This window comes from Schistocerca cancellata, chromosome 8 (assembly GCF_023864275.1).
Source record: "Schistocerca cancellata isolate TAMUIC-IGC-003103 chromosome 8, iqSchCanc2.1, whole genome shotgun sequence".
NCBI lineage: Eukaryota > Metazoa > Arthropoda > Insecta > Orthoptera > Acrididae > Schistocerca > Schistocerca cancellata.
In genome coordinates this window covers 336,725,698-336,797,786 of record NC_064633.1, presented here as the reverse complement: position 1 = coordinate 336,797,786, position 72,089 = coordinate 336,725,698, and positions in this window count along the sequence as shown.

The following is a 72,089-nucleotide window of genomic DNA, read 5'->3' as shown; positions in this document are numbered from 1 at the left end:
TTGGCGACGGAGCTGTTAGAGCGGGCGCCGATATTGCATTTACATATAAACTGATTACGCGACAAGAGAGAGAGAGATAGCGCGCCGGTAACTATGATAACAAGGTTTTGCCGCGGACACGCAGCTGCGTCGACGACCTGACGGCACAGTGCCACGCACAAATTGGTTGCCGGTCGGCCTCTCACGCCTGGAGACTGCTCGAGATACTCCGTTGGGACGCCAGCTAGAGCATACATAGGTAGAAGTCAGACATTAAAATCCCGGGAGAAAACATTACCTAGCCCTTAAAAAGCACACTGGTCGCTTCCCAGCGCTGTAGATAACGTAGAACTGGTAGGCCTAAAAGACTCACGTGAACTGCACGGTTAACATATGTGATGGTAGTGGAGTAGCGTGTACGATGTGTCAACCGTTTGTATGGAATCAGTGCTGTAAGGATCAAAGTGTAGAAGTTACAGGCTGTACATGCTCATGACCACACCGTGAATTAAGTTGCCAGATGTGTTGTAACTACGCAGAGTGTCCAACATGTCAAAAAATGAAACTTCCTGGCAGATTAAAACTGTGCGCAGGATCGAGACTAGAATTCGGGACCTTTGCCTTTCGCGGGCAAATGCTCTACCATATGAGCTACCCAAGCACGACTCACGCCCCGTCCTCACAGTTTTACTTCTGTCAGTACCTCGTCTCCTACCTTCCAAACTTTACAGAAGCTCTGCTGCGAACCTTGCAGAACTAGCACTCCTGAAAGAAAGGATACCGCGGAGACATGGCTTAGCCACAGCCTAGGGGATGTTTCCAGAATGAGATTTTCACTCTGCAGCGGAGTGTGTCTGCCAGGGAGTTTCATATCAGCGCACACTCCGCTGCAGAGTGAAAATCTCATTACGTCAAGAAATGGTGCACCACTCGGAGTTATGTTGTATACTCTATGACAAAAAAAAAAAAAAATTGAGACACTACGAAGGAATTACCCGCATGGGACAGAAATCAATAGATGTTATGTACAGACAAGTAAATTATTACAATTTCACAAAAATTGGACGATTTATTCATGAGAACTGAGACAGTCAGTAACGCGTTGGTCCACCTTTGACCCTTATGCAAGCAATTTTTTTGGCTAGGTATTGATTGATAGAGTTGTCCTCAGGAATATCGGGTCAAATTCTATCCAATTGCCGCGTTAATTCGTGAAAATCCCAAGCTGGTTGGAGGGCCCTACCCATAAAGCTTCAAACGTTCTCAGCTGGGGAGAGATTCGGCGACCTCGCTGAGCAAGGTAGGGTTTGGCAAGCACGAACATAAGCAATGGGAACTCTTCACTGTGTAAAGGCGGTCATTACCTTGCTCATGTGTAGGCCCAGGTTGGCATGCCATGAAGGGTAATAAAACAGGGCGTAGAGTATCGTCGACGTACCGCTGTGCTGTGAGGGAGCTGCAGATGTCAACCAAAGGAGTCCTGCTATGAAATGAAATGACACCGCAAATTATCATCCCCGGTTGTCGGCCCATATTGTGGGTGCCTGGCAGGTTGGTATGTCATTGTTGTTTGCGGTGCCTCCAGAAACGTGTTTGACCTGGAATCTCACTGACTTGGATAGAATTGTCAAATCAAAAAATGTGTGTGAAATCTTATGGGTCTTAACTGCTAAGGTCATCAGTCCCTAAGCTTATACACTATTTAATCTAAATTATCCTAAGGACAAACACACACACCCATGCCCGAGGAAAACTCGAACCTCCGCCGGGACCAGCCGCACAGTCCATGACTGCAGCGTCTAAGACCGCTCGGCTAATCCCGCGCGGCATAGAATTGTCTTCAGTGATGAGTCCCAATTCGAACTGTGCCCCGATGACCAGCAAAGACATGTCTGGAGACGCCCCAAACAGTGGTGGGATACCAACCTACCTGTCACCGGCCATATGGCCTGTCAATCAGAGGTGATGGTCTAGGGTGCCATTTGGCTTGGTTCAAATGGCTCTGAGCACTATGGGACTTAACATCTGAGGTCATCAGTCCCCTAGAACTTAAAACTACTTAAACCTAACTAACCTAAGTACATCACACACATCCATGCCCGAGGCAGGATTCGAACCTGCGACCGTAGCGGTTGCGCGGTTCCAGATTGAAGCGCCTAGAACCGCTCGGCCACTCCGGCCGGCTAGGATGCCATTTCTTCTCATAGCAGCAGCCCTTTGGTTGTTGGCCTCTGCACCCTGACAACGTGCGGAGCGGCGGGTAAAATTTAGTGGTTCGACGTCTTTTTACACGAGCCGGGCAACTATTTTTGTGGTCAGCCAGAAAGTGATGGAGAACTTACTGACCATAGTTTGCAGTCTGCACGTCCACATTCTTGTCCAGCCCATTGAAAGAAATGTTTCTATTCTCTTTTAGCTTAGCGGGATCAGGACTAAGATTATAAATGAAGATTTAGAGTTCTAATTCATACAGTTTCACACGCACAACATTGTGAAAGTTATTATGTTCATATTGACAGTAAATCTTTCTATCCTAAACAGCACTATTAGCAGTTCAGAGATCCTACCAAATTGTAACTCGCTCTGACTAATGATACTCAAATTAAATTAAATGCTCGTCTCAAAATTTAAAAATAATTGTCGTCCCTTGCCACGCGGATTTGTAAATATCATGGAAGGCACACTAACAGTTACTTTAGCGAAAATCTAAGCGATCCAGGACGGTGTACAGTCCTCGCATGTTTATTACAGAAAATCGGCGTTTTGCAACATTCCGTCTCTGACGTCATCCGAGGCAGGTCGAAATCCTGCGTTTGACTGACGCGGATCTTCCAATGGCTGCGAGCGAAATGAAGCCTTGTCTTGCCTCTCGGGCTGTATCTATATATGTGGCGCAGCGGACGGCCAAGGGAACACCTGCTGTCCTTATGCACACAGCAGCAGTCTCTAAACGGCCGCTTTCTCGTACACACAATATTTAATAACCAAGTTTTGAGTTACTTTAGAATCTTCTTAATTTTTACATGCATGTAGATAAGTTGGTTCAAATTATAGAAAAAGTTTCAGCTCGCCTGCGTAAAAACTTTGCTATCTAGAATTTTTAGAGTGGAACTGACAGTAGATTGTTACCTCTGAACTATGACTTTAGGAGACCTTGTATTGGTTGTTATTAAAAGTACGGTCCTGTAAACTTCCATTAATTAATAGGTTTTATCATTTGCTGTAACCAAAATTTTCTAGCATTAAAATTAGAGATACTTAATCTACTCCAAATGGGAATGTTTTAGTTACAAATTTAGTTTTCATAAATTACTGGAAAACTATTAGACGTAGCTTAATGTGGTCACATAGTTATTATTTTAGGTTGAACTGAATCATCATACAAATTTTTACGTTTGTAAATCTAATATTTAGTGCCTTCAATTTTTGTTAAAAACATGGATTCTTACCACAATTTTTACTTTATCATGTTGGAACTTGCACCAGTTAATTTTGACATAAATTGCACATTAGGACCAATTTCTGGTTTTCTAGCTTTATCATTTAGGCCACTTATTTTTTTCTTAAAACGGTGTATTTATGATCACTATTGATCTAATCACTCAAAGACTTGTTCAAAAATGTTCAAATGTGTGTGAATTCCTAAGGGACCAAACTGCTGAGGTCATCGGTCCCTAGACTTACACAATACTTAAACTAACTTATGCTAAGGACAACACACACACCCATGCCTGAGCGAGGACTCGAACCTCCAACAAGAGGGGCCGCGCATTCCGTGACATGACGCCTCAAACCGCGCGGCCACTCCGAGAGGCCAAAAACTTGTCATTTAAAACATTATTATATATGAAGGTAGTATCTGTTCATACTATTGATGAACGTGCAGCTTCTCTACAATGAAATGATAATTAAATCGACACCCTAGCTGCAAACAGGCGTTGATGTACATCATTGGGGACATGTTGAAAATGTGTGCCACGACCAGGACTCGAACCCAGGATCTCCTGCTTACATGGCATACATATTCAGCATGTCCCCAATGATGTATATCAACGCCTGTTTGCAGCTAGGTTGTCGATTTAATTATCATTTCAAAACATTATTACATTAAAGCATATGTTGAGAAAGTTTGAAAAATCAATTTTAACTTTTAATTTTATTCTTAATTGTGGTGCAATACTTGGTGAGCTACGCGCCGACGTGTAACGATGAAGTGGCGCTACTAGCAGTGAACTGGTGCTAGTCCCGGCACACTCGCTCACCTCTGTATCTCGCAAACATACAGCACTTGTTTCGCTATAGACACAGTGGTATGTCAGCGATATTCTACGTCACATTGTGCTTCCCTTTTTGACAAGCCATCATGGGCCTACATTTCAGCAAGATCATGCTCTCCTCCAGGGAGTGATAGTTTGTAATGCTTGTCTCCGTGTTTCACAAATCGTACCTTGGTCAGCATGGTAGGCGGATCTCTCTCCAACTGAGAACGACTGGAGCATTATGGGCAGGGTCCTCCAACAATCTCGGGATTTTGACGATCTAACGCACCAGTTGGACAGAATTTGTCACCATATCCCTGAGTAGGACATCCAACAACTCTGTGAATCACTGACAAGCCGAATAACCCCTTGCATAAGGGCAGAAGTGGATCAACGCATTATTGACTTGCTCAGTTTATGAAGCTTCTCCTTTGAATAGATCATATTATCTGTCTGAAACTGTGATCATTTGTTTGTTTGTACCTGAACATCCCATCTACTGATTTTCATCCGATTTGGATAATCCTTTCGTGGTGCGTCGTTTTCTTCCTTACTTTGTAACAACCTGTAAAACCAGTGGCCTTAAAATGATCTTAACTGACAGGGATCGGAGTCGAAGGTCACACCTTCCAACCCAAAGAGAACTGCAGCTTCAGTGAACATTGCGAAGGAGACTGCACGCATTGGGAATCTGAAGTCAGGGACCTCACAAAAGTCCATCGCTCACAGTGGCACATAAGGCTGCACGTCTTCAATGCCCAAGCAGAAATTGGTCAGAAACTGGACGAGTCGTGAGTTTACTTCTTTTCAAATGATGCAACGTGCCGAACTAACCACTGGCCCAATGACGAGACTAAAACTTCGAAAATAACCAAATTAGTCCTGCTGTTATATCCAATACCTCCACACACCACGACATCTGGAGAAGTACATGTCGCGAGAATCGCTTTATGCCTTCAACTTTCACAAGCTCGTCTGTGGACGGTTTATTGGGAGACGTTTGGCAAAGTGTAGCTTTTCTACAAAAAAGACCGCGTACAGAACACTAGTGCGGTGTATTCTTGAGCACTGCTCTAGTTTTGGGATCCCCACTAGATCGGATTAAAGAAAGGCATCGAAGCAGTTCAGATACGAGCTGCCAGTTACCCGTAGCTTCGATCAACACGCGAGCATTACAGAGGTACTTCGCTCACTCTGAAAAAAATTTAGAGAACCTGCATTTGAAGCTGACTGAAGGACCACGAAGGTGTTGTTGTTGTTGTTGTGGTCTTCAGTCTTTAGACTGGTTTGATGCAGCTCCCCATGCTACTCTATCCTGTGGAAGCTGCTTCATCTCCCAGCACTGACTGCATCTTACATCATGCTGAATCTGCTTAGTGTATTAATCTCTTGGTCTCCCTCTACGATTTTTACCCTCCACGCTGCCCTCCTATACTAAATTGGTGATCCCTTGATGCCTCAGAACATGTCCTACCAACCGATCCCTTCTTCTAGTCAAGTTGTGCCACAAACTCCTCTTCTCCCCAGTTCTGCTCAGTACCTCCTCGTTAGTTACGTGATCTACCCACCTAATCTTCAGCATTCTTCTGTATGACCACATTTCGAAAGCTTCTATTCTCTTCTCTAAACTATTAATCGTCCGTATTTCACTTCCATACATGGCTACACTCCATACAAATACTTTCAGAAACGTCTTCCTAACACTTAAATCTATACTCGATGTCAACAAATTTCTCTTCTTCAGAAACGCTTTCTCTGCCATGGCCAGTCTACATTTTATATCCTCTCTACTTCAACCATCATCACTTATTTCGCTCACGAAATGGCGAAACTCCTTTACTACTTTAAGTGTCTCATTTCCTAATCTGATTCCCTCAGCATCACCCGACTTCATTCGACTACATTTCATTATCCTCGTTTTGCTTTTGTTGATGTTCATCTTTTATCCTCCTTTCAAGACACTGTTCATTCCGTTCAACAGCTCTTCCAAGTCCTTTGCTGTCTCTGACAGAATAACAATCTCATTGGCGAATCTCAAAGTTTTTATTTCTTCTCCATGGATTTTAATATCTACTCTGATTTTTTCTTTTGTTTCCTTTACTGCTCGCTCAATATACAGATTGAATAACATCGGGGATAGGCTGCAACCCTGTCTCACTCCCTTCCCAACCACTGGTTCCCTTTCATGTACCTCGACTCTTATAATTGCCATCTGGTTTCTGTACAAATTGTAAATGGCCTTTCGCTCCCTGTATTTTGCCCCTGCCACCTTCAGAATTTGAAAGACACTATTCCAGTCAACATTGTCAAAAGCTTTTTCTAAGTCTACAAATGCTAGAGATGTAGGTTTGCCTTTCCTTAATCTATCTTCTAAGATAAGTCGTAGGATCAGTATTGCCTCACGTGTTCCAATATTTCTACGGAATCCAAACTGATCTTCCCCGAGGTCGGCTTCTACCAGTTTCTCCATTCGTCTGTAATGAATTTCGCGTTAGTATTTTGCAGCCATGACTTATTAAACTGATAGTTCGGTAATTTTCACATCTATCAACACCTGCTTTCTTTGGGATTGGAATTATTATATTCTTCTTGAAGTCTGAGGGTATTACGCCTGTCTCATACATCTTGCTCACCAGATTGTAGAGTTTTATCAGGACTGGCTCTTCCAAGACCGTCAGTAGTTCTCACTGCACCCCACAGGACACCACTCAATGTCCCAGTTGGCTCTGGCTGCACCATGCAAGGTCCTGTGTGTGGTATGGCGTCAGTGGTGCTGGATGCACTGGAACTCGAGATCTCAACACGGCTTTCACTAGTCTGTTCCCAACAATCCATGGTGACACTCTGCCTGTAATCTCTGCATCGTAGCATATCGGACTCGCATTCGAGAGGACGACGGTTAAATCTCGCATCCGGCCATCCAGATTTAGGTTTCCCGTGATTTCCCTAAATCGCTCCAGGCAAATGCCGGGATGATTCCTTTGAAAGGGCACGGCTGATTTCCTTCTCCGTCCTTGTCGCAATCCCGATGTCGATGGGACGTTAAACCTAATCTTTCTTCCTTTCTAATTTTATCCGTATTTCGCAGCTCCAAACGTGACTGTATTCAGTACACCGGGGGTATGAATTAAAAAACGCCTTCAGTCATAAATGTTCGTGTTTTATTAAGTACACGATGCATTTCGGACATTGTGGGTCCATCATCAGGTGTAATTTGTCTTAATACATGCTTTATTTTTTTCTCTTGAATGAGATGAAATGCATATTCCTGTCACAAAATGGTTTGGTGTTAGGTTATGAATTTCGTTAAGTCAAACGCGGAAAATATGTGCGAAGTAGTGGAAAAGATGAACAGTGTAAACTTACCACAAAATCCAAGAAAAGCGTTTTTGACGTACTTCATTTCTTTTACCTCTTCCTGGATTGCAACCAGGTCTGTTTTTTAGAGATAAGATTTTTTTCGTGGTATAATCCTTTTCGAGAGATTGGTGTCTATTCTTCTTCCGACGCCTTTGTCATGAGTCATCTGGTTGTGCAGCCATTGCTCTACAGCCAATTACCTGTGTGATATATCGGTCTGATGCTCTGATGTCCCTCAAGCCAATGATTCGACCTTCATCATTGTCCGAAAGAAATGCGATTCGCTGACCTTGCATGCCCTCAGTACATGTTGTGTTCGATAACCACCTCGGGCATGGATGTGTGTGTATGATGTCCTTAAGTTAGTTAGGTTTAAGTAGTTCTAAGTTCTAGGGGACTGATGACCTCAGCAGTTAAGTCCCATAGTGCTCAGAGCCATTTGAACCCTTTTTGGATTTTACAGTTTTGATGTATCTGGAATAATGGCTCATGACACAGTGACACACATAATTACACAGTTTCATTTTTTATCCCTAACTTAGGCGAGATTTGGAAATTTTATTACAGAAACAAATGTTTGCACACATATGATGACCAAACATTAAAACAAATTATTTTATCAGCGTAGTTGAGAATATTGTTTTTGAGTTTGCGCTATAATTTCATAATCGATTATCGAAGCAAAGTCGTTCGCGAGATCTAACAACAAAACTCTTTGAAATTAACCAATGTTATATAAAATATATTCCATTTTTTATGTGTAAGATACATTTATGACAATAGCACAATATTACTAATGCTTGCTGACAGCGATGATAGAAAAAGGATTTCGAATGTTGAAACTACTTTAATGCTACTTTATACTACTACTATGTTAATATTGGTCCGGTGAGTCGGCCAGTCTGTGGATGGTTTTCAGGCGGTTTTCCATCTGCCTCGGCGAATGCGGGATGATTCCCCTTATTCCGCCTCAGCTACACTATGTCGGCGATTGCTGCGCAAACAAGTTCTCCACGTACGCGTACACCACCATTACTCTACCACGCAAACATAGGGGTTACACTCGTCTGGTGTGAGACGTTCCCTGGGGGGGGGGAATGGAAAGACAAGTAACTGAATCATATCGTCTTTGTAACTGGTGATGACATTCCAGTGAGGGTTGTTTCCAGAAAATATTAATATGGCCACATACTATGTGCTTTGCATGGCTTTCAGACAACATACAAAAGTAGGAACCCTTCATTCAGCATTCAACTATGTGACTTTTCCAATTCTAAGCTTTGTCAATAAGGGCCCAGATCCCATATTATACGTAACATAGAACGTAAGTCTTTACGCGAATATCTTGTATTGCGAGTAAAATGATGGGCAAATGGTAAAGTCAGGAAACCTATTTTGAACCAGCATCATAATGAAGAGCAGCTAGTTATTTGAATTCAAAATTTTATTGCACGCATAGCTCGGTATTAACTTTAATTGAAATTATGGTGGAAAACTGAGCAAACAGCGAGAAGGAAGCGGCGCCGTGGCTTAGACGCTGGGCTCGTATACGGTAGGGTCACCATTGAAATCCTGCTCCAGCCATTCACATCTAGTTTTCCCACAGTTTTCTAACCTTTGACTGGCTCCGACTGATTTTTTTCACCATCTTTGTGGGTCGTATTGTATCTCCACACAGCTGCAGCTTAAATTGTACCGGTTAGGTTATTGATTTATTGTATCTTTTATATTTTTCCTGTTGATAGTTTTTGCTATCAGCTAGGAGCTCACTTGAGCACTTATGTCTCCTCTGTCGCCTAATTTGTCATCAAACGAGGAAGAAAAGATATATGAAAGTGATGTAGAAAATTGTATAACTCCCTCGGTGGCTAAAGGCCAGACAGGGGAGAATTCTGACGCTTTTGTAAGAATCTGTACAACATTTAAATGAATAACTGAGAAGAAGCAAACAGAAAGGCGAGTTTAACAAATCCTTACAACTCGCCTATATTATAACTATACTTAATACTTGACTCCAGTTTTACTAAACCCAAATTCACAATAAAGCAAGACAAGGTTAGATTCACTCTGTCTGCTTTACGAAACTACGGAATAAGTAATCAAAATACGATCTTAAACAACATGCCCACTGAAAGGAAACCACAAATGTTAGAAAGGTAGAAGTAAGCTTCCTCTTTTAGAAGTTCTTGGCATTTAGTTTTCATGGCTTCTTTGTAGCTACATTAACAAAACATACAAAGCTATATGCTCAATTTTCTTCGGATTTAAAAGACCGCTAAAGAGAGCATAAGAATCACATGACATTGCTGGGTGAAAACCCGGTGTGGGGCCGGGGGGGGGGGGGGGGGCGAGGGAGGCTGGACAGAGTATAACTGAAATATTTCCTTTCTTCGCTCTTGCGAGAAAGGAGCCTGATATGGTACGACTACATATGTTGAGTGTGATGTATGCTTGTGCAGTTTCAGTGTCGGATTTCGTGTTTCTTAATGACGATGACACGGAAGGATGACACTGAAATCTGGAACCGGCACATATTCCTCTCGAGTAAGACCAAGGAGGAAGTCGAGTTTAACGTCCCACCCATCGAATGGACACCTTCTGCAGTGTCATACACCTTCACTCCATGAGGCACTGCGGAGAGATTTGGAATCTGGTGCGAAGTCTGGTGACAAAGATATATAGACCCCGTCTCTCCTAACTGGCCAGATATTGGAAAGGAAAATTTGTACCCAGCATCACTCCTAGCAGGATTCGAACCAGCAACCTCAGATCCAAGCACCAATGCAAAAGTGTGCGAAAGTGATAGCCCCTTGGAGCGTTCATTGATCACAAATTAAAGCCACAGGAAACCACCATGAAGTAAACGTATCTTCAACACAATTGGGAACTTTTATTTATATCTTATATCAAAACACACTAACAGAGTTCATCGCGTCAGCTTGTGACAAGCTTCATTGCTTACGGTTCGTTCCCGAGGGAAGTGGCTTACATAAAACTCATTCTTGAGTATTATTCGTCAGACTGGAACCCTTACTAAGTAGAATTAAGAGAAGACATAGAGAAGACACAATAAAGAGCGGCAAGTTTCGCCATGGAATAATTTAGTCGGCGCGAGATGTTCAGCAAAAGCCAGAGGGCCGGCCGCTGTGGCCGAGCGGTTCTAGGCGCTTCAGTCTGGAACCGCTCGACAGCTACGGTCGCAGGTTCGAATCCTGCCTCGGGCATGGATGGGTGTGATGTCCTTAGGTTGGTTAGGTTTAAGTAGTTCTAAGTTCTAGGGGACTGATGACCTCAGAAGTTAAGGCCCACAGAGCTCAGAGCCATTTGAACCAGAGGCAGCCGCTACAAGAGAGGCGTTGTGAATCACGGAGAGGGTTACTGATAAAATTCCAAGAGTGTTTGTTTGGCTAAGAATCAATCGCCGTATTACTTCCTTCCACACATGTCATGCGAAATGACTACAACCAGGCAATCGGGCCGGCCGCGGTGGTCTCGCGGTTAAGGCGCTCAGTCCGGAACCGCGCGACTGCTACGGTCGCAGGTTCGAATCCTGCCTCGGGGATGGATGTGTGTGATGTCCTTAGTTTAGTTACGTTTAAGTAGTTCTAAGTTCTAGGGGACTTATGACCTAAGATGTTGAGTCCCATAGTGCTCAGAGCCATTTGAACCATTTGAACCAGGGAATCGGGAAATTAGATGGCTTGGTTCAAATGGCTCTGAGCACTATGGGACTTAACATCTGTGGTCATCAGTCCCATAGAACTTAGAACTACGTAAACCTAACTAACCTAAGGACATCACACATATCCATGCCCGAGGCAGGATTCGAACCTGCGACCGTAGCGGTCACGCGGTTCCAGACTGAAGCGCCTAGAACCGCACGGCCACACTGGCCGGCTGGGAAATTAAACATCATACGGAAGTTTACAGACTATAATTCTATCGGTGTCCTTTTTTCTCCACGTTACTTTATTTTACCACCGCCAACGCATAACTCACCGAATGGATCAACCGGCCGGCTGCTGCCTACGGCGCAGTACGAGGAGCGATCAATGATCGTGGGACGTGTGATTAGCATGTCGCCAGTCCCTCCACCTGTTATTGCCAGTAGATGAACCCTGATATTGCCGCTATTTCTGTATTAAAGCAGCTCAAGAAGCTGAGTGGGCCCTGCTACAGATCTCCATACCTCAGAAAAAAGTTAAGAGGCTCCAGGAAACGAACCCAGGTCCTTCCGCACTGAAGGCAGCGACGCTAACCGTTTTCTGAGTTTATCTTCGATCTTTCGATTGTTTCTTCGTCGTTTTTTCGTCAGTGGTTCTGTTAGAATACCGCATAAAATTTTTAAAATTTTATCGGTGAGAAACTCCACTCACAGGGGATGCCAGCCTTTTTTTTTTTACTTACTTAGTACTGTTCTACTGTTACTAAATTCTAGTTTTGTAACAAAATACATTTAAAATACACATACAAACATTCACGCTCACGACATCGATATCTGCAGAAGTTTGTAATTTTGGACAGTTCTGCTATCACGAGAGATTGCCACGCATTGTAAATGAGTTAATTTCTGGCTATAAAAAATATAGCGTACAGCCAGCAACAAGAATGCAGGCAATTTTTGTCGAGAGTGTCACGTTTATAAACAGAACCACTACTTGTTTCAATTATTTTTCATTCCGTACACCTGAAACACTAGGTAACTGGAAAAACTGTTTAAATACTTTCTCCTGTGAGATTGCTTCTAAAATTTTTGGTTTCGTTAAATATGAGGGGGAAGTCTTTAAACAGTAGTTTTTCGTTTCTTTCCGTGTACACGGGATACGTTTTGTTTTTGTTCACTTTTGCTGTCAATGGTTTTCGATGCGCAGAGATACATGCAAAGAACTCTCCTACCTGTGACGTATGAAACTGCAGACTCTGCCCTCGCTGATTTTGCTAAGATGACGTGGCACCTTTCTTGCTTTACTGAGAATACACACGAAAATAATTACTGACAACCTTTTGTGACAAATTGGCTTGACTCAGAGATCTTTAAAGATAAAAATAAACTCGGAGCAGTATATGAAGGAGCATTTTGATGCGACCAATGTTTTCAATTTACTCGCAGTCGCCGATTCCCAGCCATAGTTGATATCATTTTAGAGGCATGATCATTTACTAAACACAAAAGATACATAAAAAAATTAGATGTGCTATTGCCAAATGTTGTTTACTAATCGATCATTCCCAACCGCAATTTAGTAAAAATTCACATTCTGCCTTGATCTATAGTTCATACACCAACACCACTATGCTTATAAATCGCTTTCAGAATTTCATCAGCCTCAATCAGTACGAACCACGCATTTCTTATTCTACATTTATACATCTTTCCTTAAAGATGTATAAAGGTAAACATAAGTTTCTAGCATTTGTAAACTTAGAGAAAGCTTTTGACAATGTAGACTGAAATTCTCTCTTTCAAATTCTGAAGGTGGCAGGGATAAAATACAGGGAGCGAAAGGCTACTTACAATTTGTAAAGAAACCAGATTGCAGTTATAATACTCAAGGGGCATGAAAGGCAAGCAGTGGTTGGGAAGGGAGTGAGACAGGGCTGTAGCCCATCCCCGATGTTATTCAATCTGTATACTGAGCATGCAGTAAAGGAAACAAAAGAAAAATTCGGAGTAGGTATTAAAATCCATGGAGAAGAAATAAAAACTTTTGAGGTTCGCCGATGACATTGTAATTCTGTCAGAGACAGCAAAGGTGTTGGAAGAACAGTTGAACGGAATGGACAGTGTCTTGAAAGGAGGATATAAGATGAACATCAACAAAAGCAAAACGAGGATAATGGAATGTAGTCGAATTAAATCGGATGAAGCTGAGGGAATTAGATTAGGAAATGAGACGCTTAAAGTAATAAATGAGTTTTGCTATTTGGGGAGCAAAATAACTCATGATGGTCGAAGTAGAGAGGATATAAAACGTAGACAGGAAATGGCAAGGAAATCGTTTCTGGAAAAGAGAAATTTGTTAACATCGAGTATAGATTTAACATCAGGAAGTCATTTCTGAAAGTATTTGTATGGAAGTGAAACGTGAACGATAAATAGTTTAGACAAGAAGAGAATAGAAGCTTTTGAAATGTGGTGCTACAGAAGAATGCTGAAGATTAGATGGGTAGATCACATAACTAACGAGGAGGTACTGAACAGAACTGGGGAGAAGAGGAGTTTGTGGCACAACTTGACTAGAAGAAGTGATCGTTTGGTAGGACATGTTCTGAGGCATCATGGGACCACCAATTTAGTATAGGAGGGCAGCGTGGAGGGTAAAAATCGTAGTGGAAGACCAAGAGATGAATACACTAAACAGATCCAGAAGGATGTAGGTTGCAGTAAGTACTGGGAGACAAAGAAGCTTGCACAGGATAGAGTAGCATGGAGAGCTGCATCAAACCAGTCTCTGGACTGAAGACCACAACAACAACATTTATACATCTTTTTGATTAACTGCTAGTACTTGAATCGTCGAAATCCTCGTTTTCACACATTCTATGTCTAGAAAATCCCACGTCATCACTCTCCCTCTACTCACCATCCTTTAACTGTCCGGGTTCCTCTGATTTTACACAGATGTTAATCTATCTGGGCACAGCACTAATACAACAAAAAATAAACAGGGTGACCAGGAACAGCCTCAAAAGCTTGTAAGGGTGTTGCAGGGTAGGTTGTGCTGAGAAACAATTGTCAATAAAATAATTAGGTACTTTGGGCCGTTCCTGAGTTAATGAGCATTGAAGTTGTCCAATGAGGCCTGTTGCATGCGCGAATTCAAGCAGCCCTCCGGATAAAATTAGTGTCAGTTGTTCTCATAGAGTAGATGACAGCGCAAATGACTGCTCAACCACTGGCTCGGGTTCGATCCTTACTACCGTCCCATGTTCAAGTTAAGTATAGCTGTCGTGTCCAGATTTAGGAAACCAAACGAAGACCACGACGGGTGTCATCGTCTCTGGCTGCTACCTTGATTTGCGCGCGCAACGGCCTGACTGGCTAACGTCAATGCTAATTAACTCGGGAACGGCGGAACGCATCGAATTTTTTCCAACAATTATTTCTCAGCACAATCTACACTGCAACGTCCTTAAGACGTTTTCAGGCAGTTTCTGACTACCCTGTTCACGTACAACACATGCATAGGCTAAATACGAATTTGTACAATTCAGGTAACAAAGATAATACTAATTATATCAATGCGTCGTGTCTGTTCTTCGAAAGAACAGACACCACACGTAATCTGCAGCTGTGACACATACTCTACTGACCATTAAAATCGCTACACCAAGAAGAAATGCAGATGATAAACGGGTATTCATTGGACAAATATGTTATACTAGAACTGACATGTGATTACATTTTCACGCAATTTGAGTGCATACATCCTGAGAAATCAGTACCCATAACAACCACCTCTGAGAGTAATAACGGCCTTGATACGCCTGGGAATTGAGTCAAACAGAACTTGGATGGCGTGTACAGGTACAGCTGCCCATACAGCTTCAACACGATACCACAGTTCATCAATAGTAGTGACTGGCGTATTGTGACGAGCCAGTTGCTCCTCCACCATTCACCAGACGTTTGCAGTTGGTGAGAGATCTGGAGAATGTGCTGGCCAGGGTAGCAGTCGAACATTTTCTGTATCCAGAAACGCCCCTACAGGACCTGCAACATGCGGTCGTGCATTATCCTGCTGAAATGTAGGGTTTCACAGGCATCGAATGAAGGCTAGAGCCACGGGCCGTAACACATCTGAAATGTAACGTCCACTGTTCAAAGTGCCGTCAATGCGAACAAGAGGTGACCGAGACGTGTAACCAATGGTACCCCATTCCATCACGCCGGGTGATGCGCCAGTATGGCGATGACGAAGACACGCTTCCAATGTGCGTTCACCGTGATGTCGCCAAACACGGATGCGACCATCATGATGCTGTAAACACAATCTGTATTCATCCGAAAAAATGACGTTTTGCCATTCGTGCACCCAGATTCGTCGTTGAGTACACCATCGCAGGCGCTCCTGTCTGTGTTGGAGCGTCAAGGGTAACCGCAGCCGTGGTCTCCGAGCTCATAGTCCATGCTGCTGCAAACATCGTCGAACTCTTCGTACAGATGGTTGTTGTCTTGCAAACGTCCCCATCTGTTGACTCAGGGATCGAGACGTGGCTGCACGATCCGTTACAGCCATGCGGATAAGATGCCTGTCATCTTGACTGCTAGTGATACGAGGCCGTTGGGATCCAGCACGGTGTTCCGCATTACCCACCTGAACCATATTCTGCTAACAGTCATTGGATCTCGGCCAATGTGGCGCCAACCTTGTGTGAATGCTCTGAAAAGCTAATCATTTGCATATCACAGCATCTTCTTGCCGTCGGTTAAATTTCGCGTCTGTAGCACGTCATCTTCGTGGTATAGCAATTTTAATGCCAGTAGTGTACTACGTAAACTGAAGATGGAAGGGGGGAGCAATCAAATGGAACTCATGATATCAGCTTCATCGGGCCTTACGTGGAATTCAAAAGAACAGACACCATGCGTTCTTATCACTGATACATATGTATGGGCAATGTAATCACAACCTTCAGTGCGGATGCACATTTACGTTCGATCTCCGATGGGAAATCTAAAAATAACGAGCATGGAAGACATGGATGGGGACTGTGTATAGTTGGTGCTAGGTGGGAACTTTAGTCGGTCAGGGAAAGTGTCGACATAGTCCGTGCATTTGCGATAAATACTGTTTCCGGTTGGCGCAGCGGGTAACGTAACCGCCTAATAAACGCCGGCCGCGATGGCCGAGAGGTTCTAGGCGCTTCAGTCCGGAACCGCGCTCCTGCTACTGTCGCAGGTTCGAAACCTGCCTGTGTCTGGTTGGCGCAGCGGGTAACGTAACCGCCTAATAAACGGCGGCCGCGATGGCCAAGCGGCTCAAGGCGCTTCAGTCCGGAACCACGCGACCGCTACGGTCGCAGGTTCGATTCCTGCCTCGGGCATGGATGTGTGTGACGTCCTTAGGTTAGTTAGGTTTAAGTAGTTGTAAGTCCAAAAAAGGCCGGCACGGTAGCTCAGCATGTTCGGTCAGAGGGTCTAGCTACCATCTGTAACAAAAAAACTGAATGAACGGATGAACGAACAACCTGAACGGATGTCATCGGACATCCGCCACGAACAAATAGAACGAACAGAATGGAACAAAATGAGAATAAAAAAAGCTGACACGGTAGCTCAGCGTGTTCGGTCAGAGGGTTAGCTGCCCTCTGTAATAAAAAAAATAAAAAATAAAAAAACTGAGTTAATGTATGAACAGCGAACTGAAACGGGTGTCTTTCGACGTCCTCCCAGAGCGGATACAACGAACGAAAACGAACAAAATGAGATGAAAAAAAAGCGTGTTCGTTCAGAGGGCTGCGCGCTCTCTGTAATTAAAAAACTGAGTCAAGGAATCAACGATCAACTTGAACGGATGTCTTGTGACGTCCGTCCAGAACAAACATAACGAACTATATCGTACAAAATGAACAAAAAAAATTTTTTTTAATAAACAGAAAATCTCGGGTTCGAGTCCCGGTCCGGCACACATTTTCACTCTCCGCCGCTGAATCCGCATAAGCCCTGATGCAGCGTATCTCTGTAGTTGCTTCCCTTTCTTCTCTCTCCACCTTCAGTTTACATAATAATATTAATTAATGAAACAGGAAAACGAATAAACACACACACACCAGGAAAACCATGTCACAAGTCGTTCTTCCCACGTACAATTTCCGAATGTAACCGAGAAGGAGGAAAATGATAGCAGTGCAAGAGGTACTCTTAGCCACTCAACATAAGATGACTTGCGGAGCGTAGCTGTGGAAGTTCCGCCATATTCAAGTAATTAACTGCTGCTGAAATGCGCGCAGGTACTGATACCTTATTACGCTACGGTGATAGTGGCTGTACGCCAGGTGAGCATATTATAAAAGCACAGAGGCCTGCCTCGGAGTATCCGTGTCGTCGCTGAAGCCGAAAAGTAAAATAAAAGTGACTTTGGGGGGAAAAAGAACCCTATCCGATTTATACCACCCAATTACGGTGAGCAGGGCGAAATAAAAACGTGACGCGGCGCAGGAAGCCGACATAACGATATAAAGCACTTTTATACGGCGCGCGGCCCATAAATCAGAAAGTGCTACCCTTTAACGAAGTGAGTCGCCGCCATCCCTTTAGGCGGGAGGGGTCGTGCAGCCGCCAGCCCCTGTAATGATGTCGTATTTCCCCCGCGACGCATGCAAAGTGCGCCCGCATTTCCATAAATGAAGAATAGCGCCACTCGACTGACATAACAAGCGACAAGCGAATTCTTCGCCGCTGGCGGCGACTCGGCCCCCGCTTCGCGCCGCGCCGCGCCGCGTCGCCCCCAACGTGTCCGCCCCCGCCCCTTTAATAAACCGAACCCGCCCACTCCCGCGACGGTGATTATTGGCTTCCTGGCTGGCAGCGCTACAATCCTTTTCTTCTGCCGCACTGGGGCCCCTGCTTAATTATGGCGTCCCTTTTCGCTGCCGAAGGATGCTCCCGCGCTGCGTGCACACCGCAGGGGCCTCGGCTAAAGCTCCTGGGGCTGAGGGCTGCCTTTCGCTGCCGTAACGAAGTTCACGCGGCATCTGGTCCGCGACAGTTGCGAAAGAAGGTAACGATGGCGAATCCGTTACCTGTGGAAAGAACTGCCGAAAATGGTGGCATTCTGAAATTTGTGCAACCAGGAGTCCCGTGCGAAACTTTCCCACTTTTGTAGTTTTAAATAATCACAGTATTTGAAATAAGTGTAGTCGTTGGGATAAGGCTAGATATACGAACGAAAAGAAGATATCTTCGCAAATGAACCGATCGGCGTGATATAATAATCATGAATTTATAATACATCCTTTATATACAGGGTGATCAAAAAGTCAGTATAAATTTGAAAACTTAATAAACCACGGAATAATGTAGATAGAGAGGTAAAGTTTGACACACGTGCTTGGAATGACATTGGGTTTTATTAAAACCACCCCATATTGCTAGACGCGTGAAAGATCTCTTGCGATCGTCTTTGGTGATGATCGTGTGCTCAGCCGCCACTTTCGTCATTCCTGGCCTCCCAGGTCCCCATACCTCACTCCGTGCGATTATTGGCTTTGGGGTTACCTGAATTCGCAAGTGTATCGTGATAGACCGACAGCTCTAGGGTGCTGAAAAACCACATCCGACGCCAATGCTCACCATAACTCCGGACATGCTTTACAGTGCTGTTCACAATATTATTCCTCGACTACAGCTATTGCTGAGGAATGATGGTGGACATATTGAGCATTTCCTGTAAAGAACATCATCGTTGCTTTGTCTTACTTTGTTATGCTAATTATTGCTATTCTGATCAGATGACGCCATCTCTCGGACATTTTTTGAACTTTTCTATTGCTTTGGTTCTAATAAAGCCCCATGTCATTCCAAGCATGTATGTCAATTTGTGCCTCTCTATCTACATTATTCCGTGATTTATTCAGTTTTCAAATTTATACTGAGTTTTGATCACCCTGTAAATTTCCATGCACATAATTTTGAACAAAATTCTTTTTCAGCGCCTTACAATTGCTAGGTGTAAACGAAATTCGATGTAAGAATGTAATCTTTTTGTTCTTCATTTAGTTACCCTCAACATACAATTGTCCGTGGGCAAAGACGGGATGTGGTAAACACAATCCCGCTCTTCCAAGCGCTTGTCCCTGCGATTCCATTTGTATTGATCACAAATGCAATTTTAATAGGTAACTGTCTTCTTGTCAATTGAAAAAGCGTGCTTGGATCACACGGTGCTAAGTTTAGCCATGGTATTACAACAGCTTTCCCGGTGTCAATCAGCTGACCATTAATTGTAAATTCATTGAGTTTTGTTACAACCATACATGCTCCATTCACTAAGTCCTGTTTAGCGTTTCTTATCAATATGACAAGGGTGTTTTTCGTTAGTACAAGTTTATGAGGCGGTAATCCTGACGGATCTATTGAATGTAAGAGTTATACAGGATGTTTGTCGTTTCGGAAAGTATATTCGTTTAAAAACGTCTACTTCTACGCCGGGCAGACATAATGAACTACCGCTGTGGACGCGGTTATTATCTATGACTATGCTGTATATAAATTACCCAGTTCATAAACACATTAAAGCAAATAAGATGGAATTCGTAATAAAATAATATGGAAAGGGAGTCTCTTATTCACGTTGTTAGATTTATTTACTTTTTTCATCAGGTTGATTTAAAGTCTTTAATTGCTTATTCTTCTGTTGCTCATATAAGAATGGTTATTGGTATTTTAAAAACAATACATTTCTTAAAATATAGGTATGTAGCAGGACATCCATAATACCCTACCGTGTATTACAGACACAAGTCTATTATGTTAAAATTTTCCACAAATACTAAGTTCTGGCACAAAATCCATGTGCAACATCGGGAGCCGATTAGAAAATCTTTGTAACGATACCTCATTGACCCCTGTACAACTAGTATGTGTTGAACACAAGGGATGTACACTTGAGGCATAATATATATGATATACAGGGCATTCAAAAATTCAGTGCCCAAACTGAAAGATTTTACGACAGGGCCAACAACAATATACAAGGTCAGTATAAAGTCTTCCCGGCTTACAAAATTTTATTTCTATGGAATTTTGCTACACACAAGTGCGCAGTTTGTTGCAAATAAAAGCTTAGTCCACAGAGTTTTTTTCTGTATATACACTTCTACATATGCTGCGCTTGTTGATCGTAGAACGTTTAGGCCAGTGATCGTCAAACCGCGGCTTGCGATCTTCATGTGGTTCTTTGGCCCCTCAGTGTACTGCCGCTTCAGCTGTGTCATAAATACTTTTTATGGTCCAACAACTTTGGGCCGTTGGAGCCACGCTTTCAGGGATACATCTGTATACAAAAAAGGACAAAGCATGTAAAGACCCTCTTTCGGTGAAACTGTACTTTAACTATACAAGAAACTATATATGAAAATTATGTCTCACACTTGTTTCATAATTTATTGCAAACCATAACCAGTAGATGACCCCAGTCCTTGTCGAAATAAAAATGTTCAGCCGTCATAAAATACGGTAGATTGCAGGAAACATCATCCCGATACAGGAAATCTAGAATAAGAATAAACTGGTAAACCAGATGGACATTGTGAATGAAACCTCGCGGCCCTTGGAAAGAAGTCGGTTTTCCGGTTTGAAGTGGCGTTGGATGGGGTACACCCAAACCATGTGCATCCGCTGCCATCCATACAGCTTTTGTTGCTTGTGGCGAAAGGATGTGTGGGTGGAGGTGGTATCTACAGTTCAAATCATCAGATTTATTGACGATCGACTTCTGTTCAAAATAACATCTTCTACTATCTGACTTACAGCATTTCCCAACAGCCTGGTAGCAGGAACTTGTAAAACCATTATCCAAAAATAAATCTGTCAAATAATGATTCCCGGCTAATATCCATTCTAACAGAATTATCTACGTCTTTGGAATACAAAGTTCACGGTCAGCTGGCTAATAACTTTGTGTCAAGTAACATTTTAGACTAGTACCAGAAAGTAATGTGTGATCTTCTAACTTCCTTTAAACGGGGCCACGTTGTATCCAACCACTGTTGCTGACTATACTGCCACCATTCACACATTAATTGTGCTGTCTAAATGACCCGACAGGCGTGTCCTCCCAATATCTACTGTCACGAGCTTCTAACAGAGAAATTACTCCTTTAAAATTGGCAGACAATACGTTCCAACAACTCACAATCCATTATTCCTTGTTATTTCACTTACCGCGGTCGCTCAAAAACTAACGCCGCACTTTTTTCTTCTCATTGTTGCGAACGTGAAACGTTAGGCATGAATTAATGAGTGGCATGCAAAATTTCAATTTCTTCCTGAAGAGTACGTAGCTGCAGCAATGTTTCGAAATGGCCTCTTCAAGTGGATTACGTTACGATCAGCGTGTCGACACCGAATTCCTCACTTCGTAGAAAGAAACTACTTGCAGTATTCACAAACGTCTGCGTAAAGTGTACGGAACATCTGCAGTAGTGGAGAGGAGGAGGAGGAGATTAGTGTTTAACGTCCCGTCGATAACGAGGTCATTAGAGACGGAGCGCAAGCTCGGGTGAGGGAAGGATGGGCAAGGAAATCGGCCGTGCCCTTTCAAAGGAACCATCCCGGCATTTGCCTGAAACGATTTAGGGAAATCACGGAAAACCTAAATCAGGATGGCCGGAGACGGGATTGAACCGTCGTCCTCCCGAATGCTGCAGTAGTGAAGCTGATGGCTGGACAGACATGGTGAAGCCATCAGATGGCGTTTCGACGCAGCTCCGTGATTCGCAACGAAGAGGAAGACCCTCCACAGCTGTCTCGCCTGACATGTTGCAGTATGCTGACGTTACCATTTACGAGGATCGACGTATTATGACTCAGCAGTTGGCCCTGCTTCTGTCCCTCAGTAGTGAAAATCTGGATCCAATTCTGCGCGCTCTTGCGTTCTCAAAAGTTTGAGGATTTCTGCACACGTCACTAAATCGGCTTGGACAGCGTTACCCCCTACAGCCCTGACCTAGCTTCTTATGACATGCGTTTGTTTGGACCATTAAATGGTAGCATTCTTGAAAGACAATTTGAGGAAGAGGTGATTCGCGCAGTGAAGAAGGGGCTTCCTGTCCAGAACAAAGAGTGACAGAAATAGGTCATACCCGTCCTTGCCTCTCGCAGGAGCAAGGCGATAGAACAGGAAGAGGATTACGTGGAAACATAGAGTGTGCAGATAAAACATCATTCTTCCATGTGTGTAGTTTTCACTGTATGGATTAAATAAATGTTGAAGAAAAGAATGTGGGGCATTACTTTCTGGGCGACCTTCGCACAAAGAACATACTATCCATTTTTTTCCATATTGATATAATGAACGTAGAGGTCTGTAAGCGTTGAAAAGTGAGATCTCGCGATTACAGGCTGTCGCTTATGTTGTCGCGATGGCTGGTTCTGGGAGTAAGTCTGCTACTGGGAGTATATTGTCGTCGAAATGCTGCGTCACTGGTACGCTCCACATGATACAGAACGAAATAAATGTTTATTTGCTGTGAGTACAATTTAAACACAAAATCAAATTAATTACACGGAAACGTAGCACTTTATTGTACATAACGTCTTCTCACCTGTGACCGGTTAAGAGCATAGGACGTCCGGAAGTCTGAATCTCAAATTACGCTAAGAAACGTCCAACATCAATCGCACAGTTAGTTGTCCACTTATGCAAGTACTCTCACAGTTTTAGGGATAGTCCTGTAGTAGTACGCCAGTTCATTAGCTCTCCAGGCGATATCTCCCCCAACAAGCCGGGCGTTTCTTTGGCGACCCCAGAGCAGGCTCTTCCGAGTGGAGCACTCAGCCGACGTCTGAAGGCCGCACGTCTCGGCGCTGGAGTCTCGCCGTATTAATTTAGTTGCGGTTTTCATCCAGTAAATTGGAAACAGTAGGCAGCCCGCGCAAGGAAAGGGGAAAAAAACACAAAGAAAAAGAAATAAGTTCGCAGAGAGGAAGAGTGGTTGCGCCGAGGACGGGGGAGGAGGGGGGGGGGGGGAGAGGTAGGAAGGAGGAAGCGCTTTAATTTGCAGCGAGCGGTCGAGTTTAATTCATCAGCGCAGCTTCGGACGGAGAGCCTGTTTCCGCGTACAGAGAGGGCTTTCCATGCTGCACGCCCCCGCTGTTGACTTGAGGATTCGATTTCAGGTCGCTACCTCGGCAAAGCAACAGCGGTTATTCTACAGAACGAAATTTGAGCCGTGGACCGTATTACTTCTTATAATTCGTCACCTTGGAAGTCGTTCGTTAAAGTGTCAACCATCACGCTATTCATTCTTACGCGAGTTCTGAGTCGTGAGTGTGTTGCAAGGACGTTCCGTAGGTGGGTTATCGATTGCTTAGCGTTAAAAGAGGTGCCTGGTCGAGTGAAATAGGATTTTGCTAGGACTCGTAATTCAATAAAGCAAGATGGGAAAGGTTATGATTTGTAGACGATAACTTTTCGCCATAAACGTCGCTATTTAGGAGGGCATATGAGGAAGACTGTCTTCATAGAATAATCTCAAGGAATAATTGGTTCAAATGGCTCTGAGCACTATGGGACTTAACCTCTGAGGTCATCAGTCCCATAGAACTTAGAACTACTTAAACATAACTAACCTAAGGACATCACACACATCCATGCCCGAGGCAGGATTCGAACCTGCGACCGTAGCGGTCGCGCGGTTCCAGACTGAAGCGCCTAGAACCGCTCGGCCACATCGGCCGGCGCAAAATTTCTCTTATACATCCTCCATTAATTATAAAAACACCTGCCATTACATTGAAAACAAAAGTATAGATTTTTATAAGTGGCAAATAATGATATTTAATGCGAGACAGGAAAGACAGCAGCTTTCAATAACCAGCTTCATCAGATTATCTTATTAAGCCACGAGGTACAGTTTTTTTGGGTTGGGGAGGGGGGGGGAGGAGAAATCGTTAACCACTTAAGCTCAGCAAAATTGGCAAAAATCCTCATATGCAGCTGCCATTAATTATAAAACATTTTTTCATACGTTGAAACCAAGTACAGGTGTTCATAAGCAACAAACAATTATTTTTAAAAGGAATAGGGGTCAGGCAAGACAGCAGCGTTCAATAAACTGTTATAACAAATAAACTTATTGCAGTGGAGCTGATCAGGCGTGAAGGCAACACAAAACCTGTCAGAAGCTGAAAGAGGAGGAGGAGAGGCGAGAGGCACAGACAGTTCACTGATCTTGTGCAGGACTGGACCGTTCTTCCGCTCCTTAAAGAGGCCAAGAGACTGGGCCGCCTCCGCTAGCGATGAACGGGCCAAAAACAACTCCAAGTAGCCGTCGGCTCCAAAGCACGCTAGGGTGCCCACTAGCAGAAAACACTTGGCGGGACAGCCAGTGACCGCTTGTGAACCAGACGCTCCATCGTCATTAGGGTTGACCGTTGGGCCCCGTACCATCACAAACCTCGAACCGCTCGGACTTCCAAAGAAAAACTCCAGTTTCTCTCTGATCTCACTGATCACGATGCCTTCCCGCGTCGCGCTTTTATCGTTAGCGATGGCGCCACTCCCCAGGACCAGAAGTTAAGACGCAAAGTCGATCCTAGAGGGAGGAAATCAACTGAGAATCGAGCGCACACAGCGCAAACTCGCTAGAGGGAAGGAAGAATAACAAAGGAGAATCCCTTTCACATGTTAGGCAAAACACTTGAGCATTCATCACACGATCTGTAGCTGACCACTGTACACATGAAGGGTTCCTTAGCAACGTATAATTTTTGTTACATAAGGAATACTAAAACCACCCGCTCGTCACATGGTCTTAAAATCATAAACAAAGCAACCAGGTCATGCCTTGCGAAAAATTAACATTTAATAGCAAAATATTGAATCACAAAACTCGCTAAAGGCGGAACGAATGCAGGAAAAGCGGATGAATTCACTTAACGTGATTATTAAATGTTTCGTCACTTGATCTTAAGATCAGTAACAGAGCAACAAGATCATCACTCGCGAAAAATTAACGGTTCCAGAAACATTCACGTGACTCGTGAAATATTGAATCATACAACTTGCTGAAGGCGAAGCGAATGCATGAAAAGCAGATGAACTTACTTTCCGTGGTTATCAAGTTTATTCAGGTGTACGAGCTGTAGCTAAAGGGCAAAGCTCGGATGTTGAGTCCAACACAATTCAACATTTAACGAATTTCACACGCAAAAGGAAAAAAAGGGGTAATAACAGATAGGAGAAAAAGAAACTGCTGATGCTTTCAAGTTCACGAGGTTCCCGACTTAGTCTAAATCTGTGTCCACGCATCGCTACTTAGTCTAAATCTGTGTCCAGTAGGAACACATGCTTACCCATCGACGGCAGAAACACAATTGCTCTACAGAAGTTAGCCTCTCTCCCTTGGTCAGAGACTGCAGTTTTTAAGAAAATGAAAATAGAAATACCTTGCTCCCATTATCTTTTAAGTATCTATGTGTTTTTAGGTCTAGAAAATTAAGGACCAACAGGACATGACATTTCCTGATCGAAAATGATGAAGATGCCACTACAGGATTAAACATTATAAAAAGATATGAAAGATATGCGAAAAACGTACCACTTTCAAAGTACTGAACACAGTCTTTGATTGTTAAAGTGAAGGTTTAGTTGCTAGTCAACACTTAGGAATAGCGTAGAGCCATATCAGATGCCTGTGCAGGTCGAGTCGCGTGTTCTGTTCAGCGGCATACGAAACTCTCCTTCTCGTGGTGTATTATGGGTAAGGCTGTTCCTCCTTTCATCTTGCTACGGAGGACCGGTGTTAGAGCATTCTTATGAACGCTGACCATTCTCATGCAGCGAGCTACAAGAATGAAGGTGAAGTTACGGCAAGCTCTAGTAGCTTGGCGTAATATTTTGTTTGCAAATGTTCTCAGGTCTGTAGATGTACGTTCACGCATGTTCAAGCTTCCAGTGTTCCGACAAATATATCGTATTTCATGCTCGTGGAGCGGTATCGCTATCGACTGTGAGACAACACTTCGGCTGATTTAATATTGCTTAAAGTGTTCTATTGGGTAATGAGGTTCTTTGTTCTGATTTTCACGATAATAGTCGTAGTCCACCATAGGACGAGTCTAAAGGTGTTATTTGCTACGGTTTTTTATTTGTTTTTTAATGAATAGGAATGTGATCTGTGACTTATTTTTCTTCCCCAATCATTACTATACCTGTTCTGCACACGAGCTTTCATGTTCATTCTTGTCTCTGCACTTAACTGGAGCATGAACTTTACTCTGAATTCTGCCCTCAGTAGTGTTTTCAGTGAAAGTAGCCAAACTACTGTCAGTAGAAGTATTTTGAACTCTTTGTAACCCTTACAGGTATCTAGGTAAGTGGCGAGACTTCGAGACAGCGCGCTGTTTCTAGATTATGTTCGACGTGACGATTATATTTCTTCTTCTTGTGTGGACAGATGTTAGATTTTCAGCCTGAGGGTCACATCCTCATCGCACATGGACATTGCATACTCACCAACTATACTGAGAAACTTTGAGAAGTAATAGTGAACTTGAATTGGTTCAAATATTCATCCGCGCTCCTGGTCCTGTTGCGCAATGAAAGCGTCTCTTTCTCTTCAATATGTATACAAAACTGTCGTCAGATAGCATTAACAATTATTTTTTGGGTCAAAATTTTGTATCAAAAGGAGCGCATTTTTCACAGCTTGTTTCTGAAGTCACATAATCTCATTTACGGGGGAGTGTGCAGACTTTCGCGTCTAGTCAGCTGTATAATAGGAGTTCAGTACATTTTCTTACTCCTTTTTTAAATGATGGCGTTCACTTTTTACATGCTACAGTATTTTTCTGGAATTACAAAAATTACTCCGCAAACTTAAGATTTTTCTAAATGTGAAAACATCTTACATGTTGAATGGTCATGTACCTAGGAAGAAATATTCTACCGAAATTCAAGACAGTAGTAAATCAAAAAAAATATTGTCAGTATTGTATTTAATCAACTGTCTGTCACATTATTACTTTAGTACTCATCAGTAATCAGTAAGAAAGCTAAGAAGAATTATTATCAAAATCCAGTTACAAGACATACATTTTGAAATAGAAGCAGTTTGACACTAAAACCAATTTCCATTTTCAAGACAGGTAAAATTAAGACATTAAAAAACTCAGATCATTTGCAAATATTACGTATTCCATGGCAAAAGACCTTCTATTGTTTCAGGATACCAAATGACTAACGAAGTATGGCGTAACTGTCCGCAGCATTTTACTCACCATAAAATTCTGTACCTGAACAATCAACAACATATTCCAAACAGCTTTAATATGTTACACAGTACCTACTTATACGTGTAAAAGGTAAAATATTTACAATTGCTGCACAAAATATAAACTCATATCTAACAACAACAACAAATATAGAAAATATTGGAAACTGCTTAAGGAAGACTAGTGTGCATTCCTTTTTCATATGCATCTAAAATCAGTCACTAGACTGAAGTGTCGACGAAAAAAAAAACCGCGTGTTCGTAGGTACATTATTCTCTAAGCACAATAATCTCACTTGTTCAGTTCAAAAACGAGAGGAGGCCTTAAACCTGACAGCCGTTGTGTTCATTGTTATTGTAATACAAGATACTACGAAGATGAAAACATAATGAAGTTTAGACCTGCATCTCTTACACAGTGTGTAACAAAACTATATCGAAGAAGTTCAAAGCACTGTACATTGTGTCTTGAGGAACAAACTGAGGGTGGGAATCCATATCCAGAAATGTCATCCAAGAACGCTAAAGAGCGTCGACGTTCGGGGACCAACACATGCTATCAGGCCCCTCACCTTTCAGCAGAAAACGTGTGGTTGTAAGTGCGGCAGTGTTTTTGTGGCAGTCTTGGACGTGTTCGACGTCATATAAAGATATGAATGCTGCCATCTCATTGCGAGAAGGTCCACTTGCGGTCTGTCTGTGTACAAAGTGAACTTTGCTGCGTGAGTTCCGTCCTAGCGACAGGCGTAGGCCCTGAAACTTCGGCGGTCTGTAGTGTCGTTGGATGGATGATCTTTCTGGACACTGGTTCCTTTCTTCAGTCTGTCCCTCGAGACACCCTCTTGAAATACGTCGGTATTGAGTGTGTCCTACCGACAACCATTACTTTTTAGATATGTTCGCATTTTATCGTGCAGTCATTTCGTCTTAGCTTCCCTGCACTTCCTATTTATTTCATTCCCCAGCTTCTTGTGTTTCTGTATTCCTGAATTTTTTCTGCATTCCTAAATTTCCATGAAGATTTCTGTACTTCCTTCTTTCGTCGATCAACTGAAGTAATTCTTCTGTTGTACGTGGTTTCTTCGCAGGTACCTTCTTTGCACTTACATATTTCTTTCCAAATTCTGTGGATTACATTTTGAGCGACGTCCTTTCCTTTTCAACTGTACTGCCTACAGAACTATTCCTTATTGCTGCATCTACAGTCTTAGAGAACTTCAAGCATACCTCGTCATTCCTTAATACTTCTGTATCCCACTTTTTAGCGTATTTATTCTTCTTAACTAATCTGTTAAACTTCTTTGCGTATTGATTCTTTCTATCTCTTGAAATTCAGCCTACACTACCACATTCTGATCTGAGCCCGTATCTGCTCCTGGATACGCCTTACAATCCAGTATCTGATTTCGGAATTTCTGTCTAACCATGATGTAATCTAAATGAAAACTTCCCGTACCGCCTGGCCTTTTCCTAGTATACGCCCTCTTCTTGTTTTTCTTGAGCAGAGTATTCATTATTACTAGCTGAAATTTATTGCAGCACTCAATTAGTCTTAGCCCTCTCTCATTCCTAGAACCAAGCCCATATTTTCCTGTAACCTTTTCTTCTACTTGATACTACGACAAAAATCGATGATAGGTATTTGTAGGATTTGAATTACACACATAAAAAAAAAGTTTTGCATAAATTCGGTTCCGAGAGTTTCGGAATCTGTACAGAAAACTGGAATAGAGATCAACATAAACAAATGCCCCTTTTATTGATCATGAAAACCACACATTACATGTTGTATCACCATACAGTGAGATCTTCAGAGGTGGTGGTCCAGATTGCTGTACACACCGGTACCTCTAACACCCAGTAGCACGTCCTCATGCACTGATGCATGCCTATATTCGTCGTGGCATACTATCCACAAGTTCATCAAGGCACTGTTGGTCCAAATTGTCCCACTCCTCAACAGCGACACGGCGTAGATCCCACAGAGTGGTTGGTAGTTCACGTAGTCCATAAACAGCCCTTTTCAATCTATCCCAGGCATGTTCGATAGGGTTCATTGCTGGAGAACATGCTGGCCACTCTAGTCGAGCGATGTCGTTATTCTGAAGGAAGTCATTCACAAGATGTGCACGGACTGCCTTGCCAATATGCTGCCGATATGGTTGCACTATCGGTCGGAGGTTGGCATTCACGTATCGTACAGTTGTTACTGCGCCTTCCATGACCACCAGCGGCGTACGTCGGTCCCACATAATGCCACCCAAAACAGCAGGGAACCTCCACCTTGGTGCATTCGCTGGACAGTGTGTCTAAGACTTCAGTCTGACCGGGTTACTTCCAAACGCGTCTCCGACGATTGTCTGGTTGAAGTCATGTGCGACACTCATCGGTGAAGAGAACTTGATGCCAATCCTGAGCGGTCCCTTTGGCATGTTGTTGGGCCCATCTACACCGCGCTGCATGGTATCGTGGTTGCAAAGATGTACCTCGCCATGGGCGTCGGGACTGGAGTTGCGCCTCTTGCAGCCTGTTGCGCACAGTTTGTGTCGTAACACGACGTCCTGTGGCTGCACGAAAGGCGTTGTTCAACATGGCGGCGTTGCTGTCAGGCTTCTTCTGAGACATAATCCGTAGGTAGTGGTCATCCACTGCAGTTGTAAGCTTTGGACGGCCTGAGCGCGGCATGTCATCGACAGTTCCTGTCTCTCTATATCTCCTCCGTGACCGAACAATATCGCTTTGGTTCACTCCGAGACGCCTAGACACTTCTCTTGTTGAGAGCCCTTCCTGGCACAAAGTAACCACGCAGTCGCGATCGAACCGCGGTATTGTCTGTCTAGGCACGGTTGAACTACAAATAACGTGAGCCGTGTACATCCTTCCTGGTGGCCTGACTGGAACTGATCGGCTGTCGGACCCCCTCCGTCTGATAGGCGCTGATCGTGCATGGTTGTTTACATCTTTCGGCGGGTTTAGTGACATCTCTCAACAGTCAGAGGGACTGTGACTGTGGTACAATATCCACAGTGAACGTCTGTCTTTAGGAGTTCTGGGAGACGGGGTGATGCAAAACTTTTTGTGCTGTGTGTGTTTTCGGTTTGATATCCGTGAACGGAATGTACAGTGTCTTGAAAGGAGGATATAAGATGACGAGGATAATGGAATGTAGTCGAATTAAGTCGGGTGATGCTGAGGGAATCAGATTAGGAAATGAGACACTTAAAGTAGTAAAGGAGTTTTGCTATTTGGGGAGCAAAATAACTGATGATGGTCGAAGTAGAGAGGATATAATATGTACACTGGCAATGGCAAGGAAAGCGTTTCTGAAGAAGAGAAATTTGTTAACATCGAGTATAGATTTAAGTGTCAGGAAGTCGTTTCTGAAAGTATTTGTATGAAATGTAGCTATGTATGGAAGTGAAACATGGACGATAAATAGTTTGGACAAGAAGAGAATAGATGTTATCGAAATGTGGTGCTACAGAAGAATGCTGAAGATTAGATGGGTAGGTCATATAACTAATGAGGAGGTATTGAATAGAATTGGGTAGAAGAGGAGTTTGTGGCACAACTTGACTAGAAGGGACCGGTTGGTAGGACATATTCTGAGGCATCAAGGGATCACAAATTTAGAATTGGAGTGCATCGTGGAGGGTAAAAATCGTCGAGGGAGACAAAGATGAATATACTAAGCAGATTCAGAAGGATGTAGGTTGCAGTAAGTACTGGGAGATGAAGAAGCTTGCACAGGATAGAGTAGCACGGAGAGCTGCATCAGACCAGTCTCAGGACTGAAGACCACAACAACAACAACATCCGTGGAGAGAGGATTTCCGCCTCTTTTTGTGAAATTTGAAGCTATGCCTCTACTCGGCTAAGAGCACTGCTGACGTGGCGAGGTTCGCACACCTGTAGAAGTGAAGAGGCGCGCGGCGCAGGTGGCGCCGCTCGGCGATGACGTAGAGGCGGCGGCGCGGCGCGGCTGCGCTCTTTTGTCTCCGGAGCGGCCGAGCGCGAGGGGAAGGCAGCCGAATCCCCGATGTTGCCGCCATTGGCCAAATGGGGCGGCGCAAACGGGCGCCAGGGCCCTGCAGCCGACAGATAGTAATGGCGGGCCCGGTGGCGGGGGGAGTGGGAGGGGGCAGCCGCTGACGATGACAAATTGTTATCTGCGCTGCCAATCACAGCCTGCGCGCTCTACGTGGCCGCCGCTGCCGCCGCTGCTCCGGCGTCGGTGGCGTCGGCTGCGGCGTCGGTGACGGATCGATGCGCGTGGCCGCGGCTGATCAATCAGGCGCTCCCGGCGACGCTACCTGCAGCTGCCGAGGGTGGTCGCTGGTCGCGCGTCTCCGCGCCAGATGACATGCCCGCGCCGGAGGGCGGAGGGGAGCACTCCCGCGTCTCGCAGCTTATTACGACCTTAACAACCTCAGGCCAGACCCAGCGAAAGCACGAGCACGCTCTCGTTGCTACGTGAGAGATTACAGACTTCCTCAGGATGCATACAAGACTTCCGAATTACTTTTTTCACGTGATAGTCCCATTTCAAATTGCTTCTATTACTTCACTGACGGAATAAAATTCCATTACCAAGAAGGAGTTGTTCGAGATAAACGCAAGTTGATGGGCGTGTTTCTACATTTGAAAGACGACGTCTAATCCAAAGCCGCGCGTAAGAGTGGCGTTAGTAGCACCACTAAAAGGATGTAAATCATGTTTGTTTTAAATACACGCTGTCACAATCGTAGGCGTTAGTTACCTTTGAAATTCGACGTGGTGAGTCGATGTTAGTCAAGAATGCGTTTAACCTCACGAGTTTGGACGAGGTCGTGTAACAGGGCTAAGAAAAGTTAGATGTTCCATCACCGATGTTGCAGAAAGACTTGTAGGAATATAGCCAATGTATTGCTGGCATCAGCGGTCATGGGAAGGTATGGGCGGTCACGTGGCACTACAGAGAAGGAACCCCGTCGTGTTCGTCGTATGGCTCTAGAGCATCGTACCGCTTCTGCAGCAGCAATTCGAGCAGTTGGCACCAGAATGACACAACGAACTGTTACAAGTCGGTTACCTCAAGACAACTCCGAGCCAGAGACCCCACAGCGAGCATTCCACTGACTCCAAACCACCGCCATTCGAAATGTCGCGTATGAACTCATTTGAGGGTAGGGTGGAGGTCTATCAGGATTTTTTTTTTATGAAAGCCGGTTCCGTCTAGCATTCGGGAGGACGACGATTCAATACCCCGTCCGGCCATACTGATTTGGGTTTTCCGTGATTTTCCTAAATCGCTCCAGCAAATGCTGGGATGGTTTCTTTGAAAGGGCACGGCAGACTTGCTTCCCCGTCCTTCCGATGACCTCGCTGTCTGGTCTTCTCCCCCAAACAACCCAACCCAACCCGGTTCCGTCTTGGTGCTAGTGATGGCCGTGTGTTGGTTAGAATGAGCCCAGTTGAGGGCCTATCTGCGTGTTAGACGTAGTAGACCTAAACCTGGAGTTATGGTCTGGGGCCGGCCAAAGTGGCCGAGTGGTTCTAGGCGCTTCAGTCTGGAAACGCGCGACCGCTACGATCGCAGGTTCGAATCCTGCCACGGGCATGGATGTGTGTGATGTCCTTAGGTCAGTTAGGTTTAAGTAGTTCTAACTTCTAGGGGACTGATGACCTCAGATGTTAAGTCCCATAGTGCTCAGAGCCATTTTTGAACCCATAGTGCTCAGAGCCACTTGAACCATTTTTTATGGTCTGGGGTGCGATTTCGTATGATAGGAAGAGCACTCTTGTGATTATCCCAAGCACCCGGACTGCAAATTGTACGTAAATCTGTGATTCGACCTGTTGTGCTGCCATTCATGAACAGGATTCCAGGAGGTGGTTTCCAACAGGATAACTCTCTTCCACATACAGCTGTTGTAACGGGATCTACAGACTGTTGACATTTGCCTTGACCCACTCGATTATCATATCTGTCTCCAGTCGAGCATATATGGGACATTACTGGACAATACCTCCAGCGTAATCCACAAGCAGCATTGAACGTCTCTGTATTGCCCGACCAAGAGCAACGGGTGATGAATGGTGTCGCACTATGTTCAGAGATGAATCGTGCTTCCGTACAACCCCGGATAACCATCATCGGCGTGTATGGTGGTGACTTGGGGAGAAGTCCCATTCCTCGAATGTTTAGGAGCGCCACAGTGGTGTTACTCCTTGCGTCAGGATGTTGCAGACATCGCATATGGCTTGAGGTTACGGCACGTTGTGACTGAGGAAAAAATGGTTCAAATGGCTCTGAGCACTATGGGACTTAACATCTGAGGTCATCAGTCCCCTAGAACTTAGAACCACTTAAACCTAACTAACCTAAGGACATCACACACATCCATGCCCGAGGCAGGATTCGAACCTGCGACCGTAGCAGTCGCGCGGTTCCGGACTGCAGCGCCGAAACCGCGTGGCCATCGCGGTCGGCGACTGAGGAAACACTGGCACGACACGGACAGCCTTCGACTTCACGTGCTACAGCATTGTAGTGCCATTTGTCAAGGGAACAAATATCGTTCACAAAAGCACAAGTCTCTATTCATCGTCTGTTTGATGTTCAGGTTCTTATGCAGCAGGCAAGAGCCCTAGATCCGTCCCCGAAAGCACACATATGGAACTATTTCAGACGTCAGCTTCGGCCTAGTGCCTGTATCCAGGCCATCAAATACAAATTGCAGCCGGCCGCTGTGGCCGAGCCGTTCTAGGCCCTTCAGTCTGGAACCGCGCGACTCGTACTGTCGCAGGTTCGAATCCTGTCTCGGGCATGGATGTGTGTGATGTCCTTAGGTTAGTTAGGTTTAAGTAGTTCTAAGTTCTAGGGGACTGATGACCTCAGAAGTTAAGTCCCATAGTGGTTAAAGCCATTTGAGCCATTTGAACCATCAACCAAAGTCAGCTTGCGAACTATTCAACAAAGCGTCATCGACATGGGATTTCGGACCCGAAAGCCCACTCATGTACCCTTGATGACTGCACAGCACAAAGCTTTACGCCTCGTCTAGGCCCACACCGATGTTGGACTATTGATAACAGCAAACATGTTGCCTGGTCGGACGAGTCTCGTTCCAAATTGTATCGATCGAATGGGCGATATGGGTATGGAGACTATCTCATGAATCCACTGACCCTGCATGTCAGCAGGGGACTGTTCAAGCTTATGAAGGCTCTGTAATGGTGTGGAGCGTATGCAGTTGCAGTGCTATGAGACCCCTAATACGTCTAAATACGACTCTGACACGTGACACATATGTAACATCCTGTCTGATCACCTGCATCCATTCATGTCCATTGTGCATTCTGACGGACTTGGGCAATTCCAGCAGGACAATACGAGAGTCCACACGTCGAGAATTGCTATATAGTGGCTCCAGGAATACTCCTCTGACTTTAAACGCTTCCGCTGGCCAGCAAACTCCCAGACATGAACATTATTCAGCATGTCTGGGATGCCTTGCAACGTGCTATTCAGAAGACATCTTCATCTCGTCGTACTCTTACCGATTTATGGACAACACTGCAGGAGACATGGTGTCAATTTCCTCCAGTACGCCACGCGGGATTAGCCGAGCGGTCTGAGGCGCTGCAGTCATGGACTGTGCGGCTCGTCCCGGCGGAGTTCGAGTCCTCCCTCAGGCATGGGTGTGTGTGTTTGGCCTTAGTATAATTTAGGTTAAGTAGTGTGTAAGCTTAGGGACTGATGACCTTAGCAGTTGAGTTCCATAAGATTTCACACACATTTGAACATTTTTTGATCCTCCAGCACTAATTCAAACATTAATCGAGTCCATGTCACGCCGTGTTGCGGCACTTTCGCGTGCTCGCGGGGGCCCTACACGATATTAGGCAGGTGTATCGGTTTCTTTGGCTCTTCGGTGTATATTAAGTAAAAATTTTGATCCTGCAATTTTTCCTTGTATTTTATCATTGAAGATGGCTGTTTATAGCTGAAATGTAGATTTTCAAAAATAATAAAAGCTAATGGGATCGCCGGCCGGGGTGGCCGAGTGGTTCTAGGCGCTACAGTCTGGAACCGCGCGACCGCTACGGTCGCAGGTTCGAATCCTGCGTCGAGCATGAATGTGTGTGATGGCCTTAGGTTTAAGTAGTTCTGAGTTCTAGGGGACTGATGACCTCAGAAGTTAAGTCCCATAGTGCTCAGAGCCATTTGAACCATTTTTAATGGGATTGCGACTGACTGCTGTGTGCCTGAGTTTCGCCCACGCACGGGTCATGTAATAACAGGCCGGTTGTTTGAGGCTGCGTAACTGGAGCCCGGTAGAGTCCCAGATGTGTTCCAGGGGCTTCATATCAGGCGAGTGTGGTGACCAAGGCGCCAACATGAGTTCGCTGTCATGCTCCCGAACTACTGTAGCACGATTCTGGTGCGGACAGATATCCTGCTGGAAAATGACGCCGCCGTAGGGAAAGACACCAGCATGGAGAGGCGAACGCGGTCTGCAGTAATGTTCACGTAATTAACAGCTGTCGCTGTGGCTTCGATAAGCACCACTGCTCTCACGGAAGCACAAGTGAATGTCCCCCTTAAAAAAATACTACTCCGCGGCCCGCGTCCACGACACGGTCCATGTTTCGAACAGCCGTTCTGCTGGTCGACGGAGCACCTGAACACCATCATCGACCAGGTGTAACAGGAAATACGATTCATGTGACTAGGCGATATGTTTCCAAGGTACATTACGATGATTCCGCGACCACTTCATTCGTAATCGACGATGTCGTTGAGTAATTGTGGGAAACTAGGGTTCATCAGCTGTGGAGCCTAATGTTCAACAATGTGCGCTGTTCTGGGATATTCGAAAGAGCTTGTGCCTGCCCCCTCCAGCATTGTACTATGTTGTCATATTTGCCACATATCAACATATATCCTGCTTTACAGTGCTGCAAGCCTGCGAACTCCACTCTATGGAGTGAGCCGCGAACGCGCAAGTTACAAATTTCTTGCTATATACACTCCTGGAAATGGAAAAAAGAACACATTGACACCGGTGTGTCAGACCCACCATACTTGCTCCGGACACTGCGAGAGGGCTGTACAAGCAATGATCACACGCACGGCACAGCGGACACACCAGGAACCGCGGTGTTGGCCGTCGAATGGCGCTAGCTGCGCAGCATTTGTGCACCGCCGCCGTCAGTGTCAGCCAGTTTGCCGTGGCATACGGAGCTCCATCGCAGTCTTTAACACTGGTAGCATGCCGCGACAGCGTGGACGTGAACCGTATGTGCAGTTGACGGACTTTGAGCGAGGGCGTATAGTGGGCATGCGGGAGGCCGGGTGGACGTACCGCCGAATTGCTCAACACGTGGGGCGTGAGGTCTCCACAGTACATCGATGTTGTCGCCAGTGGTCGGCGGAAGGTGCACGTGCCCGTCGACCTGGGACCGGACCGCAGCGACGCACGGATGCACGCCAAGACCGTAGGATCCTACGCAGTGCCGTAGGGGACCGCACCGCCACTTCCCAGCAAATTAGGGACACTGTTGCTCCTGGGGTATCGGCGAGGACCATTCGCAACCGTCTCCATGAAGCTGGGCTACGGTCCCGCACACCGTTAGGCCGTCTTCCGCTCACGCCCCAACATCGTGCAGCCCGCCTCCAGTGGTGTCGCGACAGGCGTGATTGGAGGGACGAATGGAGACGTGTCGTCTTCAGCGATGAGAGTCGCTTCTGCCTTGGTGCCAATGATGGTCGTATGCGTGTTTGGCGCCGTGCAGGTGAGCGCCACAATCAGGACTGCATACGACCGAGGCACACAGGGCCAACACCCGGCATCATGGTGTGGGGAGCGATCTCCTACACTGGCCATACACCACTGGTGATCGTCGAGGGGACACTGAATAGTGCACGGTACATCCAAACCGTCATCGAACCCATCGTTAAACCATTCCTAGACCGGCAAGGGAACTTGCTGTTCCAACAGGACAATGCACGTCCGCATGTATCCCGTGCCACCCAACGTGCTCTAGAAGGTGTAAGTCAACTACCCTGGCCAGCAAGATCTCCGGATCTGTCCCCCATTGAGCATGTTTGGGACTGGATGAAGCGTCGTCTCACGCGGTCTGCACGTCCAGCACGAACGCTGGTCCAACTGAGGCGCCAGGTGGAAATGGCATGGCAAGCCGTTCCACAGGACTACATCCAGCATCTCTACGATCGTCTCCATGGGAGAATAGCAGCCTGCATTGCTGCGAAAGGTGGATATACACTGTACTAGTGCCGACATTGTGCATGCTCTGTTGCCTGTGTCTATGTGCCTGTGGTTCTGTCAGTGTGATCATGTGATGTATCTGACCCCAGGAATGTGTCAATAAAGTTTCCCCTTCCTGGGACAATTAATTCACCGTGTTCTTATTTCAATTTCCAGGAGTGTATGTTTCCATGCCTTACATGCACCCACTTTAAATTGAGGGATGTGATCGATTGCATTGAATTCAGCGATAAGTAAGAGCTCGTTGTGTTTTGGGTTTTTTGCGAGAAGGCACATGTACCTAGGAGTGGATATAGTCACAATTTTGCCTACCATAAAACATTGTTTGGTCACGGATTAAGATCTGTTCAATGAACACCATTGACTACAAACTCACAAAGAAGTACACAGCCCTTTTGCTCCAACCTTCCGCTTGATCTTCAGTTTCTCAGTAGACAAAGGCGCCTTCCAAGTGTGGAAGAATTATGTTTATGTGTGGCGAACAGACTATATTATTGAAAATATGGGACGAATTGTACTAGACCCGGCTAATGAAGAACGTTTGATGGATCTCACTTCATAAGGGCTCAGAAATATACAACATGTCATGGTCCAACAGATATCCCGTACACCACGTGGAAGAAACAATTTGAAGATGATGTGTTCAAATTGAAAGTAAATATTTGTAAATGGGACACGGACTGCTCAAGTGGACTAGTTCTATTCCCCATACATCTGTTTGAGTATCCTAAACTGGCCACCTTCAGCACTCCAAAGACTCCAAGACAATCGACAATGCCGTCTGCGTGGTTCGGCTGTGGTACGCATCATGCAGTGATTTTCGGACCATGGAACTATAGGTAACTTGTGTTCCACAGTGGTTCCTCTTTCCTTTATTAATTAAAAAAACCTTCTGGAAGCCCAAGAACGTGGAATTACTATTTCGTACTACGTGAGTAACCCGTGGTTTGTTTTTTATAGCTGTGCATAAGAGTTCGTGTGCGTGGAATATATTTTTAACTTAGTTTCTTTGTATGCAAGGTCTGAAGTATTATGATTGTGGATACGAACGAAGGACTTGGTTGTTTCTAACAAGGGAGAGAGCCAGGCACAGCTGGCCCTTCGAAAAACAATTGATACTAAGGTCCACGCCGGCAGCACTCACTGTCTGATCTTGTGTTTCATTGTGGTCATGGTATATGATAAGCTCACCGGGAATTGTGCTCGTTTAAAGCGAAATGGTGTTACGTTGGAGCTTAGTTACTTCAAGCCTCGTTCCATTAGAAAATTTCAGTGGTGTTAAATTTCGTAACGGAGTAATCGGGACGCCGTTTCGGAAATTAATTTTGTTTGATGGAAGGCTAGGTATGCTTAAAGAGTTAAAGATTCGACTGGATAAATGGTAGAGTCATCTTGCTCCATAACTCCGTTAATAGAAATATTCTCTACATTTTATCTCTCACCATCAGTAAGTCAATACCTTTCTTTTTTTTCGTGGTATGATTTGGTGAAACGAAGACTACATGTTGCCCCAAGCTACACTGGAGTTAACTGTGAAAGCCCCGTGAAAATTCGTCCAGTAGTTTTGGAGATCAGCATATTCAAACAGACAGACACATCGGTTTTACGGTTATATTATTAGTATAAATGTATCATCAAAACATATGCTGCTATCAGTCACAATTATTTCTTAATTTCTCTTGTGCAGATTGATTTCACTGATCATTTAAATTGAGAACTCTAATCGAATTAGTTGTCCACATTGGCTGGTCACATTACTATGACTATCCGCTGTTTCTTAAAGTAACTGTCTGCGGAGCATGTGACAGCTAGTTTGGCTGTAGGCGTATCTTTCAGGTCTATCGAGCCATGTTGTCTGCTTAGCTTCTAGCAGCTATTGAAAGTTGAGTGCGAAGGAATTGTTTTTTTATTTATTTAGCATTTAGTGTTTAGCACATCATACAGTCATCCTTGCCACACTTCTCATCAAGATACAACGCAGTATCGTTCCACATGATTTTGAAATGAATATAATAATAGCATTTCCGAAGAAAGCAAGTGCGAATATATGTGAAACATGCCGCACAAACACCCTAGCATTAAATGCGTCAGTAACGCAACGGTACGTCACTGAAAAGTAGAATGGAAAATTGTAAACAGGTTAGGAGAGAACCAATTTGCTCTTACGAGAAGCAGGGGTACACAAGAGGCGATTTGGATTCTGCAGCTGCTAATGGAGGGAAGATTTAGGAAAAACAGGGATACATACATTGGATTAGTGTATTTGGAAAAAGGTTGTGATAATTTGTGGAGTGGAATAGAATGTTATCCATTCTTAGGTATTCTGGTATCGGGAAGAATGGAAGGGTAATCTGGTCTCTTTATACAGACCACGCTGGAGCGGTCAGCACCGACGCGGAGATAAAAGAGACCAAAATCAAGGAAGGTGTATTGCAGGGTTACTCTTCGTCACCACTGATACTTAATTTGTATTTAGAAGCGGCAACGAAGGAAGCAAAGAAGTGTCTCGATACTCAGTTACCTGCGGACACTAGAAGTCTCTGAAGGAGAGTTGCTCGAAACGAGAGGTTTTTGCGGTGTTTGCTGTGTTTAGTCAACTGCGGACACTAGAAAACTCGTGGAGGAGATCACAGTTTACGAGTCGAAACGCGGAAATGTTGTCCACATCTTCAACAACTCGACTTTTCGTCGCCCTGCGGTGGTGTCTTCATGAGTAACACGGTGTTCGCTACGTTCAGACACCTCCCAGCGAAAAAGTCTATTGAAGAAGATCGCAAAAGATAGATCGAAACGTCGCATTTTATCGGCGTCCGCTGCGTTCGGCCACCTGCGGACACACTGGAAAAACAACTCGTTAGAGTGGTCCGAACGTCGAAATGTTGTGTACTTCTTCAACAAATCGATGTTTCGAACATTCTGCTGGGATCTTCATGAGTCTTTTGGTATCAGCTGTCTTCAGACACCCTCACTCTCAGGAAAACTCTTGAAGAAAAGACAGAAGTTGGGTCGCAACGTCAAGCTGTTCTGGCATCCGCTGTGTTCAGTCAGCTGCCGATAATACCAGATTCCTAGGACTTCAACATGCAATTGAAAACGCCGGGTTGTTATAGTGTGTGCTGTGGTTATCACCCTTTTTTTTTCAACAACTTGTCTTTCGAGCCAGCTATGTTGGGAACTTCAGGGGCCTTTCTTGTCAGTTGTGATCAGCAACCTTCCCACACCAGTAAGAAGACCCAGCAGCTGGACCGAAAGATCGAGTTGTTCCGGTCTCGCTTTGTTCAGACATCTGCAGACACTAGAAAATTTCTGAAAAATATTTTATACAGTCGGCACTGCCGCCTAATGAACAAAATACAAACTGAACGAGTGGACTGAAGAGCTTCTAACAAACAGTACAAATAATGTCGTTCACATTTACTTACTTTTACTTTTAAGGGCTTCTCCATTCTTCAGCAGTTCATTTATATCCACATCTACATGAATGCAAGTCACACTTAAGTGCCAGGCAGAGGGTTTATCGAACCACCTTCACAATAATTCTCTATCATTCCACTCTCTTACGGGGCACGGAGGAAACGAACACAATCTCTTTCTGTGCGAGCTCTGATTTCCCTTATTTTATTATGATGATCGCTCCTCCCTAGGTAGGTCGGCGTCAACAAAATATTTTCGCATTCGGAGGAGAAAGTTGGTGATTGGAATTTCGTGAGAAGATTCCGTCGCAACGTAAAACGCCTTTCTTTTAATGATCTCCACCCCAAATCGTGTATCATGTCCGTGACACTCTCTCCCCTATTTCTTGATAGTACAAAACTTGCTGCCTTTCTTTGAACTTTCTTGATCTACTCAATTAATCCTATCTGGTAAGGATCTCACACCGCACAGCAGTATTCGAAAAGAGGACGGACAAGCGTAGGGTAGGCAGTCTCCTTAGTAGATCTGTTGCATCTTCTAAGTGGTCTGCCAATAAAATGCAGTCTTTGGTTTGCCTTCACCACGATATTTTCTAAGTTTTCTTTCCAGTTTAAGTAGTTCGTTATTGTAATTACTAGGTATTTAGTTTAATTTAAAGACTTTAGATTTGACTGCTTTATCGTGTAACCGAAGTTTAACGGATTCCTTTTAACACTCGAGTGGATGATCTCACACTTTTCATTATTTAGGATGAACTGCCAATTTTCGCACCGTACAGATATCTATTCCAAATCGTTTTGCAATTTGTTTTGACCTTCTGATGACTTTACTAGACGATAAACGACAGCATCATCTGCGAACAACCCGAGACGGCCGTTCATATTGTCTTCTAAACCGCTTATATAGATACAGAACAGCAGAGAGCCGGTAACACAACCTTGAGGAACGCCAGAAATCACTTCTGTTTTACTCGATAATTTTCCGTCAGTTAGTGCGAACTGTGACTTCTCTGACAGGAAATCACGAATCCAATCTCATAATTGAGACGATATTCCACAAACACGCAATTTGATTACAAGCCTCTTGTCCTCTTGTGGGTACACTGTCAAAAGCCTTCTGGAAGTCTACAAATACGGAATCAATTTGAAATCCCTTGTCAATAGTACTCAAAACTTCGTGTGAGTAAAGAGCTAGTTGTTTTTCACAAGAACGATGTTTTCTAAATCCGCGTTGACTGTGTGTCAACAGATAGTTCTCCTCGAGGTAATTCATAATGTTCGAACACAATATATGTTCCAAAATCCTGCTGTATATCGATGTTAATGATATGGACCTGTAATATATTGCCTTTTTTTTAATTTTTATGTGACCTGTGAAATTTTCCAGTCCAGAAGCTGCGCTGTATTCCCATTGCCCAACTTTCACAATCATAGGCCTTCCTCTTTCATTATTCCTAATCTCCATGTTAGTGTCGGCCATCCATGATTCCTTCTTCTTGGCGGTGACCATTCCAGGACTTTTTTTGTGTGTTAAGTTCCTATGGAACCAAACTGCTGAGGTCATCGGTCCCTAGGCTTACACACTACTTAATCTAACTTACGGTAAGGACAACACACACACCCGTGCCAGAGGGAGGACTCGAACCTCCAACGGGGGAACCGCACAAACCATGGCAAGGTGCCTAGACCGCGCGGCTACCCCCAGCGGCATTCCAGGATTGCTTTTGGCCATACCATTGAAGAGCTCTATTCTCAGCTCTTTGCACGACTGATTGTTTCATATCCACTGTCTCCATAATTTCCTCATTTCTTCTTCGCACTATTCAGATACCTGGCTGCTCTCATTCTATCCGTCTCTATTGCCTGTACTCTGCTTTCTGCCGCTACTCCAGGGTCAATTCCTCTGTACCGTATATTAGTATACTTTCCACTACCGTAACATATAATTCTCAACAGAGTGAAATCTTCAGACGTAAAAGTAACTTCGGACGTACCGCAAGGAAGTACGAGGGTTGCCTAGAAAGTAATACACCGCATTTTTTTCTCTGCCGAAAACAATGCTAGGAATACAAAACGTATTATTTGAAGTCTCCTGAGTGAGCGCGCCATGTTTTCGTCACGTCCAACAGATAGCGTAGCTGCCGGACGGTTTCAAAATGGATTCTGTAGGTGATGTACGTTACAAGCAACGTGCCGACATTGAATTTATCACTATAGAGAAAGAAACTGTGGGGAATACTCACAAACGCTTGTGGAAAGTCTATGGAGCATCTTCTGTCGACAGAACGACAGAAATACAGTTAGACGCTGGGCACGGAGGATGAGTTCATGAGAAGACGTATCGGCGGAGCTCCACGATTTGCAGCGGTCGGAGAGACCATCCGCGGCTGTCACACCTGACTTGTTGCAGCGAGCTGATGTTGTCATCGCGAGGACACATTCAAGGATGCCAATCGTGGAAGACATTTTGAGGACGATGAGAAGGTGATTCACGCAGTGAAGCGCTGGCTCCGCCACCAAGACAAGGACTGGTACCGACAGGGCATATACGCCCTTGTTTCGCGGTGGAGGAAGGCCGTAGAGCGGGATGGAGATTAAGTGGAAAAATAGGGTGTGTAGATAAAACGTCCTTATCTCGTGTGTGTACTTTTCATTAAGTTCAATAAATTGTTGAAGAAAAAAATGCGGCGCATTATATTCTGGGCAACCCTCGAATTATGGGACCATTATCTTTTCAGAATATATATGGAAGTGGCTAGTGGATAACGTCAGAAGTCCCAGGTGGCGGTTGAATGCAGAGAAGTTGTTCAAATGGCTCAAATGGCTCTGAGCACTATGGGGCTTAACTTCTTAGGTCATCAGTCCCCTAGAACTTATAACTACTTAAACCTAACTAACCTAAGGACATCACACACATCCATGCCCGAGGCAGGATTCGAACCTGCGACCGTAGCGGTCGCGCGGTTCCAGACTGTAGCGCCTAGAACCGCTCGGGCACTCCGGCCGGCAGAGAAATTGTAACACTAGAATATTGTAACGAAATGGAGGAAGTAATGCTGAGGTTCGACGCGTTGTGTAGGAAGGGCAGTTGACCCTCAACATAAACAAATGTAACGTATTGCGTATTCAGAGGCAGAAAGGCCCTTTATTGTGTGATTGCACGATTGCAGAACAATCACTGGATGCAGTTACTTTCGCAAAATATTTAGGAATATGCATACGGAGCACATAAACTTATGGCAGGTAAGGCAGATGCCCGACTGAGATTCACTGGAAGTGTCCTTAGGAAATGTAGCCCAGCCACAAAGAAGGTAACTTACAAAACCGTCGTTCGACCAATACTTGAATAATGTTTTTTAGTTTACTCATTCCGAATAATGCTTGTCAGACTGGGATTCGTACTAGATAGGACTGATAGACAAAACAGAGAAGATGCAAAGATGAGCAGCGCTTTTCGTTTCAGGTCCATTCAGTAAGCACGAAAGCCTCACGGAGATGCTCAGACAACTCCATTGGCAGACACTGCATGAGAGGCGTTCTGCATCACTGTATGCTTTACTGTTAAAGCCGCGAGAGTATTCTTTCCGCGAAGTGTCAACCAATATATCGCTTCCTCCTACGTATACGCTCACGAAAAGACCATGAAGGTAAAATCAGAGAAATTCCAGATCACACGGAGACCTACCAGCAATCGTTTTTCCCAGGAACCATTCGCGAGTGGAGAAAAAAAAAGAGGGAACTGAGAACGGTACACAAAGTACCCTCCACCACGCGCGGTAGGGTGGCTTGCGCAGTATAAAGGGTGTGTCAGGAGGAATGATGAGTATCCAAGGATATGAGAACAACGATCATTGGAAGCAAAAGAGTCCACTAAACAATAGGCTCTAAAATGCGTACCTTAAGAGCTATGTGCACTTGTTCGGTAGCGAAGGTGAACGAATGTTCCTAGCTCTTAAGGTGTGTATTTTAGAACCCGTGTTTTCTGAACATTTTTTCTTGTTTTGGCCCATATTACTGCCTCTCAAAAATTTGGAAAGCAAAGACCTTGTAGAAGAGGTGATTTGTTTAACAAGCATAGAAGATGAACCGTTCATAGCTCTAAAGTTATGCGTTTTAGAGCCCACAATTACTGTACTTTTTGCTTCGAAAGATCGTTAATGTCATATCCCTGAATACTAATCATTCCTCCTACGACACACTGTGGATGTAGCATTCCGAAGGACGACGGTTCAAATCAGCGTCCGGCCATCCTGATTTAGGTGTTCCGTGATTTTAATAAATCGTTTCAGACAAATGTTGAGATGGTTCCTTTGAAAGAGCACGGCCGATTTCCTTCCCCATCCTTCCCTAATCCGAGCTTGTGCTCCGTCTCTAATGATCTTGATGTCACCAGGACATTAAACACTATCCTCCTCCTCTCTTTAGATGTAGATGTACTGGGTATTTATAATTAAAAAGCAGCTACTCACAGAAGTCCAATGCGGGCTATAATTATCGCATGACAGCGAAACTTGGTAGGCATTCTAATGCGTTAATGTGAAACCGATTTAAGTTGAAAAAAAATTAGTTCCAATTTTGGCCACCAGTGCAAATCCGGCGCTGTGAATGTAAGGAAGACGTATAGAAATGTTTCCATATGCAACGGATTAGGAACGAGACGTGAGCAAAAAGAGGTTAAATAGCTGAAAAAAGCACATTCATAATTTTATTATTAACCACCATTTACACAATGCTTTTCAATATGAGCATCGAAGATTCCACCTGGTGGCCAAAATTGACACTAATTTTTTCCAGTGTAAATTGGTTCCGCATTGGTGCATTTGCATATGTTTCGCTGCCATACGATAGTTACGGCCCACGCTGAACTTTCCTGAGTAGCTGTACGTTAGTTGTAACTACCCGGTAGATGTGGAACAGAAGGACCGAAATCTCGAGCTGTTGAAGAAGAGAATACGGAAATGACGGTGCCTAATCGTTCACAAGATTATAGTTTCACCGAACGTATCGTTTGTGCGAGTCTTGGATATCTGCATGTAGAATCTGCGAATACCCTGAATGTAACAGCCTGACAAAACTACGAGGAGCGTTCAATGAGTAATGCAATACTTTTTTTTCTGGAAGCAGGTTGGTTTCATTCAGGATTGTGAACACGATATGCGACGGCCTTACGCCACATTACGAGAGGGCCTGTATGCCTTCATGGTATCACCCGCTGGTCGACTTCATAGCCAAGGTCTTTTTGCAGCAATATCTTCCCATTATCCAAGTACTGCTCCGTTCAGTCGGCCAAACAGATGGAAGCTCTTCATGGTCTTTTGTTAGGCGGCGATGAACCGTGCGGGCAAACACCTTTGAGTGCCCCAACTGATGGATGAGTGAATCAGCACTACCAACAGAGACATCCAGTTGAGCACAGAGGTGTTTGAAGGTGATCCGTTGATCACCTGAGAGTGTCCGCACGTTCCAGCATTGCAGGAGTCACGGCACGCAGGAATCCGAACAGCTTTGCACGACTCTGTCGCGATGATGACAGACGCCACGCCCAACGACTCTCCGTGCTTTTGCTCAATGTCTTAGGTCTGTAAGCGCCTATGAATATCTGCGATGCTCCAGTTTTCCGCCAAAAGGAATTCAATGACAGCTCTCTGCTTGGAACGCAGCTCCGTTATACAGGGTGGTCCATTGATCGTGACCGGGCCAAATATCTCACGAAATAAGCGTCAAACGAAAAAACTACAAAGAACGAAACTTGTCTAGCCTGAAGGGGGAAACAAGATGGCGCTATGGTTGGCCCGCTAAATGCCGCTGCCATAGGTCAAACGGATATCATCTGCGTTTTTTATAAATGGGGACCCTCATTTTTTATTACATATTCGTGTAGTACGTAAAGAAATATTAATGTTTTAGTTAGACCACTTTTTTCGCTTTGTGATACATGGCGCTGTAATAGTCATAAACATATCGCTCGCAATTTTAGACGAACACTTGGTAACAGGTAGATTTTTTAAATTAAAATACAGAACGTAGGTATGTTTGAACATTTTATTTCGGTTGTTTCAATGTATACGTATACCTTTGTGAACTTATCATTTCTGAGAACGCATGGTGTTACGGCGTGATTACCTGTAAATGCCACATTAATGCAATAAATGCTCAAAATGATGTCCGCCAACCTCAATGCATTTGGCAATACGTGTAACGACATTCCACTCAACAGCGAGCACTTCGCCTTCCGCAATGTTCGCACATGCATTGACAATGCGCTGACGCATGTTGTCAGGCGTTGTCGGTGTATCACGATAGCAAATATGCTTCAACTTCCCGCACAGAAGGAAATCCGGGGACATCAGATCCGGTGGACGTGCGGGCCATGGTATGGTGCTTCGACGACCAATCCACCTGTCATGAAATATGCTATTCAATACCGCTTCAACCGCACGCGAGCCGTGTGCCGGACATCCATCATGTTGGAAGTACATCGCCATTCTGTCATGCAGTGAAACATCTTGTAGTAACATCGGTAAAACATTATGTAGGAAATCAGCATACATTGCACCATTTTGATTTCCATCGATAAAATGGGGGCCAATTATCCTTCCTCCCATAATGCCGCACCATACATTAACGCGCCAAGGTCGCTGATGTTCCACTTGCCGCAGCCATCGTGGATTTTCCGTTGCCCAATAGTGCATATTAGGCCGGTTTACTTTAACGTTGTTGGTCAATGACGCTTCGTGCTAAATAGAACTCGTGCAAAAAATCTGTCATCATCCCGTAATTTCTCTTGTTCCCAGTGGCAGAACTGTATACGATGTTCAAAGTCGTCGCCATGCAATTCCTGGTGCATAGATATATGGTACGGCTGCAATCGATGTTCATGTAGCATTCTGAACACCGACGTTTTTGAGATTCCCGATTCTCGCGCATTTTGTCTGCTACTGATGTGCGGATTAGCCGTGACAGCAACTAGAAACCTACTTGGGCATCATCATTTGTTGCGGGTCGTGGTTGACGTTTCAGATGTGGCTAAACACTTCCTGTTTCCTTAAATAACGTAACTATCCGGCGAACAGGTCCGGACACTTGGATGACTTCGTCCAAGATACCGAGCAGCATACATAGCACTCGCTCATTGGGCATTTTGATCACAATAGCCATAGATAAACACGATATCGACCTTTTCCGCAATTGGTAAACGGTCCATTTTAACACGGGTAATGTATCGTGAAGCAAATACCGTCAGCACTGGCGGAATGTTACGTGTTACCAGGTACTTATACGTTTGTGACTATTACAGCACCATCTATCACAAAGCGAAAAAAGTGGTCCAACTAAAACATTCATATTTCTTTACGTACTACACGAATGTGTAATAAAAAAAGAGGGTTCCTATTTTTAAAAAAAAACCGCAGTTAATATCCTTTTGACCTATGGCAGCGCCATCTAGCGTGCCAACCATAGCGCCATCTGGTTTCCCCCTTCAAGGTAGACAAGTTTCGTTCTTTGAAGTTTTTTAGTTTGACGCTAATTTCGTGAGATATTTGGCCCGGTCACTATCGATGGACCATGACCCGCCAGGGTAGCCGAGAGCGCTAACGCGCTGCATCCTGGACTCGGGTAGGCGCGCCGGCCCCGGATCGAATCCGCCCGGCGGATTAACGACGTAGGGCCGGTGTGCCGGCCAGCTGGATGTGGTTTTTAGGCGGTTTTCCACATCACCCTAGGTGTATACCGGGCTGGTCTCCACGTTCCGCCTCAGTTACACGATTCGCATATATTTGCAACACATTCGCACTATTCCATGGCTTACATTAGACACTGACAGATGGGGTACACTAATTCCTTCCCGGGGGATACGGGGTGACGGCAGGAAGGGCGTCCGGCCACCCCTTAACCTTACCATGCCACATGCGATTAACCATGGCCGACCCTGCGTAAAAGCGGGACAAGATAGGCTATCGAAGGGGCACGGTATAGACACCATTTTTAAGGCTACGTATAGCTCCGCAGCCTATTCACCTACATAAAGCTATAGGGTCCGTAGCGGGAATATTCCATGATGTCACAAAAGAAATTCCGCATTTTTGCAGCTGAAATCGGCCGAGGAAAAAAGTGTGTTTCATTACTTACTGAACGCCCCCTCGTATAAGATTCTACGGAGATATGCTTCCCGCCAGCAGACTGTACCCACAGTGGAATCACAACACGGGAGCGATATTGCCTCGCGGTGAAATAAATTTGGTGCAAGTCTGCGGCGAGTTTTAGAGCAATCCTGGGCACGGGGTGCAGCGCCGGCTCGGCTGGGTTGGGTGCGGAGCGGCGTCCTGTGGCGACGGTCTCTTTATTCCCGATAACGGGACGCGTTCATTGTCTCGCCTCCAATTAGTGTGGACAATGGAGCCGGGCGCTGCTGCGGCGGCTGGTGCTGGCCGGCGCGCGGTCTGCGGTGCGCCGCCTCGCCTCTCATCTAGATATGGCCCCTCATCTGCTGCAAAGGCGCGCTTCCTTCCCGTCCCCCTGCCCCTGCCCTCACGGCTGCGTCTGCTCCGCTAGATTTTAAAAGCTCCCTCGAGATTATTTTTTTCCCTCCCCCCCGTCTTGTCGGCGGCCGGGGCGGGCAGATATAGTAACTCTGCCGGATTGGGGGCGGCCGTTGGGTGGGTGAGTGCCACGGCGGGGGAGGGTTGACGGGGGAGGGTTGCATCGTACGAAGCGCGCAGCGCCGGCCGCTGCGAGGGAGCGGCGGGGGCGCGGGTTTTGTGCGAAAAGCCAGGTTCATATACAGGCTTTTCGGGTGCGCCGTGTCGGAAGTAACGCGCGCACAAAGCGATGCTCGCGGCGCGGGGTGGCGTGGCGCAGCGCGCGCCGGCCGCCGCTGCCCGATGCCGATACACCTGCATCTGGCCGCGCCGGGCTGCACGGCCACCAACCAGCTGTCGCCACCTGCCGTGGCCGCGGGGGGCGCACCCGGCCCGTCTCCGGTAACTTAATGCCGACCTGGCGAACGTGTCGTGCCAGCCGAAATCGCGTATCGATACACGTACGAGGGGCGTTTTTTTTCTTCTCGGCCAATTTCGGTTGAAAAAATGCCGAATTTCCTGTGCGCCATAGTGGAATATTCCCGCCCTATAGTTTCCTGAAGTTCCAATTGGTGGATCGTCTGTAATGGAGGTGCGTTCCAAGGCAGAGCATCGCAGATATTCATAAGCTCTTGCATAATGTCACCTGGATACCCGGCAGTAAACAAAAGCACGGTGAGTCGTTGGGTGCGAGGCATCTGTCATCATCGCGACGAGGTCGCGCAAACCTGGCGCCACACAGCCGTGACTCACGCAATGGTAGAACGTGCGCACACTCTCATTTGAGGTGATCGACCGATCATAACCAAACACCTCTCTGCTTCTCTGCCGGCCGCTGTGGCCGAGCGGTTCTAGGCGCTACAGTCTGGAACCGCGCGACCGCTACGGTCGCAGGTTCGAATCCTGCCTCGGGCATGGATGTGTGTGAGGTCCTAAGGTTAGTTAGGTTTAAGTAGTTCTAAGTTCTAGGGGACTGATGACCTCAGAAGTTAAGTCCCATAGTGCTCAGAGCCATTTGAACCATTTTGAATATCCCAAGAACTTTCTGCAACAGGGAAAAATATTTGAGTTGTGAAACGTGGAAACATTCCCCAGACGGATTTCAGATGACAGGTAGAGGTCCGAACAGGCTTGAGTGTTAGCTTTAATGTTCAGTTACTCTGTTTCTGAGGCAGTCTGTATTTACTATTAGCAGCCCCTGAGCCTAAAAATTAATCATGATGAAGCCATACTACTGGACATGAAGAATACAGGAAACTCGAACATAAAAGAAGGGGTATCCTCCACCTCATCCACGTTACAAGAAACTAAGAGATAAATTAGTTTAAAAGTGTCTATAAGAGAAACCGAAAGAAATTGGCAAGTAAGATTGTGAAATGATTGCCTTTCAAGGCAAAGTCTAATATTTCGAGACTTAGTGTCTCGTCCGGTCATTCCAAAATAAACTTTCCGATGTAGACTGAGACTGGAAGTAGATCCTGTTTGTTTTTACGCCGACCCGACACACTATGTTCTTGGTAGGTTTGTGAGTAGTCTCCAAGTCGTGTTTAAGCAACCGGATCATCCATCAGTAATAGGATCATCTTGAAAAGTTATAGCACATTTCATGTTACATTAGTCTTATGTTTCCTCGTTCCATTTGTAAAGTCTCCCAGACGATGTTGTGATTTCTGGTTGAGAAATGGCTAAGCGCTTTCGAAAAGGATGCGTTGGATTGTCTTTTTCTAGTTCATACACTGATGAGCCAAAACATTATGACCACATACTTAACAGCTTGTTTGTCCGTCTTTGCAAAGAACTACATCACTGACTCTATATATCAGGGATCCGCCAGTGTGCTGGTAGGTTTGTGCAGGCAAGTGACATTAGATGCCTATGTACAGGTCATGTTATTCCCTTAAATAACAGGCCGAGCTGATAGCGACCGATAGCGACTCAGATGGCTTCCATAGGATTATATCAGGCGATTTTGGTCGCCGAGGCATCTTGACAGCAGAAGGTGTCACCCCAAAAGGAGATTCATCAGAGAATGAAAGCAGTTTATAGTGATTGTGTTGATGTGTCGTTGGGCGAGTAAGTTTAATAAAGACGTTGAGGCGGGAACATCTGATCTGCGTGGCAAACAAAGAGTTGGACGTCCTGTGACAGCAACCACCGAGTTTCACAAGCAAAATGTTGACAGATTGATTCAGGACGATCGTCGAATCACTCAGAGAGAAACTGCAAGCACAATCGGCATTTCACAAGAACGTTTGGGTCACATTATTGCTTTGCTTGGCAAACCACACACTTCACGTGCCACCACAGCAGAACTTCAGAGACAGAATCTCACCACCGTACGGCATCCTCCATACAGTCCAGATTTAGCACCGTCTGACTTCCATCTGTTCCCGATAATAAAAGACGATCTGCGGGGGCATCATTATGCTTCTGATGAAGACGTTGAGAGAACCGTGAGACTGTGGTTGCAGAAACAGTGTCGACTTCTTCCGTGACGGCTTCAAAAAACTTGTTCATCGTTGGCAGAAATGTATCCAATTGGCTGGTGATTATGTGGAAAAGGGAATACTGATAATTAAGGATCACATTCTAAGGTTTATTTCTGCATTTTATTTATTAAAATATTCCCATCCGAACCCAGTTATCGAAGGTGGAGACAGTACTTTTCATTCAACGCCTCGTAGATAATATTTTTCTACGAATTATAAAGTGGTTCTCAGAAGATGTACTCTCAATAAAATTTTGGAAAAAAAACACACTTTGTTTAGTTCTGTACAGCAGATAGAGTCTTGCCAACAATTGATGTAGCACACGAGCAGGAGTCAGCAAACAGGGTGAATACAGTAACTTCTTTGGGATACATACTGATGAAAACTTGAATTAGAAGACGCATATTACTGAGGTTCTTCAAACAAGTAAGTTCAGCTACTTCTGCTCTTCCTGTAGTTACTAATCCTGACAACAAACGAATCAACTTCCTTACATACTTTGTATATTTCCACTCAGTAGAGTCTTACGGAATAATTTCCTGGAGCGACTCATCGCTTAGCAACTCCTGATTGCACAAAAGCGAGCAGTAAGAATACCATGTGGTATGAAACTTCGTGGCAGGTTAAAACTGTGTGCCGCACCGAGACTCGACCTCGGGATCTTTGCATTTCACGGGCAAGTGCTCTACTATCTGAGCTACCCAAGCACGACTCACGCCCCGTCCTCACAGCTTTACTTCCGCCAGTACCTCGTCTTCTACTTTCCAAACTTCACAGAAGCTCTCGTTCGAACCTTGCAGAGTTGTGCTGTGAGGGCGGGGCGTGAGTCGTGCTTGGGTAGCTCCGATGGTTGAGCACTTGCCGGCGAAAGGCAAAGATCCCGAGTTCGAGTCGCGGTCCGGCACACAGTTTTAATCTGCCAAGAAGTTTCATATCAGCGCACATTCCCCTGCAGAGTGAAAATCTCATTCTGGAAGCATCCCCCAAGCTGTGGCTAGGCCATGTCCCCGCAATATCCTTTCTTCCTGGATTGCTAGTTCTGCAAGGTTCGCAGGAGAGCTTCTGTGAAGCTTGGAAAGTAGGAGACGAGGTACCGGTGGAAGTAAAGCTGTGAGGACGGGGCGTGAGTCGTGCTTTGGTCGCTCAGAGCACTTGCCCGCGAAATTCAAAGATCCCGAGTTCGAGTCTCGGTCTGGCACACAGTTTAATCTGCCAGGAAGTTTCATTATCAGCGCACACTCCGCTGCAGCGTGAAAATCTCATTCTGATACCATATGGTATTTACCCATGGATGACATGCAGGTACCTGTTTAAGGACCACTGCGCCCTCGCAATACATAATTATATTCTCTAATGACACTATTCACAAATAATCCATCAAAATTTGATAAGAACGGTGATATCCATACTTACGACATTAGAGAGAAAAAATTACTTTTATTATCCATTATTAAAGTTGACAGTGGCTCAGAAAGGAGTTCAATATGCAGCAACAAATATCTTTTGATCATTTGTCCAGTAACAAAAAATATCTGACTTATCCTGTAAACTCACTCGTTCCACAGCATTTCGATAAGAGAAACGTTCAGATGTTCTATGGAACATGTAACTAGCTAACTACAACACCTCTCCAAATTTTTAGCCCACATTACAGTTGCTTAGTATGAGCATCGCTTGTGACACAGTAAACGTCAACACACTGAGGTGACGAAAGTCATGGGGTCAGGATATGCATATATACAGATGGCGGCAGTATCGCCGTACACAAAGTATAAAAGGACAGCGCGTTGGCGGAGCTGTCATTTGTATACAGATGATTCAAGTGAAAAGGTTTCCGAGGTAATTATGGCCGCACGATAGGAATTAAGAGACATTGAACGTGGAATGGTAGTTGACATTCCATTTCGGAAAACGTTAGGCAATTCAGTATTCCAAAATTGTCAAAAGTGTGCCGAGAATGCCAAATTTCAGACGTTATCTCTCACACGTACAACGGTCTTCATTTAGCGACCGAGAGCAGCGGTGTTTCCGTAGAGTTGTCAGTACTAACAGACAGGCAACACTGCGTGAAATAACCGCAGAAATCAGTGTGGAATGTACAACGGATGTATCCCTTAGGACAATACGGCGAAATCTGACGTTAATGGGCTATGGCAGCAGACGACCGACGCGAGTGCCCTTGCTAACAGCACGACACAGCCTGCAGTGCCTTTTCTGGGATGGTACCCTAGACGACAGGAAAACCGTAGCCAGGTCAGATGAGTCCCGATTTCAGTTGGTAGGAGATGGTGGTGTGGCTCGAAGCCATGTACCGAAGCTGTTAACAAGGCACTGTGCAAGCTGGTGGTTGCTCCATAATGGTTTGGAATGTGTTTACATGGAATGGATTGGGTCTTCTGGTCCAAATGAAGGCCTCTGGTCCAAGCAAACCGATTATTGACGGGAAATAGCTATGTTCCGCTATTTGGAGACCATTTGCAACCATTCATGGACTTCCCGTTCCCAAAAGAACGATGGCATTTATATGGATGGCATGCGCCATGTCACCGGGCCACAATTGTTGGCGATTGGTTTTAAGAACACTCTGGACAATTTGAGCTACTTGGCCACACAGATCTCACGACATGAATCAAAAAAATGGCTCTGTGCACTATGCGACTTAACTGCTGAGGTCATCAGTCGCCTAGAACTTAGAACTAATTAAACCTAACTAACCTAAGGACATCACACACATCCATGGCCGAGGCATGATTCGAACCTGCGACCGTAGCAGTCGCGCGGTTCCGGACTGAGCGCCTAGAACCGCGAGACCACCGCGGCCGGCTGACATGAATCCTATCGAATATTTGCGAAACATAATCGAGAGGTCAGTTCGTGCACGAAATCCTGCACCGATAACACTTTCGCAGTTGTGGACGGCTATAGAGGCAGAATGGCTCAGTATTTCTGCAGGGGACTTCCACCGTGCCACGTCAAATTGGTGCACTATGCCGGGCAAAAGGGGGTCAGACACGACATTCGGACGCACCCCATGACTTTTGCCACCTCAGTGTTCGCGTGTGCAAGTAACTGAAGCCACTGAACAAATTGCCTAGGAAGGAGTGACTGCCATGTACTTTGGAAATCTGGTTGACTATCTGGAAACTTGAACTAATTCGACGCGATAATACGGCTTGGGGGTGATTCGTTTACATGTTCTGATATGCCTGCCTCCTGTGCAAATACAGAGGGGTCCAAAAAATATATCCACTGTTTAAAAGTCCATAACTTGCAAACTAATTGACGAAGTTGTCTCACTTTTGGTGAAAGTGTAGCTTAAAGTCCAACTTAAATGTATCACAGTAGGTGTTCGAAATGGTCACCATTAACATCCACACACAAACGATGCCGCCGAACTGCAGCACTAACTACTGACTGCAACGTATTCAGTTGGATATTTGCACATGAATGTACGATGGATTCTCGAAGTTCATCCAATGTGCGTGGCTTTTGTCGATAAACGACGTCCTTTAGTGTTCCCCACAGGTAAAAGTCCAGAGGAATTAGGTCTGGGGAACGTGGTGGGTACTCCACAGCACCTCTACGGCCTATCCATGTTTCTGGTAGATTTTCGTCGAGATACGCCGTAACACGATTTTGGTAGTGGGTTGGGGCACCATCTTGTTCAAAGTAAACTCTTCCGTCTCCATACAAGTCTCGGATGGCAGGTAAAATGGATGTCTAAAGCTTCTGAAGGTACACCTCACCGGTAACTGTGCCGTTGAAGAAGAATGGCCCAATCAAGCCCCGGTAAGACAACTCACACCACACGTTTACTCCTGGCAAATTCACGGCTTTGTCTACATGGACGTTCGGTTTTTCGGCGGGCCAGTAGATGCAATTGTGGCGACTTACTGTACCATTGAGTTTGAACTGTGCCTCATCAGACCACACAATCATCTCTGCAAACTCTTCATAGTTGCGCACCATGTTAGTAAACCACTCGCAGTACTCCATTCTACGATGTGGGTCGTCCTTGTTCATTGCGTGTAGCAATCATGGGATGTAGCACTTCCGCTTTGCTGTCTTCAAAATCCACCGAACACTTGAGCGACTCACTCCAGTTTCACGGGCACACTGTCTCACAGACTTCAGTGGTGAGCGAGTGAATTGTTGTAACACACGACGGGAGTTAGCTGGACTTGTTACTGTTACAGGTCATCCAGATTGTTGTTTGTGTACATCTTTAACACAGCCTTCGGTTTCAAATTTGTCTCGAATGCGACGAATCGTTAAACGTGTCGGTGGCTCTATTTGATACTCATTTCGCCATTGCCGTTGAACCTCATTAATGTTTTCGTACTTAAAATACTACTTCAAAACTGACTTCCTTTCATCGAATGTAAGCCTTGCGCGAGCCATGCTTACTCGAGTAACTACAAATGAGTAACTAGGTGCAACTAAGAACAAAATACTAACTATCTAGCGACTGTCATCTGACAAAACAAAACAACGCAATACAACGGTTATGTGGCGATAGCCGGAACTACAAACTATTACACGACCAAAGATGAGACAACTTCGTCCATTAGTTTGCTAGTTATGGACTTTTAAACAGTGGATACATTTTTTGGACCCCTCTGTACACCACGGCACACATTACGAATCGACACCCGGAGAAATGCTTATACTTGCCTTTTTTCTGTACGTCTTTTAGGGTTCATTCAATCGACTTCTGAAACCCTGAAGGTGTTAGTGAATAACGCCGTACATGTAGGGTTAGTGGAGGTGTTCTGAAACCCGGAAGGTGTTCATGAATACCCTTGTACGTGCTCGCATCCTGTTTTACAACGTCCCGTTTAAAGTTATCTACGACAAAAGCCTGTTCCTCAGTTATCAGGAACCGTCACGACAAAAATCGCCAGAGATCATAGTACTTCGCACTTCATCAATGTATTTGTCATATAAATGCAACTGTATGTACTTAAATTGTTCTTATCAGTGGCTGACGAATGACAGCCAGATTGCTGCCAGTTCATCGTCAACCCGGGAAAAATGAATTAACATCAAACCTATAAAAATAATTTATCACGTGCATCTAAAATTTAGCTCCGTTGTTTGGACTTCGCAAATGATCTTCATATCTTTTCTAACAACCGACAAGAAACGATCCATTTCCTTTGAAAACTGCATGAGATTGCAGTTAGAAGAGCGTTACAAGTATAACGTGTAAAAACGCAGCCGATGGAAGGTCCTGCACTATACACTTCCATGGCCAGCCTTTGGTTATTCAGTCCGGACAAGAATCTAAATCGGAATACTCAGAAGACGTTATACAAACTTTCAGGATTGAATCGAGAAATCACTATGTTGTTGTTGTGGTCTTCAGTCCTGAGACTGGTTTGATGCAGCTCTCCATGCTACTCTATCCTGTGCAAGCTGCTTCATCTCCCAGTACCTACTGCAACCAACATCCTTCTGAATCTGCTTAGTGTATTCATCTCTTGGTCTCCCTCTACGATTTTTACCCTCCACACTGCCCTCCAATACTAAATTGGTGATCCCTTGATGCCTCAGAACATGTCCTACCAACCGATCCCTTCTTCTGCTCAAGTTGTGGCACAAACTTCTCTTCTCCCCAATCCTATTCAATACTTCCTCATTAGTTATGTGATCTACCCATCTGATCTTCAGCATTCTTCTGTAGCACCACATTACGAAAGCTTCTATTCTCTTCTTGTCCAAACTATTTATCGTCCATGTTTCACTTCCATACATGGCTACACTCCATACAATTACTTTCAGGAACGACTTCCTGACACTTAAATCTATACTCAATGTTAACAAATATCTCTTCTTCAGAAACGCTTTCCTTGCCATTGCCAGTCTACATTTTATATCCTCTCTACTTCGACCATCATCAGTTATTTTGCTCCCCAAATAGCAAAACTCCTTTACTACTTTAAGTGTCTCATTTTCTAATCTAATTCCCTCAGCATCACCCGACTTAATTTGACTACATTCCATTATCCTCGTTTTGCTTTTGTTGATGTTCATCTTATATTCTCCTTTCAAGACACTGTCCATTCCATTCAACTGCTCTTCCAAGTCCTTTGCTGTCTCTGACAGAATTACAATGTCATCGGCGAACCTCAAAGTTTTTATTTCTTCTCCATGGATTTTAATACCTACTCCGAATTTTTCTTTTGTTTCCTTTACTGCTTGCTCAATATACAGATTGAATAACATCGGGGAGAGGCTGCAACCCTGTCTTACTCCCTTCCCAACCACTGCTTCCCTTTCATGTCCCTCGACTCTTATAACTGCCATCTGGTTTCTGTACAAATTGTAAATAGCCTTTCGCTCCCTGTATTTTACCCCTGCCACCTTCAGAATTTGAAAGAGAGTATTCCAGTCAACATTGTCAAAAGCTTTCTCTAAGTCTACAAATGCTAGAAACGTAGGTTTGCCTTTCCTTAATCTTTCTTCTAAGGTAAGTCGTAAGGTCAGTATTGCCTCACGTGTTCCAGTATTTCTACGGAATCCAAACTGATCTTCCCCGAGGTCGGCTTCTACTAGTTTTTCCATTCGTCTGTAAAGAATTCGTGTTAGTATTTTGCAGCTGTGGCTTATTAAACAGATTGTTCGGTAATTTTCACATCTGCCAACACCTGCTTTCTTTGGGATTGGAATTATTATATTCTTCTTGAAGTCTGAGGGTATTTCGCCTGTTTCATACATCTTGCTCACCAGATGGTAGAGTTTCGTCAGGACTGGCTCTCCCAAGGCCGTCAGTAGTTCCAATGGAATGTTGTCTATTCCGGGGGCCTTGTTTCCATTCAGGTCTTTCAGTGCTCTGTCAAACTCTTCACGCTGTATCGTATCTCCCATTTCATCTTCATCTACATCCTCTTCCATTTCCATAATATTGTCCTCGAGTTCATCGCCCTTGTATAGACCCTCTATATACTCCTTCCACCTTTCTGCTTTCCCTTCTTTGCTTAGAACTGGGTTTCCATCTGAGCTCTTGATGTTCATACAAGTGGTTCTCTTATCTCCAAAGGTCTCTTTAATTTTCCTGTAGGCAGTATCTATCTTACCCCTAGTGAGATAAGCCTCTACATCCTTACATTTGTGCTCTAGCCATCCCTGCTTAGCCATTTTGCACTTCTTGTCGATCTCATTTTTGAGGCGTTTGTATTCCTTTTTGCCTGCTTCATTTACTGCATTTTTATATTTTCTCCTTTCATCAATTAAATTCAATATTTCTTCTGTTACCCAAGGATTTCTACTAGCCCTCGTCTTTTTACCTACTTGATCCTCTGCTGCCTTCACCCTCAAAGCTACCCATTCTTCTTCTACTGTATTTCTTTCCCCCATTCCTGTCAATTGTTCCTTTATGCTCTCCCTGAAACTCTGTACAACCTCTGGTTCTTTCAGTTTATCCAGGTCCCATCTACTTAAATTCCCACCTTTTTGCAGTTTCTTCAGTTTTAATCTACAGGTCATAACCAATAGATTGTGGTCAGAGTCCACATCCGCCCCTGGAAATGTCTTACAATTTAAAACCTGGTTCCTAAATCTCTGTCTTACCATTATATAATCTATCTGATACCTTTTAGTATCTCCAGGGTTCTTCCATGTATACAACCTTCTTTCATGATTCTTAAACCAAGTGTTAGCTATGATTAAGTTGTGCTCTGTGCAAAATTCTACGAGGCAGCTTCCTCTTCCATTTCTTAGCCCCAATCCATATTCACCTACTACGTTTCCTTCTCTCCCCTTTCCTACACTCGAATTCCAGTCTCCCATGACTATTAAATTTTCATCTCCCTTCGCTATCTGAATAATTTCTTTTATTTCATCATACATTTCTTCAATTTCTTCGTCATCTGCAGAGCTAGTTGGCATATAAACTTGTACTACTGTAGTAGGTGTGGGCTTCGTATCTATCTTGGCCACAATAATGCGTTCACTATGCTGTTTGTAGTAGCTTACCCGCATTCCTATTTTACTATTCAGTATTAAACCTACTCCTGCATTACCCCTATTTGATTTTGTGTTAATAACCCTGTATGCACCTGACCAGAAGTCTTGTTCCTCCTGCCACCGAACTTCACTAATTCCCACTATATCTAACTTTAACCTATCCATTTCCCTTTTTAAATTTTCTAACCTACCTGCCCGATTAAGGGATTTGACATTCCACGCTCCGATCCGTAGAACGCCAGTTTTCTTTCTCCTGATAACGACATCCTCTTGAGTAGTCCCCGCCCGGAGATCCGAATGGGGGACTATTTTACCTCCGGAATAGTTTACCCAAGAGGACGCCATCATCATTTAATCATACAGTAAAGCTGCATGCCCTCGGGAAAAATTACGGCCGTAGTTTCCCCTTGCTTTCAGCCGTTCGCAGTACCAGCACAGCAAGGCCGTTTTGGTTATTGTTACAAGGCCAGATCAGTCAATCATCCAGACTGTTGCCCTTGCAACTAATGAAAAGGCTGCTGCCCCTCTTCGGGAACCACACGTTTGTCTGGCCTCTCAACAGATACCCCTCCGTTGTGGTTGTACCTACGGTACGGCTATCTGTATCGCTGAGGCACGCAAGCCTCCCCACCAACGGCAAGGTCCATGGTTCATGGGGGGGGGGGGGGGGGGGGGGGGAATCACTATGAAGAGAATATTTAAGCCTTTTGGTAGTTTTAAATCACTATGAAGAGAATATTTAAACTACCAAAAGGCTTTAGGACTACATGGAATAGACACACCAACGAAAAACTATATTACGCAATTCAAAACCCAAAATTACAACACGTCATTTAAGCATGAAGTATTATATGCATCAGAAAGTTTGATTAATTGGAGGTAGAGCATAAACTGAGGATGTAAAAAAGAGAGGAAAAATCTTTAAAACAATTTCGACCTAGTGAGCGCCGAGAGTGTACGAACGAAAAGAAAACCCCTCAATTGGTGTTAACGCGCTGAAAAGATCTCCGACACCGAATGAAGTTTTACGGTCACAGAAAATGAACGACTTCCGACTGTTGGAATGAGTTCCCAACCTTTCTCTCTCAATGAAAGAAAGCAGCGGTGGTGACTTGAAATTGAAAGATACCTCAGGAAATAGACATTCCGGGTTTCATTACTGCACTCATAAGTCTACGTGACAATTACAGATTTAGAGAGAAAACAGTTACTATAGTATAGAATACCGGAGTAAGAGGAAGTAGAAAACGTGAAAAGATAAAGAGATTTTGGAAGGAGAAGAAAGGATGGTATTCGTCTAATTAATTGGTGCACGTCAGCTGGATATAATGAGGTAAAATAATAACAAAATTCCTCAAGAGGTGTTTTGCTGCTTCACTCGGCTATAGTATGAATTGTAATTGGTTTCGAAGACTGACAACGGTACTATACTGTTTTACATAGCTGTCATGTGTTTCGATATAAATTTCATCTTAGAATGAGTTTCACTCCATTTGTTCCACATAAACAGTTACAGATGACGCCCAATATATTAGCCACGAAGAAGTACTTTTCACTTCTGTTTTAGTGATGACCAGCAACTCAATGTGTTATTTTGTGGCTAACATACCGGAGACGATCTAAGGCACAATTTTTTTTAAGCTTGGGAGTAAAGAATGGTTATTTATCACATTTCTGTCGAACCGGTAATAGCAATGCAAGAAAGAAATGATTGTAACTTAATTAATGAAGTGATTGTGCCTCTACTGAGTCGCCGTTGCTCTGGTGTTATATGGCAAAACAATAATTGTCTTTCATATGATGCACAAACCGAAAGAGTTTATGGAAAATGTAAATAAAGCTCTAGTCGCTTTGAGATAATTACTTTTATTGAGCGTTCCACATTTAGTTTAGTACCATTCCGACTCATTGTCGCTTGGATCCGAATGAATAGTTTTTACTACGTAGCACGCGCCACTTCACGTATGCTCTCTCGCATTTTTTCGCCTGATATTGTGCTACAGCTGCGGCTGGAATTACGTGAGTTGCTCTTAGTCATAAGACGCATTTATGGACTGCGAACATACACATGCATAACTCGTAGTAATCTCTTCTCGTAAACGTTTGTTTTTAAATAAATCCAAATATCTTTCACGTCAGTTATGAGAGGTTTACAAAAACGATTCACAGCAATTCAGCAGGAGTTTGGTAAAACCGCGGTCTTTAACACGTTACAAAGACGAAATCAAGAGTGTGCAGTGAGAGACGAAGCCAACGTTCAGGAAGTCTGTTGTTCAGGACGGGACTTAATTAAAGGGACCACTGGTGTTGTACACTAGGGCCTCTCGGTTGGCGTTCAGTTACGAATCGGATACGACTCCAGTATTTCAAGGAAATTTGAATCATTAACCGTACCTTCTATATAAGAAAAAGGGGGGGGGAGAAAAGATACTGTTTTTTGTGCACTATGTAAGTATGTTGAGCCCCAGGTACGGGAGTTAGCATTATTTTGTATAGAGATGAAACGGCGAGTCAGCGGAACATCCTGCCTTCTTTATGAAATATTTTGTTTAACACGGACGTGAAAGACTCCATCTCACAAAATCGCATGTTTTTCGGATACAACCGCCTTCAGTCCATGCAATTACGGTTGTTACAGACACTGCAAAATTACTTTGTCCTGTCATAGGAATTCCTTTGGAACATTCTTGTATGTCAACACATAAAACAGCTCGTGCACGTTCCATATCTTTGTCACAAGTTCCAGTCCAGGGTAATATGATATTTGAGGTCCACATTTCACATTTTTGTAACTTTTTGTGCCACGTTAGTATTACTGGCCGTTCTTTCTCGTTCAAGAGAAACTCATATAAACCGAACAGCCAAAACATTATGACTACAGGCCACTGCGACGTTGGATGCCGCCTGGTGCCGTTTCGGTCACGTGACGCGGAAACAAAAGGTTTTCAGCAGAGCAGTCACGGACGTGGGATCACCCTCGCGAAGATACGGGCTGGAAACGGAAAAATCTATTGAGATAAGTGACTTTGACAAAGCGCATATTATTATTACACAGAGCCTGTGAACGAGTAACTCGAAATCGACGAAGCTGGTCGAATGTTCACGTGCTACTGTTGCGAGCATCTGTGGAAATAGGTAGGACAGCGACACAACCACTAGAGGCTAAATGGTTGGACATCCACGACTCTTCACATAACTTGGCTTTCCTCTCTAGGGAGCAGAATAGTGGAGCTGCCGATCTGGTGTAACTGCACAGAGGTCGTGAACTTCCAGAGAAAAGTCCACTGCATACAACAACCACGTGTAACACTAAAGACTCACTGATGAGGCAGAACACCTTGGTTCACCTGTGGAACGCAGTGTAGTAGCGAGTCTACGTGGCAGGAATTCGACAAGTCTTTGTCAGCTATCTGTAGGTAAGTCCCACCGGGTATCTACGTATAGATTACGCATCTCCTGCAAATTACGGGCCTATGGTTTGTGGGCGCGGAGCTGGCGTCCCAGATGTGTTCCATTGGGTTCAGATGGGGCAAGTTTAATGGCCAAGACATCTACGTGAATTCGCTATCAAGCTCCTGAAAGCACTGCAGCATACTTCTGGCCTAGTGACACAAAAAAGCTGCTATCTGGATAGAATTTGACGTCGCCGACTTGTGGAAATGTGTACCGGACTGGGATTCGAACCCGGGATCTCTTGCTTACTAGGCAGGTGCGTTAACCACTGCACCATCCGGGACACATCGTTATCGCGGAAAAAAAGTCAGAAATCCTGATACGAACTGTGAACTTTGTTAACTCGACGCTGAATTATATCAAACTGTGATTTGTTCTTCAGGACTGTGTTAAGGAGAGACCAAGATTTTAGGCAGTATACTTTTTATGCACAGCTAAGTGGTATTTAGATCGACAGAAACTACCGAGGGTATGGGCCATTCGCACATTTTACATATTGTGTGTGTGAACTAAAATGAATATGAAGACTCTGAGAGCAGCGAGAGCCGTAGGTCATGTGTGTGTGAGTTGTGCTCGTGTGAATGTGTGTGTGTATTCTAATTTGGGAGAAAGATTTTGGCCGAAAGCTTAGACGTACAGCAGCCTTTTTCTTGCGCCTTTCTGCGACTCAGCGTCCCCTCTGTACGGTGAGTAGCAGTCTCTCCTTTTCATAACATTATTTTTTTTGCGTCCTGGACTTTCCATTGTTTGTTATTGTGTAGTACGATTGAGAAAGAGCGCGCGCGTGCGCCCGTTTGTGTGTGTGTGTGTGTGTGTGTGTGCGCATAAGTGCGTGCCAGGTACACTTACCTGTGACAGACATGAAGTGAATCCAGCATTATGGTAGAAAATCTGTTTAGTGGGAGACAACGGCGTTTCATGCAGTCGCTAGTATACTGTTCCGTACAATTTAATTTTGTACAAGAACAGGCTAGTTGTATTAGGCTTTAATTCAGCCGTCATAAAATTAGGTAGTATAAAAGTACAGTATATTCGGAGACGGGAATAAAATAATAGAGTTACAGTTTCATCACAGGGTTGTTTGGTCGGTCGAGACCGTTTAGAAAATGCTCAAGAGACTCCTTTGGCAGACGCTACAAGAGATCTGTTGAGTGTTTCTGTTAAAATTCCGAGGACGTACATTTCAATAAGAGTCGGGCAGTATATTACTTCCTACCACATATTTCTCGCGAAATGACCACGACGACAAAATCAGAGAAATTAAAGCTCATGCCGAGGTTTATTGACAGCCGTTCATTCTCACTCGATAATCGAACAGGGAAAGGGGAAAAGCCCTCCGCTACATATTGTGAGATGGCTTGCTGTCTATAGATGTAGATGTAGAAGGCAAACGGATTTTCACACAGGATTTTACGGATCATGTTGTGCTCACTTCTGAACCACATTATCCACTAACTCTGTGTAAAGCTCCAGCTCAGGCGTTTCTACGCCTGGAAGGAAGGCAACCAAATCACCTCTTGGTAGCCCAGGTTGCCGTCATCTCTTAAATAGTATAGGTGGGAATTGCGCTTTCTCCGTCGGAAAGCTTCTTGTAAGGATCAGTTCATTTGGCGATAATACTTAATCGCGGCTCCACTATCCTCTTCCAACTTCGAAAACTGAAGATGTGACTTCGACACGAACTTCTTACTGGGCTGTTTAAGGATTCTTGTTGGATAGATTCAGAACTTCTGCATACTTCTACAAAATTCAGTAGTTTAACGATCCACCCAAAATCCAGTAGTTTTTCACTGATTAAAGATTATAAAGCCGTTTCTCGATACTTGGTTAAAAATTCTCGCATCAGTTTCATAAGTTGAACCCAGAGTGTCATAAGGCTTTTTATCAGAAATCTTAAATACTGATAAGACTTTTCATTAACCAGTTTCGAAATATTTTACACTCCTTCCACAATATACTGAATAAATACAATAATCTTGAATGCAGAAGAAGGACTTCATGTTTCCATCATCCTGCATTTAATATGTCTAATGTTATGTGAATCAAACCGTCTTGATCGCTAAACAAATTTCTTTATTTATTACGCCGTTTCGGCTACTTCCGTTATTAGATATTAAAGACACTTCGAAATAGCGAGACATGGTATCAGTAATGAAATCTCTATGTAACGCATATTAATATCCAATTTAACATTGACACTGAACCTTGTCTCGCAAGTTCAAAGTATCTTTTGATATCTGAAACAGCGTAATAAATAAATAAATTATTTCGCGATCAAGACGGGTTTATTCACGTAACATTCATTATGTTCGCGGACTCAAGTAAGAAATTTATTTCCTTTATTACTAAACTGTCAAAGCCTAGTATCTTATTTTTCACCGATCGAGGTGGCGCAGTGGTTAACACACTGGACTCGCATTCTGAAGGACGGCGCTTCAAACCGGCGTCCGTCCATCCTGATTTAGGTTTTCCATGATTTCCCTAAATCGCTTCAGGCATATGCCGGGATGGTTCCTTTGAAAGGGCACGACCGACTTCCTTCCGTAATCCGACGGAACTGATGACCTCGCTGTTTGGTTCCTCCTCCAAATCAACAAACCAATCCTATTTTTCCTTTCTTACACATTTTAGTGATTTCACTCATTCTCCCACTTCAGTGGTGTCCAGACATCGACTACCGCTTTCATTTTTGGTTTCTTGTTTGTTTATTTTTCATTTGAATTGTGCCATACATTACTCGAGCAGTTTTTCTACTTCCTTTCCTGATTGTTGTCAATATATACTTACATTTTCTCTGGAATTTAAATTTTTCATTATGTTATGAGGTATTACTTGTCATCCATGTACATAACCGTCAATTTTTGCTAAAATGTGTCCCACTGTTACTCTCGTCACTAGACTTTTAGCGGTATTTCTTGACTGTACGTTTCTCTTCCGCTCTCTGTGAAGTCACTGATATATTCTTAATACTCGTTTTGCTTCTTTAGGGATTTACTTGATGTGAACACTATAAACGGTCGGTACTTGCCCTATTCTATATTTACTGTGTCCTAGGTTCTTACCTGCTAATTTTCTGACTGCATCTTCCAAGTTACACCATATTTATTCAATAACATTCGTTTTTTTTTATATCAGCAAATCTGAGCTCTTTGGTCAATCAACTTTAGTACGTATGCCTTATACTGATCTCATTTAAGATGTACTGTTCACACTTCTTCATCCTCTGTTTTCTTTTTTGCCTACGTGTCTGTTTAGGAGACTAACAGAACGTCATCCTCTCGTCTATAAACTCTGATACCTCTTAGGTGAACTTCATTTTCTTACTTGTCATTATATAGTCGATTTTTTAATCTCTAATCTTTGTCTGCCTAAATGTATTTTGTACACATTTATTTTTGGAAAAAAGGTACTTCTAACAACTAAAATATTCACTGTCAAGAAGGCCCTTAGTAGCTTTTAATTTTCATGAATTGTTATTTCTCCACGAGGTCCGACAAGTTCGGTATAGGAACATTTCCTACAATCGCATAAAGTCTCCTGTTATTATGATTCGATTGTCTCTTGTTGAGCACATTTTGTAGATAGGCGCAGGAAGTTCTTGAGTCATTTTGCTCTCTTTTGAGGTGAATACTGCTATGATCGTTGTGTTTCTTCGTTCTAATTCAATCCTTGCTTTCGCAAAGCTATAATTAATATTTTCATAATTCTTGATCATTTTTCTTGTAGGTAAGTAATAGCTCCCCTTTAAAGGGGCACTCAGCTATTTATTATCCTGTAGACTATTTACTCCCTTTCAGTTTTTTCCTAGTTTCAGTAATCGTCCCAAATTCGATTTTAGTTTGTTTGAGGTGCTTTACTAAATAATTTTTTTGTGTCATTCCTCTAAATTTTCTGATCTGCAGTACTTATTTCACTTGAGGCCCATTTTCATTTGTCCTTTCTGTTTCGTTGGAGATATTACGGTTTTGCAGGATAGTTTGTGTACTCTAAGTATTCGATAATTCTACAAGAGATATTTTTTAGTAACCAGATCAACCTTCTTCTACCAGAACAAGAAGATTTTTTTGGCGGGGATGTTTCCCTTAGCGTAAGTGCTCCGCTTATTTCAGGGCTTCGGAAACTCACAGTAGGCTGTGCATTGCTCCGTTTTGACGGATATGGGGTTTATCAGTTTGTCATTCGGCAGACTCGAGACATTTCTCAGTGTTTTACTACGACCAAGGCTTTAGGTTCCCTGGTTACCACCGAGATCTGGAACTAAATAGTTTTAAAATTACCGTCAGTCGAATCAGAATCATAGTTTCACGACGTGCGTGCTGCAAAATCCAATAGTGTATTTTCTGTCAGCATGGTGTCATTGGTGTTTCTGAGAGGCGCAGGTTAGCATGTATGATATGACAGAGACTGCCGTTTCTCCCGACAGCCGCTCGCCTGGGAGGTAGTTTGCCCGCAGTATACGTTCCGAAGACAGCGGAAGGACCGTCAGTTCAGAGTTTCGCCACTGTTGCGGATGGCGCCACTTATCAGTGCGATAAGCGTACGCGGTTTTACTTTGCGCAGGAACATAATGGGGCTTTTAACCCAGTAAAATAGGCAGACTGCGAGTCATTTTGCAGTTCTCGTTATTTCATTTTAGGTCCAGTAAGACCGTCGTGTTTGGGAGATTAGTTTATGTAGTGAAAGTATGTGACATTTTTGCAACGGAGCTTCAGGGATTTTTCTGTCGCAATTATTTCTCTTAGCGGAAATGATCCGTACAGATAGCATGTAAAGCTGTAGCACTACCGTCGCAGTTTTTGGCTTCTGCTTAGTTTTTAAGATATGTCATTAGCACTTCAAATGAGTACGATTTCATGTGACGCTGTATGTTGTGCGTGATATATAATTCTAACATCCTATCTGCTCATTAGGAAAGGTATTTCATACAAGATTCTATCACGGATGGCGTATTTCTGAGTATTTGTTATTTGCTAGCAGATCGCGTTTGCTTATCATAGTAAGTAGCACAATGCTTTTCACTTGGAAGTGCATTTACAACCAGAAAAATGACTGTGAAAGAAGTATAGACCGTTCTGACGTAAGGTTAATCCAGTCAACCACTTTTTAAACAAGCAACCAATTACGTGAATAACGAACGTACGTCACTCGGTCAAACTTGTTCACTCGGTCAATCTTGCCCTTGTTATTGTCTCAAATCATGAAACCTATCATGCCTCTGAAATTTATCTTCGAACTGTCATGCGATACTGCGTTCACCATATTGCTATCAAAACAGCCTTTTGCCATGCCCTTGGCTGTCGATTCTATTTGACAACGCGGATGGTCAAATTGTGACCAAACACTATATTTTGATTTTCTTATTAATCACCACTCGTTTCATAACCTATTGTTTATTTTCAATGAAAAAGTTTGAAAAGTGCCTTCTCCCTTCCTTTGTAACTTCGAGCAGTAGTGCGATGTCTCACACGTTTCCACGAACAGAATTCTCACGTTCATCTACTTCTGCATCTATACTCCGCAACGTACTTTATGATGTGTGCTGGAGAGTACTTTCCTGTCCCGTAGGGTGCGTGGGTTCGAACCCCTCAAATTTTACCTTCATGGTCTTTTGTGGGATATACGTGGAGGCAACATGATGTTACAGGAGGAATAATACATATTTTAGGAAGTGGCAGTATAAATAAATTTGAATAAAATATCCCATATAACGAATGTAGGCCTACTTGTAACATTTCTTGCTTTGCAACCATCATTCGGCTACAAGAAGTTCTTCTTAGAGCAATCGAGAAGACATCAGTGGCAAGATGACGTAATGTGGTGTGCTACCAATGACAGATAGTTTGTTCGGTACAGGTATCATGAGAAAGACCGCCTAAATTTTGGTCCTTCTCCGCGACTGGCTGCTGCGTTCGTAAGTTGTGCGTTAAAATGATAATGTTCTGTTATTAAGATTAGAAAAATATATGTACTTTCATTTCATATTAAAGCATCTCTCAATAGTGTGTTATCATTCCATTATTTAATAAGTATTACGAGGGTCGCTCCAAAAGAAATGCACGCTATTTTTGTAAAAATACAGTTTTCATTCTGCATGTGTGAAAGTTTTACAGTGTGTAGATACATCCTTCCTGCTTGTTTTCAATCTTAGTTCAACCTGTTCCCGTGAGTGGCGCCGTCACAGTATCTCTTCAAGATGGCTGCTAAATTGACGTTCGTCAGAAGCAACGTGCTGTCATAGAATTCCTGTGCTGTGAAAACGCGACAGTGGGAAACATCCACAAGAGATTGAAAAAGGTGTATGGAGACGCTGCTGTCGAACGCAGTACAGTTAGTAGGTGGGCAAGCAGGTTACGTGATGAAAGCGAGCACGGCAACATCGAGGATTGCCCTCGCAGCGGCAGGCCTCTTACTGCACACACTCTAGCAATATGCAGAGAGTTAACGAATTGCTGACTGCTGTCAGATGCATCACAGTGAACGAATTGTCACGCTACATTGGGATAGGGGAAGGAAGTGTTTGCAGAATATTGAAAGTGTTGGCGTTCAAAAAGGTTTGTGCCAGGTGGGTTCCCAGGATGTTGACAGTGGCTCACAAAGAAACAAGAAAAACGGTATGCAGCGAACTTTTGGAACAGTACGAGAATGGTGGTGACGAATCTCTTGGAAGAATTGTGACAGGTGATGAAACATGGCTCCATCATTTTTCACCAGAGACGAAGAGGCAATCAATGGAGAGGCATCATGAAAATTCACCCAAGAAATAAAAATTCAAAACCACACAGTCTGCTGGAAAAGTTATGGCTACGATGTTTTACGATTCCGAAGGACTCTTGCTTGTTGACATCATGCCAGGTGGAACCACCATAAATTCTGATGCATATGTGACGACACTGAAGAAACTTCAAGCTCGACTGAGTCGTGTTCGACCACATCGGCAAAAGCAGGATATTTTGCACGACAGTGTACGGCCACATGTCAGTCAAAACACCATGGAAGCGATCACAAAACTCGGATGGACAGCACTGAAACACCCGCCTTACAGTCCTGACCTGGCTCCATGTGACTATCATCTCCTTGGAAAACTGAAAGACTCCGTGGAACAAGGTTTGAAGATGATGACTCCCTTGTGCACGCTGTCAAACGGTGGCTCCAACAGTTTGGTCCAGAATTTTAGCGTGCGGGTATACAAGCGCTGGTTCCAAGATGGCGTAAGGCAGTTGAGAGGGATGGAAATTATGTGGAGAAATGAAAATATTGTTCCTAAAGGATGTATCTGCACACTGTAAAACTTTCAAACATGTAGAATAAAAGATGGATTTTTTAAAAAATAGAGTGCATTTCTTTTGGAGTGACCCTCGTAATGAACAACAGATTAATAAACAACTGCAAAATTAAAAGGCAGAGGAAGCACTTCGGTGATCTTCGGATCGCGCCTATTTTCGATGGCCGGCGAAGTGGTTCGGATGTAGTATCAGAGTTGGTCCAGCAGTCTTGGAGGACTGACATGTTGGCTGCCGTGATTTGTATTAGTTTAGACATAATTAGCAATGTCTAATTCGCAAATCTTAGCTGAATCAGTAATCTCGATAGACAGACTTGTGGTCTGGCGTGGTCGGTGTCAGTTAAGACTCTATTAGCAATTTCTATTTATGTGGACATGTAATTCAGAACAATTTGATAGTAATTACGCAAATGCATAGTTCCTTGTTTTATTTTTATGGAATTGTGAAGATTGTAAATTATTTTTTATTCATAAAGTGGAATATAATTGTACAGTTTCTCGTATTCTGCTAACAGAAAGTGAGTGGCATCTCGTACAAACAAACTAATTAGAAATTTAATTATTTATAAAATATCAGTTCCTCGCAAAGAGGTTATTACAGCCTCAAGATAAGGGATTCACGACCTACGCGCTGTTTTCTGAGCAGGCGACGACAACTGTAGTACACTGCAGGTTGGCGACCATTAATTAGAACTTATGTATTCCACTCATGGTGGTGGAAGCAAATAGGCACCTCGCGTGTACTGCAGTCTTAGTACAAATGAGATCAGTGATCGAAGATCAGTGGTAACACAGAGAAGGTACGAAGAAGAGAAAATTTCGAGTGAAGGGGTTTATCACACAGAAGTATATATCCCCCTCTCCCTCCCTCTCACCTTTTTCAACTTGCCGTATCCCATTTTTATCCGTTACAGAGGAACAGCTGTTATAATATAACCCAAATACAATGGTCTATTTTGTCCTTCTCCGATAGGTCGCTAAATGGAAAGCACAGTGAAGATAAAAAATGTTTCATTTGGAACATTTAGTTACACCTTCCAGCTCTGCGCGCCGCTCGGACTTACACAATTGTGGTACCAAGTCCCAATTACC